A 72,089-nucleotide genomic window follows, 5' to 3' on the forward strand; every position below is an offset into this window, starting at 1 on the left:
TATCCACTGCTCTGTCTGAGTTGCTCCTGCCTTTCTCTGCATCTCCAGTCTCCCTAGAGTGGATATGAAGCAAGGTGGGGTGTCGTGAGCCACATGTATTGCAAGACAGACGTTCCCTGCAGTCTCTGCTGATGTGCCCAGTGCACAAGCATCCAAAGCAGACTCCATTCTTCTTTAGGAACTCCATCTTCTCACTGTGAGCTCTCCTCTCCAATAGAGTACACGACTCCAGTGTGTGTCTACCCTTATTGCAGAAAAGGCAAGTCTTCTCATATCCATCCTCTCGGTTCTCCCAGTGAGAGTCTCTTTCAACTGTAGTTAGTGTGGCAAAACTACTCCCTCTAGCCTGAAGACGAGGCACAGGTCTAGCTCTGCCACTTTCCTTGGAAGGAGCATCTTGTATGTCTCCGAATACAGGGTCTGTAGTAATTCTCACTTGACGCTCAATGAAAGTCACAATATCGGCAAATGTAGCTCGTTTGTGGTGCTTTTCCTGGATGTTACATGCTTCTGTTCGCCACGCGTCTCTTAACTTGTAGGGCAACTTCTTGATCACAGAGAGCATGTTTGCAGATGTATTCAAGTCACATAGGTTATACACGTCTTTCATGGCATTGCAGCATCCGCGTAAGAATAGGCTATACGCTTGTAGGGCTTTCCCATCCTCCGACTTAATTACTGGCCATGAGAAGATTTTATCCATGTAAGCGGATGCTATGACATGCTCATTTCCAAAGTGTTCCTGGAGTAAAGCCTTTGCTGTAGCATATCCAGTGCCATCAGTCATGTGTTGACAACTTCTGACTAGCTGTTTAGGCTGGCCCCTGGTGTATTGCTCCAGGTAGTGCAGGCGATCAACAGCATTGTCAGTCCTCCCTTCTATGGTCTGTTCAAATGACTGCATAAAACCATGGTACTGCAATGAGTCACCGTCAAACAGTTGGATGTCTCTTTTGGGTAGTGAAGCAATGCATTGCTGATGCACCAACATTGAAGTTATATCGTTTTGTTTTTGCATTATAGACATCATGTTGTTCTGTTCACTGCTGGTGTTCCTAGAAACAGATTGTGGAGGCCCTGTAGCCTTTGTGACCATGATCCGTCTCTGTGTGAGCACTGAGTGCTCTATAGCATTTGATACTGTACTCTGGGTCTGTGTGAGTGCTGAGGGCTTCTGGAGATGTTTGGCTCCATCAGGTTGCCTTTGCTTTGGCCTCGTGCCTCCAACGTATGCAGGTTGTCCTCTTCCATCCTTAGGTGGTACAAATGTCTCTGCATTAATGTTGAGGCCCTTTTCAAAGTAGGATTCCATTCCATCCAATTTCCGAGAAGCAACGCTCCGCACCCCTGACCCAGAGGTCCTCAAAACATTCAGCTTTGCCGCTGATGCGGCTATATCTGCTTCAAGCTGAAGTTGTTCCTTTTGTTTTCTTATTCGAGTGGCTTGTTCTTCTAGAGCATGCTTTATTTTAGCTTCCTGTCCTTCAAGAGCATGCTTTTGTTCAAGCAACTTTTGCCGAGCCATTAAAGCAGCCATTTCAGCCTCGGCTATAACACATGCAGATGCCGTAGAGGAAACCTTTGATCTCATTGAAACATGAGTCTTGTTGCTAAGGTTTGATATGCTGTCATATGGTTGAACATCCTCCTGAGCATCATAAACATGATGTGACTGAGGCACAGTCACTTCCACATTTTCCAAATTTTCCACATCCCCATGTTCTCCATTTTCCTCCTCAGCTGCCTCATGCTGCTGGGGCCTTTCAGTAGGCCTGTTATGAGCCTCTAGCTGAGGTTGGCTTGGGGGTCCTCTGGCTACTGAGAACCAGGCATTAACATCTTCAATGCATCCATCTTTATATTTATTGACCTTTGAGAACCAGTTATTTTGCTTTTCTTGTTCATCAAGTGGAATAATAGTCATTAAAGAATCATGCAGTGCATTGGCATTTTCAGACACTTTCATCAAGGCATCAAGTTGTGCTTTAACCAGTGAAACATTTTTCTCCTCTTTCATGAGCTCTTTAATGGATGTTATCAGAGCTTTTGTTTCCTCCACTTTCCTTTTGCGTTCCTTTTGGATTGATTCGATTTTATTTGCCAGTGCCTTTTCTGTGAGATTTATTTTCCTTTTTTCCATGTCCTGTTTTCCAACGTGTGAAGCAACTTTTGTTCCACTCATTTTCAATGTACAACGAAATGATAACAGTCAGTGAGAATCCAATAGCCAGCCACATAAACAGCGATCGGAAAGAGAGCAGTGCACGTCAATTGTTTGTCACACACACACAATACAAGCTTGGCCCGGCGGGCCGCGCACACACAGTGTATTCAACACAATGACAGTTTCCACTCAGCAGCAGAACCATCTCAAACTGTTCCAAACGAACCAACATGGGTCAACAGCAGAACGAAAACGGGTCGGGTTACGTTACCGCTCGTCCTCCGCGATACGCTCCGTTCCGTTCCGTGTGTGTGCGTGTGTGGCTCCGTGCGTGCGTGCGTGCGGGTCATTCCATTGTTTGTTTGCATGCCAAGCGTTGCTCGCTTGCTCCGCGTCCAACGTGTGACTTTTCGGGTCCTTCCGTGGCTCCAATCCGTCTCCTTTGTGTCACTTTTTGCTAACAAATGTATGGCGACTACCAAACATCTTATTTAGTCACCGAGAGGCTAAATCGGGGGGAAAGTTTACCTGCCAGACGCGCTGTTTGTCATTAAAATCACTGTTCCAGGGTACTGCGTTTGTTCATTTTATTAAAGTTTAAAATCATTTCATTTTAGCGACATCATGACAAAGTGAATCATAGTATAGTGTTGCTCTATACCGTGCGGTTAGCAAAGTTTGACTTCCCCCGTTCACCCCCTCTCCATTTCATTCATGAGAACCCGCAGGTGAACAGCTGACTTTACTACCACTGCCTGACTGACGTAGCACCAACACCACGTGACCTCTTTGTGAATGACATGATCAATGAATCAATTAAAAACCATAACAACTCATTATAGCTGCCTATACCTGTCACCAACACTTTGAATGACCGGATATGACGTGGGCCTGTTTGGGAGGGGGCGAGCGAGGTGATCAATGTTTGGATGTGCTGCTCTCTACTGGTGGAACAATCGTAGGTGCTTGACAACACAATCAGAGAATGTATTTGAATGAAAAATTACAAAACAAAAAAATTAAAAAACACGCAAATTGCTGGCACAGGGGTGAGTACATTATGAATAAACTCTGGCAGTCAATGTGTTAAAAATAAATGAAAAAAGTAATGGAAAAATCACGGCCCCCTCACGCATTAGAGTGTCCTACTAATGTGTGAGGGGGCCGTGATTTTGCCATAACTTCTTTCATTTTTTTTTAATATTTATTTTTAATGTTTATTTTATGTGAAAGTGAAGTATCCCTTTAAGTACAATTTTGAGGTAGTTACTGGTTTTAGATGCAAATATTGTACTTTTTACTCCAGTACAATTGTTTGAAAACTTGAGTTACTTTGTAGATTTTGATTATTGTTACGAAACATGCATTAACCACTTCAGCCCTATATACATTTCGGCCGTTTGAAAATAGCAGATCTACAAGCTCACAATGCGTCGCGATTGCGACGCATTGTGAGCTTGTAGATTGGCTATTTTCAGATTTTTTGCCATTTTATACATTTATACGAAAACTTGTGAAATGGGACATTCTGCATAATCAGTAGTACTTTCTACTTTGGTACTTTAAGTGCATTTTGAATTCCGGACTTTTACTTGTAACGGAGTACTTCTACATTGCAGTATTGATACTTTTACTTAAGTAAAACAATTGAGTACTTTTTCCACCACTGGTAATAAGTAAGACAGGAGGGTAAAGGTCAGAGCAGGTGAGAAAGCAGGATGTAATAAATGCTCAAATAAAACAATAAAGAGTCAAACTAAAAGAGCAAAAGTGTCTGCTTGCTCCTTATCTCGGCCCTTTTATAATTTTATGATCACACCATTTATTGCAGCACCTTATTAGTGTTGTACATTTAGCAGTCATCACATGTTAAAAGCATGTTAACCTTGAACCTGAACTATTAACCAGGTTAACTGTTACAGTATATAATTCACGAGTCTATTGTCTTAAAAGTGACCTGAAGCATATATGATACAACAGGGTTATGAAGGAAATATCTAGAGATGTTTTATAGTCTGTGCCCCAATAACCTGGAAAGCCTATACGTTGTAATACCCTTCAGTACGGGTAAGCATCTGTGCCCTTTTCTTTTAAAATAAAAAAATCAGAAAACTTTAGAACTTTAGAAGGCGTTTTTTTTTTATCTGGCTCAGTAGTCCAGGCAAACTAGCTTATTTTGGACCAAATCAAAGTAATTGACTTTTTTTCTTCAGAGACCATTTCTATGAAGTCACCAGAACAACATACTAAAAGTCCTAAGAAATCCTAGTTGCGTAAATATGTTTAATTGCCACCAATCCGAGATGTCCTCCCATTATTGTCAGAAAGCCATGTAAAATTACCAGTCCAATTTCCATTCCTGGGATTTCAATTGACTTCCAAAAACATTTTGAGGTGAGGAATTAAGATAAAATACCCCGAGTGAAGTGCAAGGGAGGCCATGTTTTTTTTTGCATGTGCATCTCTATGTGGCTTTTTGACAGTAATTGGTGCATGGACTTGGATTGATGCCAATTAAACATATTTCCGCAATTTCTTAGGACTTTAAGTATGTTGTTCTGGTGTCTTCATAGAAATGGTCTGTGAAGAAAAAACATTCTGTTACAATTACTTTGATGTGAAATGTAGTTACATAAACTGTGCTCTGAGATGAAAGCAGACAAGCGGCAGACAGACAGACAGACAGACAGACAGACAGACAGACAGACAGACAGACAGACAGACAGACAGACAGACAGACAGACAGACCAAAGTCCAGCAACTCTCTGCTAACAGTTAGAAAGTGGGTCAATGCACCTACACAATGGATCTACAAGCTCACCTACACAATGGATCTACAAGCTCACCTACACAATGGATCTACAAGCTCACCTACATGAATGGATCTACAAGCTCACCTACACAATGGATCTACAAGCTCACCTACACAATGGATCTATAAGCTCACCTACTAGGGGTGTGCCGATATATCGTCCCGCGATATATCGCGATACGTTTTCGTGACGATATGTATCGTTTTGAAAAAGAAAATATCGTTTTCAATTTTTTTTTTTACAATAATAATAATCAGGCATGCAAACAGCCCCGGGGTGAAAAGGGTGACAACATGTTTTTTTTTTTCGGGTCAGGTGTCACACTATTGCCCTATTTGGATTCAAAACGGCTATTGTAGCTGAAAAGCTACAAGTTCGCATATCTGAATAATGCAAAAACAGAATTATTTGTTTGCATTTGCTTTTTTTTTCCCCCATATATTTTTCATAATAAAAAAAGTGCGTATCGTATCGTATCGAAGTTGTGAGCCAAATATCGTATCGTATCGTTTGGTGAAATTAGTGTATCGGCACACCCCTATCACCTACACAATGGATCTACAAGCTCACCTACACAATGGATCTATAAGCTCACCTACACAATGGATCTACAAGCTCACCTACACAATGGATCATTATGCATTAGTGATTCACACATATGTAGGTCTATATGGTCTCTGTTGCGGCGTGCTTTTGAATCACACCGCACTCTATCCGAAGTGCCTTTTAGATGGCCTTTTAAAACACCATTCTGTTTGCTGCTGCTTTTAACAGTTATTATTTCCCCCCTTTCTGATCGCCTTTTAAAACACCTATATTTAATAATATAATATATATTTTTATTCTACTCGTTTATTTAAAGGACCCCAATGGAAACAAGCCATGGTGCCATGTACAATACTATGCTAATAAACGAGTAGAAATCGAAACGAGTAGAAATCGAAACGAGTAGAAATCGAAACGAGTAGAAATCGAAACGAGTAGAAATCGAAACGCGTCGCTTTGCGCCGCGTTTCGAGCTTGTAGATCTGATGCTTTTGTGTGTAGTATGATCAAGCAGGGCGTTCATTTACGAAAAAACACAAAAAGTTAAAATATGTAGTTAAGAGGTTTCTGCCTGACAGCAACGATATCCTTATCAGATGGGGACTATAGGGGAGAATCAGGAGAAAACTGATTTAAACAATGTTGATGACAAGTATCAAGAAAAACCTGTCAAGTCCATCATATAGTCATCATGGCCAACTCAATTAATCCATTAAGACTGGGAACGCATCTGTGTCATTTTAAGATTGATTTGGTTTTTCAAAAATAGCAGATCTACAAGCTCATAGTGCGGCACCGAGTGCCGCGCTATGAGCTTGTAGATCTGCTATTTTTTTTAAAGATTGTGGACAAATTGTGCAAATCTTTGAATATATATATATATATGTATACATATATTTTTAAGCGAACATTTTTTACTTCGATCTGTACCTCTGGGGGTCCCTGGAACAACATATTTTGAGATGGCGGTCCGTGGCCATATATACATTATATATCATTTTGCAGGTCCTTGACATGGAAAAGTTGGAGCACCACTGATATAACAACATACTGATAGGATCTATCAGGAGGGGGGACTACAAGGGGAGGTACATGTAAATTCCCATCTCTTTTGTACATACACTAGAAGAAGAAGCATTAACAACCAGGCCTGCTAACGTGCAGGCCACGTTAGCAGCTAATGCTGTGTGTGTGAGGGCGCGCAGCCGACACAGAGGCGCCCGTGCGGCTAGGCTCGTGCGCTGGGGTTGCTCGTGCGAGGCTCGTGCGCTGGGGTTGCTCGTGCGAGGCTCGTGCGCTGGGGTTGCTCGTGCGCGGGGGTTGCTCGTGCGAGGCTCGTGCGCGGGGGTTGCTCGTGCGCGGGGGTTGCTCGTGCGTGCGCGAGCAGACACACTACCACAGCCACAGGCAGACGCACGACCATATCCAAATTGTCAGCGGCGCATGCGCAGGATGCCAATTGTAGTATAGATATAGTCTTGTTTACATTTCTGACCAATAAAGTATTCAATCAATCAGCCAAATCGTACAATATTGTAAGGAAAAACATGTCAGAATAATAAGTCATTGCTAACAGAAGAACAGATGTTGACAAAAGACTCACCAACGCCTTTGAACTTGGGAGGGTTGGCCTTCTCATCCAGCTGCAGCTGTGTTTTCACGTACTCAGTGGGGAAGGTGATGCAGATCTCTATGCCTCCTGCAAGCCCACCTGGAACACATGATCACACCAATCACCATCACAGACCCAGCAGGACACAATACAAGCATATTGTCTCTGTCGGGGCTAAACCTCATATGAACCAAACTGTTACTTTTCAGGATTGAAATAAAACCAGAAAAAGTGCTCCTCGGAGCACAGGTCTCCCACCACCAGGTCAGGTAGGTTATTGTGGGCCAGCAATGTTCGAAATTCGCCCATCAGGATGTGAAAAGGGTGGCATTTCTTCCTCGACCTAGTGGCAATGTGCGTGAAAAGTTTCACGGCGATTGCACACTGTGTTCATGATTTGAGGCATTTTGTTCAAAATAGAGCACTCCTGCAAACTTTGTAAGCCCATCTTAGCCAATCAGGATGGAATATGAAAAATCTGAATGCCCCTTTTGGTTTAATGACTACAGAGATGTGCGTGATGTTTGGAAACAATCTGTAGGAGTAATATAACATTATCTTTTTTGCAAAGATCGTCCTCCTGGTATAACAGGCCCATGTGGTTTAAAGGGGGTTTTGCTGCTGCTTTCACGTAATGTTGGAGGGCTGTGGGCTGTTCACGAACCCGCCTACCAGTGACATCATCGAGCTAATAGAAACTTCAGGCTTTCTATTCGTAGAAAGTTATCATGCTATAATACAAGCCATTGTTTTTCGCCTAATGATGTCACTGGTAGGAGGGTTTCTGAAGTTTCCACAGCCCTCCTTTGAGACACAGACAGAGTAGGGAAGAAATTGTACCATTTTATAATGAGCATTAGTCAGGACCAAGTATAGGAAGATAGGTTGAAAATGGTTGAAGTCGTCCTTTAAGTGTGTTTTAAACTGTTCCTTGTTTTGCTGGGGACCCGCTGGAACCCACTCGAGGACCCCTGGGGGTCCCCAGACCCCTAGAGGCTATTTTTCCACAGATGTGTGAGTACAGGTGTGCCTTGAGATTGACCTTTTGTGTGTAGACATGTCGTGGGCACAAAAGGTTTGCAAACCCCTGTATTACCACAGCTATGGTATTTGAGGCATGCAGCGTTGTCAACAAGTCAACAACAACCACACATCAGGCCAAGTTGCACACTAAATTATATTTTCTAATGATAATCAAAGTTCAGAAGAGTAAAGTAAAGTAAACTAAATGTTGTTTTTTTCTTTTTTACATTTATAACTAATCAATCAATATCCTTTTTGTTTTGTTTTGAAAACTCCATGTTTCATTTAAAATGTTAAACATGAATGGAGAGACTGTATAAATGATAAGAGAACAGAATGTCCGACGCATCCTTGCAGAACGGTGCGGTTCCACCTTAAGAGCCAGTGGGTTGTCACATCTGGCGTTCAACTGCAAACAGAACGGCAGCAGCTCATTGGCTGAGCTGCAGAGCGAGTGATTCTGCCCCACATGATGACACTCCCCCCTGGGGGTGGGTGTGGGGGGGGGCTACTGTACTGTTACTGTGTAGCTTTCAAAACACTGCCTTAGTAACATAACATACTGTAGTTATATTTCAACTAAGATGTGCTAACTATTAAACCACACAGGGACAAATCACAAAAGCACGGACATATTTTTTTCAACGTTTGGAAAAAACTCAGATTCAAATGCAGAAGTATTTTCATACCAAATTAGGAGCTAAATCTTATTATTTCTGATTGCACCTAAATTAGTGTATATTAGGAAAACATAAATTGTCATTTAAAAATGACAAATATGACACTTTTTTTTTTTTAAACGTGCATGCTTCAGTGTGTCATGCAGTGCAATCCAACACATCGCTGCACACAACAACATGCAGGGTCAGGCCAAGAGTCCAAAATGTCAAAGGTTTAGGATTCTTTCTTAAAAACAACATGGTTTTAATATTTCTCTCACACACACACACACACACACACACACACACACACAAAACAGTGTCTTCACCAAGTCACAGCAAAAACATTTCTGGTGCCAAGAGATCATCAATCAATCATGGTCAGTTTTGACACACACAACCTCGGCATTCCTCTGGTTAGAAGATGCTTTACAGCCAAATGAAGCCAAGAGAAACCCTGACAAACAGAGCACCTGCAATGATGATCCCAAGCCTTCATCTAGTACCTTCCTTCCTAAGCTGGAGAGAAGAGATGCAACTACTTTATTAAGTTCAATTAATATATGACTGATGTGTATGAGAGGACACACTGTGTGTGTATACATTACATTATATTATAAATACTGTATGTCATGGTGTGTACAGAGAAATACTCTGTTACAATTAAGTAAGAGGCCTGTGTTCAAAATGTTACTTGAGTAAAAGTACAAAAGTATTGGCATCAAAATATACTTAAAGTACCAAAAGTAATTTATTTTCGAATAGCCTCGGTATAAAATAGGGCTAAAGTGGTTAATGTGTGTTTTATAATATAATAATTGATATCTGCAAAGTAATGCACGTGTGTCTGAGTGTGAGTGTGAGTGTGAGTGTGAGTGTGTGTGTGTGTGTGTGTGTGTGTGTGTGCTGAGGTCGACAGAGCAATGTGCTTGGTCATCGTGGTTCACAGAACTGAGATATAAAAAAAAAAGGTACTGCAGTCCCCAATCCTCTTTCTGACTGTTAAAGCTGCACTATGTAACTTTCCTCTTCTCCCCCGGATTTTAATCCGGTTTCCTCCTCAAGTGCTGACATTTTTACCATTGAGCTAATAGAGCCGGCCTGCTTGCTCAGGGGATAAATGTAATCTTGACCATCAGGTCAAACCTTGTGTCAGATCCTGTGTCTAGGTGAGACATGACCTTTGACACCATCTAAATGTCTCAATAGAGGAGCAGGGAGACCAAATACAACCACCCCAATTATATAAGTTATATATATTGTGTTAACATTCTCTACCATACAGATTGTATAAGTTATATTGTATTAACATACTCTACCATACAGATTGTATAAATTATATTGCATTAACATTCTCTACCATACAGATTGTATAAGTTATATTGTATTAACATACTCTACCATACAGATTAAATAAGTTATATTGTATTAACATACTCTACCATACAGATTATATAAATTATATTGCATTAACATTCTCTACCATACAGATTGTATAAGTTATATTGTATTAACATACTCTACCATACAGATTAAATAAGTTATATTGTATTAACATACTCTACCATACAGATTATATAAGTTATATTGCATTAACATTCTCTACCATACAGATTGGACAAACATTACATTTTATTAATTAAAAGACAATTACTTAGTGCTGCTTTAGGGGATCTGCATGGGTCATTAGAAAACACCTACAAAATACCTTTACATTTGATCATGTTAACAGATTATAAAGTCAACTCAGGAAAGATAAGTGCATGATTTTGTTGCCCACATCAAACACCTGTCATAGATTGATAAAACTGGTCAATATATCCCAGCAGCACCTGCATGGTTAAAGAATGTATGTAAAGAAATAATTATGAATTATTTTGTATTATTTGTACAATATAATATAACATATATAATTGTTGTGGTTGTATTTAGTCTCCCTGCTCTTCTATTGAGACATTTAGATGGTGTCAAAGGTCATGTCTCACCTAGACACAGGATCTGACACATGCTGTACCTGTATTTTGACCTGAAGGTCAAGATTGAATTTCTCCCCTGAGCAAGCAGGCAGGCTCTATAAGCTCAATGGTAAAAAAAAAAAAAAAGAGAAAATAATAATAAAAGTCAGCACTTGAGCAGGAAACCGGGTTCAAACCCGGGGTAGAAGAGGAAAGTGACATAGTGCTGCTATAAGAAGAGTTCAGCTAAGTTCAGTTGTAATGCATTTAAAGAGACATGCACAGAAAACAGCCCTGGTACATCCTGTACCAACTGACTGTATAGCATAGTAACTGCTGCTGCTGGGCTGAAATAACAAGAGGTTCCATGATCCCGTGGTGTAAAGTAACTAAGTACATTTACTCAGGTACTGTACTTAATTACACTTTTGAGGATTTTTTTTAACTTACTGGAGTATTTCCAATTTCCAGTACTTTTCCTTCTACTCCACTAACATCTCAGAGGCAAATATTGTACCTTTACTCCACTACAATTATTTGAAACTAACTTTAGTTACTACTTTGTAGATTTAGATATTATTACAAAACATACATTAACCACTTCAGCCCTGTATACATTTTGGCCATTTGAAAATAGCCGATCTACAAGCTCACAACGCGTCACATTTTCATGTGTAAACTTGTGAAATGTGACAATCTGCAAAATTAGTACTTTTACTTTCAGTACTTAAGTATATTTTAATGCAAATACTGTTGTACTTTTACTCAAGTAAAAAAAAAGTTTGAATACCAGACTTTTATTTGTAACAGGGTATTTCTACACAGTGGTATTTGGTACTTTTACTTAAGTACAAAATGTGAGCACTTCTTCTTCCACCACTAATAACAAGATAGTTCCATCTTAAAAGTATGGACCCCCCCCCAGCCCCAGAACAAGTCTAACTTCCTGTATAGTAGCTCTATTCTGTATAGAGTATAGTAGTAGTGGTACTAGTTCCTGCTAAGATGACACAAACATGGCATGCACACACACACACACACACACACACACACACACACACACACACACACACACACACACACACAGGCTATAACTGTCTTGTTATTAGACATGTACACTACACTGGGTTTAATGTAGTTATAATAAAAGTTAAAGCTCCACTGAGAATGATCAGCATGAATTCCTGCATCTTCTTTCAAACGACCATGCAGCAGCACCAAATGATAGCATTAAAGAGCTAACACTACGATCAGCCCTGAAACATGACTGTCATACCATGACAGTCATGGCGCTACTTGTTCCTGTTTTTTGAAAGTTTTACATTTAAAACCCGCACATCTACTTAAACGTTCAGATTTCAAATATAAAGTTCTGACCTCATGGCTACGGATGTTACAAGTTAAACCGCCCGGGTATAAATACATGTATCATCCGTATTGTTCAATAAAAAGCTTTTTAATCCAATTGCCGTCCATTTTCTCAAACAAAAATTCATATGCTTTCAACTACGCGACCCTATTGGTTGGGAGGTGTATTGCACCCTGATACATTATAAAACAAATTGAAAATGTCCGGCAATCGGATAAAAATGCTTTTTATTGAACAATACAGAAGATACGGGTACTTAGACCCAGGCGCTTTAACTTGTAACATCCGTGGCTTTGGGGTCAGCACTTTATATTTGAAATATGAACGTTTATGTAGATGTACGGGTTGTAAATGTAAAATCTTCAAAAGACAAGAACAAGTAGCGCCATGACGCTTGTGACAGACGAGCGTCACGTGAACCACGGCTAGATCAGTACACTACTCTGAAATGCACGAAAGTAGCCAAATATATGCTTAAAGATGTGCTATATGTTCAGTACAGGACACTTATAATAGTAGGACAAAGGATCAGACATTTAGATCTCATTCTAGCTTGGAAGAGTTCAAACTGTTGGCAAGACTTCACTCCGCTACTTTGTAACAACAATGTTACTTACATTGTTGTTACAACACAGCGACTTTGTAGCAAACTGTTCTTACCTGCCATGATAGCTTTTCCAGGGTGAGTGAGTTTGGCTTTCCCTGCCGGGGCTGCAGCCGCCAGACAGCGGGGTCTGTGGAAGGGATCGAACCGAGGGCTTCCAGACATGGTGGGGTTTTTGTAAAGCCTAAACCCTAACTAACAGTGTTTGTTTCAGCAGACTCCTGCAGATCAGATCAGATCAGATCAGATCAGATCAGATCCATGCATCCATGCAGCCTGGGTGCTTGGTGCAGAAAGAACAGCCTCACCAGCACACAACAGGGTTGAACATTGGACTAAAGGACTTGGTTCCAACTGTTCACAGACTGATAAAGAAAAGGAAGCCTGTGTACTTTTACACAGTGAAGCCCCCCCCTGATCCCCTGATCTCTCTCTCTCTCTCTCTCTGGTTCAGAGGCTGATAGTATGGACTCAGACTGGACCCAGTGTGCACGCAGCACGCAGCACGCAGCACACTGCTGGACTGACTGGGTTCAGGGCGGGGCACGGCGTTGCCAGATTGTGCGAGAGAAACAAGCAACCCAAGGTCTAGGAAAACAAGCACAACTTAATAGGCCCCATGAGCACTTCTAAACCTTTTTGCATTTTGAAAATAGCCGATCTACAAGCTCAGAGCGTGTCGTATCGCGATGCGTTGTGATCTTGTAGGTCTGCTATTAAAAAAAAAAAAAAAAAACTTGAAAAAAAAGGTGCAAAATGTGGAATATTTTTGAAATATTTTAACAACACAAATTTGGTACGGTGGTCCACTCCCTGACACAACATCTTTTCAGATGGGGATACATGGACAATTAAATACAAATAAACAACTACACTGAGAAACAAGACCAAATAAACAACTACACTTTAGAAACAAGACCAAATAAACAACTACACTTTAGAAACAAGCCCAAATAAACAACTACACTTTAGAAACAAGACCAAATAAACAACTACACTTTAGAAACAAGACCAAATAAACAACTACACTTTAGAAACAAGCCCAAATAAACAACTACACTTTAGAAACAAGACCAAATAAACATCTACACTTTAGAAGTAAGCCCCCAAAAAAGCAACCTGCAAACTACCAATATTTACAAGCCACAAAAAAAAAGAAAATACAAAAAAACGTCGCTTATAATAAGCAGACATGGCAACGCAGAGCAGTGGTGGGTTCAGGGCGGGGCTCTCTGAGATGTGACTGTGGGCGGGGCTAACGCTCAACTTGTTGACTCCTGACTGTTGACAGAAAACACATCACATCCTGAAGTGTGTAAAACCAGTGGTTCTCAAACCTTTTCATGCCAAGGACCCCAACATTGATATGTGCTTCAGGGACCCCCAGAAGAGAAGATTTGTGTAAAAAAAAAAAATCTAAATGTACAATTTTCAACATTTCCAATATTTTTCAAGAATGTTATAAAACAGCAGATCTACAAGCTCGTAGCACGGCAGGAAGTGACACGCTGTGAGCTTGTTGATCTGCTATTTTTGGATAGCCAACATTTAAATGGATAAAATGATTGTGATGCTATATTAACTATACTGGGGAGTGGGGACCCCCTGGAACCCCCCAAGGACCCCTTTTCTCCATTCTCACTTTGAGAAGCAATGCTCCAACCTATTCATACGGTAACATGCCCCCCCCCCCCACACACACACACACACACACACACACACACACACACACACACACACACACACACACACACACACACACACACACACACACACACACACACACACACACACACACACACACACACACACACAGATAGTACAGATTTTATGTCCCAGAATTTAGGTGGGCAGAGGTAGAAAAGCAAGTTGATCATTTGAACACACACACACATTTTTCAATATTGATATATATATATATATATATTCTTTTTAATTAAAATATTCTCACATTTCCCACAAGAACTAAACAACATTAAATTGTTACATCTGCATGAAATCCAATCACCTGTCCCTCATCATGAGGAAGGGGGATAACAAACACAATCAATTATCATAGACCTCACAGCTATTTACTATGTGCTGCAAACCATTTGGAATTACAGTAGCTAGCCTGTCTATATACTGTATCAGTATGCTGCCAGTCATGTCCTGTCACAGATGCTTGACAATGGAAGGGACGTAGAGAGAAGGATCCAATCCATCAGACGTTCTGACTTGTGATCATGGTGATCATGACACGTGGCTCCTGAGTCCTGAGCCACTAATGTTATCACTAAGGTCCCAGCAGATACCTACAGTATCCTGATTGATTGATTGATTAAATATTTTATTAGACAGAAATGTAAAACAGCAGGAGTACTGTGGTCAAAAAATGTGGATATTTAGTCGACTAAGACTACACTAAGACTAAACCATTTCAGAAGACTAAAATAGGACTAAAACTAAAGGATGTGTTATTCATAAGATTAAGACTAAATCAGAACTTGCTCTTGCTCACCTGAAAGGTGAATTTTCAGGGTGATCCTACAACATTATCACCCATATGTTCAAGACATAAGATGTCTGCCTGCACTTTTCCTCCCAGAGCCCACAGAGAGGATTATATTTTCACTGATGAACCTGTTGATACTGAGTTTACAATGAGCTTGATGAATATGTCGGCCAGATGATTTAGAGTTTCATCAGTGTTTAATATAAGCAGTGCGTTTTTGTCCTGTTGACATTGAGTCCTGTTGACATTACAAGATCTCTGTTTTTTCGAGGGAGCCCAGTGGCCAAGATAAGCAGCAATTATAGTGTTGTGGTGGGAAAAGTACTCTTTTTTATTCAAAATGTACTTGAATAAAAGTACAAAATGATTGGTCAAAATGTACTTGAAATACCAAAAGTTGATGCAGAATGTCCGATTATGTCCCATTTCACAAGTTTTCAAGTGTATAAAATGTATTCAAATCGAAAATAGCAGATCTACAAGCTCACAATGCGACGCATTGTCGCATTGTGAGCTTGCAGATCGGCTATTTTCAATTGGCCAAAATGTATATAGGCCTGAAGTGGTTAATGTATGTTTTGTAATAATAATCAAAATCTACAAAGTAACCAGTAACTAAAGCTTTCAAATAAATGTAGTGGAGTAAAAATACAATATGTAGGAGTAAAAGTATTGGTAATTGGAAATACTCAAGTAAAGTACAAATACCTCAAAATTGTACTTAAGTACAGCACTTAAGTAAATGTGCTTAGTTACTTTCCACCACTGCAATAAACTAACAATGCCAGTTCTATAGTGATGCTGATAGTATGTGCAGACAGACAGTGTGCATGCAGCAGAGACATGCATTCAGGGGGCGGGGCATGTGTTTCCGCTTCAAAGCTGTGAAATGTGAGCGTGGCTTTAAAATGATATCATAATTATAGATATATAGTATGATACCCATGCTGATAGTAATGTGTCAGTCAGTGTGCACGCAGCAGAGCAGTGGGTTCAGTGTGGAATACTAATCATTATATTGCACAGCATGAAATAACGCACACAGTGTAAACTCACAGAAGCCTATAAGGTATAGACAAGGAAACAACATCTAGCTAAAGGAAGCAAATAACTTCTGATTTGAATCTGTCACCAAAACCCAAATCACTACTTATTTGAAAGTCCTACCATGGGGTTCAGCTCATTTAGCAGCAGATCTGTCCAAACGTGGTTCCATGAAATGAATGAAATGATTTTAATACCCCAACTAAAGTAAACGTCAATAAATATAAACGTGTAAACAACTGGACTATTAGCCTAAACTGTGTAATATGGATAACCTGCTACTACATAGTGCTATTTCTGTGAGCCACCCTAACGAGCTATGGGACTACAGTCACTATTCCCTTTATCACACCTGGTTGTTAATATTTAAATATGGCATGTTATATTTTGGTTTAGAATAGATATATTGTTGTTGCTACTGCTGCTATTTCCATCAGCTTTAAGTAAGTAAGTGCTGAGCCTATCTCCTGTTTTTCTGTAGCATGAGGCAGCTTGAAGTACACCCCCTGGACATGATGCTAGTATACAGTATGTCACAGGGACTTACCCCCTAATCCAAACCTTGGTGCTGAGGAGGCATTGGGTCCAGGCCCGGGGCCAGGATGAAATGACTGAGGGTGCAGTTGAAAATTGTGAGGGTGCACACCAGAGGCGCAGCATGCACGCACGGTTATTGGGCGGATTGTGGCCGTTTTGGGGGGCGTTTTTTGTTACTTTATTTCGGTTTTAGGGTTAGGGTTAGGGTGTATGTTATTGTCTCCGCCGTAGGTGGAGAGTATGTTTTCGCTTCGTCCCGCCGTATGTGAGCAAACATTGTTAGCCAAGCTAACATTGGTCAAGCTCCACGTGACACGTGTCAATATGTTGACACCAATGCCTTTGATTGGCTAGAGGGACGCATGACGAAATAAAATCCTATAAATAGCTGTGTCACTTCAAAAAGCTCCTACTTTTTGAAGTGAGGTAAGACAGGATCAATCAGTCTTGATTGGAACAGTACCTTCCAGTCCAAATCACCCGTCCGTGCGTGTGTGTGTCCCTCTGAGAACACCTAACATTGGTCAAGCAAAGGCGCAGAAGGCCAAAGCTAAGAAAGCATACTCATCTACAACAGTAACACAGAAGAGGACTATAGAGTTGAATTGATCCCACAACAACAAGGCCGAAGTCTTAATACTGTAACAATTGGCCACCTTGATCAAATACATTATGTAGCACTAGAGAAAACTGACATAGATCAAACACACCAATCAACTGCTGAAACTGTTCAAGACAATGAAGATGAAGAAGACAGACAAGCATTTGAACAAACCAGTCAATTACGACCACTCCCATATGACACATTGCTTCAAGAAGAACATTCTTTAGATGCAAACACTACATATTCAGTCGCCCCTGCAGAACACCAAAAACCACGCACATTCTACCAACATAGTCGGGTCACACAGTGAGGTTCTGTGACCATCCTTTGGCAAGGATGTTTTGACGATTGATTTGACCTCTATGGACCCTTTAGAAAAGATTTAGCCCCCAGGTCCCTCCCAAAAATCCCGGCATTTTTTGCTAGACAGCCAAATTCAAAATGGCGCCCGGCGCCATCTCTAAAAATTAACTTTTGATCTGGATGACCTAGAATCATGTATGAAGGCACTTTTCCATACAAGTCAACCATGAGGATTCCAAATCTGACACAATTTTAATTGTAAGACCTCGTTTTGACTCAAGATTCAAGATGGCCGACATCCAGTACAGTAAAAACTTAGCTTTAGTTCAGGTTTGTAAATTTGGTTAAGTAACAAGAAGAGGTTCTCTAGGTTGTTAGCCCACTGCCAGAGCTGGGGGGGTTGCCCCCTTAGGGCCTGCTGTCCTGCCCTGAACCATTATTCGTCAGGCCCCTCGCCAGAGACCAGTTTGTCATGGTCTCTGGCGCACAAACCCCTCCACCACGGTAAGGTGATGGTTCCCGGAGAGTTGTTTTTTTTCTTTCCTATTGCACATCGGAGGGCGTGCTGCATATGTGGAGAGGTAGTTGAGTCCGTAACTTCCTTTATAATACCTTGCGTATATCATCACAAACAGCGGCAACATCATACCCGAAACCATACAAAACACGTATTAGTCTGAATCAGAGAATTCTGTGTCACTGCTTTCTGAATCATCAGATTCAGATGACTCCACCCTCCTCTGAGCAACATCCTCCTCCTCCTCCTCCTCCTCCTCGTCACTCTCAACTTCCTTGTCCTCCTCAACTGACCCTGGTGCAGGTGTGTGGGGAGAGCAGGCAGTGTGTGGCAGACAGGACAACAGCGACCACCCACCAACTCCCAACCATGTCCGAGTGGCGAGGGGTGGTGCTTCAGTGTGGGGTGGCGCACTAGATATGCCAAGTAGTTGGCACGGAGGCAGTGTTGGCGTAGGCTGTCTGCATCTGGAGGGAGACGGATAAACGATTTTCTCTTCATGGTCTTCCACTTGGAGGCACGGGCTTCAGCCATGGTGCTACTCTTCTTGTCTCCGTAGATAACCTGTCTCGTGAATGAGAATAGCTCTTGTTCTACCTCCTCTTCAAGGTCAAGGCTATCTCCACGCCGGGAGAGTTGCTGCCGTGCCAAAGAGCTCTTTGCCACCTTCTCAAAGACTGATGATTTTCCTTTGCCATAAAATCCTGAGTTGGCATCACAGCCTGTAAAACCGTGTAGCTGCACAATACAGTCTGCCATCTCATCTGTCAGCATGGCACGACAGAGGACTGTCTCTTTGTTTTTCTTGATGCATAGCATGCCAGGGAGCTGCTGTGAGATGACCGATGCTGCGACATAGACATCAGTATCAGCTGCATCAATAACAACTGGGCCACTGTAGTCTGACTGCCGTAGACCATCATAAACAGTGAAGAGGATGGTGTCAGCTTCCGACTGTTCAATGCTGTAGTCTTCCATCGGTTGTTGTGTTGACAAGTTGGTGCTATGTGGGCCAACAGGGTGCATTTCTCCTTTCCGACATGTCGCCTTTCCGACGTTGACGAACCCTATACCTAACCCTAACCCTAACCATAACCGCACGCGGAAGCCACTAGTCGGAGTGGTGAGATGTCGGAATGGAAGGAGCACCCCGGGCCAACAGAGTAGACAATCTCTGCATTCACATTCTGTGCCAGGTCGGTGAGGTGGCTGCATATTCATTTTTGCAACCGTCCCTTGTTGCTGACACTACACAGTAGCGTTTTGAATGCCTTGGCAGAGGGGAAGGGGTCATCCAATTTCATGTACCTGTTTGGTACATGTACCTTACCTTGTATGCGCAGGTCTCGCTCATCATCTTTAGTGGAGTAGGCTGCATCGTATGGATCATTCACACAGATGATACGGTGAGCACCACGATGGCGGGCAAGGATGATGGATGACACCTTTTGGACATAGTCCAACCACTTGTATGGGCTGCCGTCTTGGGTCTGCCGATCTTCCGCTGATGGAGTTGCCATCCTCCAGATCATGCCCATGTCAATGAGAGCAACATTGCAACAATAATAGCAATTGTTTGGAGGGAGAGCTTCTGGATGAGCTTGGTCTTCTGTGTCTTCCTTTATGTGCCATTGGGGTTGAATAAGACCACACATTCCTCAACAACACAGTGTTCCAGCAGCTCGGGGAGCTTGACAAGTTGACTGTCCTCAATCAGGTTGATCACTGCTTTGAGAGCGCTTCTTTCCATTTCAGCAGCTCTTGCCTTGAGTTCCTCTATGCATGCATGCTTGGAAAATGTCAAACGTTTGCTCAAACTCACAGGTGCATGGAGGGATTTATTCTTACTGAACACTCGGTCCCGCAAGAAGATGTTTAACTTCTCCTCTCCTGCAGAATGGGCTGATTTAAAGTCCACAACAAGCTCATCACAGGCAGGCATGGCTGACTGTAGGGTGTGAAGTGTGGGTGAGGCTGGATTAAACGGGAAAGAGTCAAACTCATCCATGCATGCAATTAGGTTATGCACACACTGCTCATCCTCTCGCATGCGCTTCGGGCCACTTTCTGTGTGTTTCCCCTTTGCTTTCTTTCGGGTGGCAAGAGAGTTGTGTGCCGCTCTTATGCGGGTCACATTGTTGACATTTCTGGAGTGGACCAGCAGTTGTTTTTCATTTTGGAGGATTGAGAGCCAGCCTGACTTCATTTTGCTGCCCTTGTTCATAGTACACTCAATCCACATGTCCCAGGCCATGTTGGAATAAGGGTTACCTGTGATGGACTGAGTGAAGTTAGAACGAAGGAAGGCAACCTGTTCAGCAGGGAGAGCTGTCAGCATCGCCCAGAAGTCAGGCAGCCACCTCCCACACTTGTTGTTGTCATATGCTACCATCCACGGCTGCATAGCACGCAGAGAGCTGACATACTCTTCCCAGTTGCAGATATGGACTGCATGCACATTCTGCATTAGTGCATCTGTCATGGACAGGAAGTCCCTCCAGTAGTCTGCCATGTCACTGACCTCTACATGGGAGAAAAGGTTGGTGATGAGATCCTGGAGATCAACATCATCCTCCAGAGCTGAATGAGCAGCAGCACGGGCTTCCTGGGAGAGACTTGTATTCCTCAGAATATCAAGATTCTCTCTTGTCCCCTCTGTTAGGTTGGGTATCAGTCTCTCCTTGGCCAGCTGGCTCATAAGTGCCTCATACATCAGCCTCAAGCAACAAAGTCCCCTCTTATAAGGTGTTGTGGGCTTGTACAGTAGATCTGCTATTTTCACAATATCTATATGTGGAACGGAATCAAACAAATTGGGGGTTGTTCCCCAGTTCAAATATGATTGTTCACAGTACTAGATGGCAGCCATCTTGAATATCGCGGTCAAAACAAAGTTGTATGATTAAAACGGTGTCAGATTTGGAATCCTCATGGTTGACTTGTATGGAAAAGTGCCTTCATACATGATTCTAGGTCATCCAGATCAAAAGTTAATTTTTAGAGATGGCGCCGGGCGCCATTTTGAATTTGGCTGTCTAGCAAAAAATGCCGGGATTTTTGGGAGGGACCTGGGGGCTAAATCTTTTCTAAAGGGTCCATAGAGGTCAAATCAATCGTCAAAACATCCTTGCCAAAGGATGGTCACAGAACCTCACTGTGTGACCCGACTAACAGTACCTTGCAGTACAAATCACCCGTCCGTGCGTGTGTGTGTTCCTCTGAGAACACCTAACATTGGTCAGTTTTACGTGACATCACAATATGTAATATAAATATATAAATAGGAGGCTGAGATCACACAATGTAACTAACTCCCATTATGCAAACTAAAGAAGCAGCAAATGAGCATCTGAAACCTGGTGAAGACGCAAAGGCGCAGAAGGCCAAAGCTAAGAAACAGAGAGAAGGAGACATTGCTTCAAGAAGAACATCTTTTAGATGCAGACACTACATATTCAGTCGCCCCTGCAGAACACCAAAAACTGCTGGCGGAGACTTGTGCTCCGAGGAGCACATTTTCTAGTTTAATTCTTTTTTTTGCCTGATTTTACCGATTTTTTATCAAAACATTCATTATCAAAAAATAAAATTTCCCCAAAATAAACTGAGGGGGCACAATTTGAAACTGAGGGTGCCACCCCCGTGGCACCGGGCCTGATTGGGTCCCATAATGTAGTCTTTGGTATGACCCGGCCGGGGGGATTGAACCCCAACCTCCCGATCTCAGGATGGACACTCAAACCACAAGGCCACCACAGAGCCGGTCACTGTCAGCTTTGGGCTATGTTAAATCCAAGAAGTTCTTTGTGGTTTTCTCCTCCTCCTTTTTTAATTGTGAATCAATAGGTTTTCAAATCAACATCCAGATCTGTCTGTTCTCGTGTTCTCAAGTGAAGAGCGGCCATTCATCCAGTCTCACCTGTCACCCATCACACCTCAGCATTCATCCTTAGCACTTCTGGTGGTTTCTCCATGCAAGAGGATCCCTGTGCCTTTGTCTCTGCCTGCCCCACTTGTGCCCATGAATAAAATCTCCCAAGAAAAAAAAACGTTTCAAGTTTCCAGTCAGCAGACTATAGGTCCCACCACCCCTACAGGAAGACTGCACAATACATGCTTAGTTCTATCCCTGAGGACCTGTCTACAAATGCTTGGCTGGAGGCATCCTGGAAGCAGGAATGGGAGTCGGCTGGACCCACACATATCCACCGCTACATCCGGGACACCCGGGGGAGACGCAGTTGAAGGAGAAGATCTACCACGCCGGCAACGGACCCTGCATGCTGAACCGCTTGTGTACGGGGACTGCCCATAAGTCCGACATCCCATTACTCCGACTACGTGGCTTCCGCGTGCGATTAGGGTTAGGTATAGGGTTAGTAACCGTCGGAACAATGCAACAATGGGCCTGTTATAGCGCCACCAGGAGGCCGATTTGTGCAAAACTCATTTTTTTGACAACACTCCTACACATTGTGTCCAAAAATTCCTCAAATCGGTACACAGTATCTCTATAGTCATTAAACGAAGCAGGTCTTTCAGAATTTTCATATTCCATCCTGATTGGCTAAAATTGGCTTCCAAAGTTTGCAGGAGTACACCATTTTGAACAAAATGCCTCAAATCATGAACACAGAGAACACAGCTGAACTACCACTGATAATTAGACAAGCAGGTGTGTCTTATTAGCTCTCACTAACAGATCAGCGGCCTCTAGAGAGCACAGCGTTCACAGCCTGCAGCGACACCTGCTGGAATATGGGAGGAGTTGTGGGTTTAGGGAACTTAAAATGACAAGTTTATAATAAGGACATCGAACACACACGCACGCACACGAGCGCGCACAGACACACTCCAGGGGTAGACTGGGCATCTGTTATATGCCCGATGGGCCGACCATAAATCCGGTAGGTCCGCAAAAAGCATATAGGCTAAAATGCCTCGAGAATATTTATTTTATATCCGCATCAAAATGGGGACAGTGGTACACAGCCTCCACAGTCCATACTACAGCCAATAAAAAGAGGTTATGCGTTGCACCAAGTCATTTCAGATGGTCTGGTCCAAAATAGAACTGAGCTCTCAGAGACAAAGCAACAATGTGCACACTTTAGTGCATAATTATAAAAGATCAACCAATTCACAAGCTCACAATGTGTCATAACGCGAAGCGTTGTGAACCTATGGATTAGCTATTTTTGGCACACAACTTTTTCTATGACACATTTTTAATAAGGCATTACTTGTTTATGACTTGGCTAGCCTGTACATTTATGTAGTTGGTAAGTTCACTCTAGCATAGGTGAGTGGGTGCTTATTACAGTATATGTCGTCAGAGGACAGTGTTACTTGAGGACAGGAGGGAGGAGACAAGTTCTACCAACTAAACTAGCTTTTTTGTTTTGGCACGGTAGCTGTGAACATGTATCGAAAAAATAAACTGTTGAAGATGCCTGGGAACATATCTGTGATTCCATCAGTGGTGTAAAGTAACTATGTACATCTACTTGATTACTGTACAATTTGAAAAGCACTGCAGTCTGGTTTGTCAAGTTTTCACCTCCTCTTGCATTTTTGTCTGAACCACCACGCCCATGTGGTGCGTTCCGACATATGCCAACTGTTTCCTACTCAGTTGGCGTATCGTTTCGAAGCATACCGTATACTGCATACCGTATCAACATCTTGAAAGAAAAGCATCACCAAGAAGAACATTAAAGTTAGTTCAACAATCCACTGCTCACAAAAACACAAAGATGAGCAACAAGCAAGAGGAATGACAGGTTGGTGAAGTATCTGAAAAGACTCAGGTGGGCAAAACTCTGCTTTATTTGTGAAAAGTATTTTTTTTCAAAAGAATGCATTAACTTTTCCAAAGATAATTCCACCAAACTGTGATGTTATGTAAAATAAAGGAAGATATGGTTTGGCGATGTGATGTGTTGAAAACTTTCTTTGAAAAATGTATTCATGAAAAGTTTTGTTAATAGAATTTGATTTAAGCCCTTGTGTATTTATGAGATAAATGTTGTTGCTGTCAGGTGGAAACCTTGTAACGACCGGTATGTCCAAATCGTTACTTTTCAGGAAATGGAAAAAACCTGTGTTCCAATGCGTCCAATGTCATTATTTAGTCTCTAGCTCTGGTTAATACTTACGTATACAGTACTTATATATGTACGTATACTTATGTTAATATTTATAAAACCCACATCTAGGCTTAATGACTTTAAGCCTGGCACCCCAATTTTGTCCATGTCAATACAGGTGAAACATGTAAAGAAAAAGGTAATAGAAAAAAACATAAAGAAAATAAAAGAATATTAAATGGGTTTCTACCCAACAGCAATGATATGCTATGGGTAGATTAAATGATATGTGAAGTGATGAGGCAGGATAATATGATGTAAGACATTTTGCAAGTTGTTGAAATAAATCCTATTTAATATGCTAATGTTGACAATGCTAATATGTTTAGACTGGATGATGGAAACCGGCACCATTTCCAGCCAAACCAGAACCAGAGCAGGTGAAGAGGTCGCCATCCACGTGCGTCCCGATGCCGGCTACAGCAGGACGGAGTACCACAAGTCCACGTCGGTCGATACGGTGGAGCTCCAACACCTGGTGCCATTGGCAACGACACCCACATTTGGACACGGATGGGACCGGGAGAGCCCTGAACCACCTCCACCAGTGATGGACAAAGTACCTTTTTTTTTTACTTAAGTAAAAGTATCAATGCAGCAATGTAGAAATACTCTGTTACAAGTAAAAGTCCAAGTGCAATACTTGTCTCTGAGATGTAGTGGAGTAGAAGTAAAATTACTGAAAATTGGAAATACTCCTGTGAAGTAAAAAATACCTCAACATTGTACTTTAGTACAGCACTTGAGTACATGTACTTAGTTACTTTACACCACTGATTCTTATTAGTGAGTTGCCTCAAAGGCAACCACAGTAATAGCTCTTGCACATATTATTGGTTTAAACTACTTTGAGTATCCAAATTTGAATCGCATGTTGAGGGCCCTCTGTAAGAGTGCAACGGCAAAGGTTTACTGTATATCGTAAAAATACATTTTTTCTCTGTGAACCTTTTTATGTATTTATTTTTCCCTGTGAACTCGCTTATGTCCCATAAACACTGGAATTAGTTTTTTCCAAATTGTAATCTCTGATTTACCCCATGAATAAGATGCAGTGTGCTGTAATAAACAATAACGTAAAATGTTTTCAGAATTGGATCCGCAAAAACTTCAAGAAAAGAGAGTGCACCACCTTTGTGGAAGATCCTTCCAGGTAAACAATACCTCCCTTACTGCAAAATATTAAAGCCTCACTATGTAAAACATTTTTAATTAATAAAATGTAATGTTGTCCAATCTGTATGGTAGAGTATGTTAATACAATATAACTTATACAATCTGTATGGTAGAGTATGTTAATACAATATAACTTATACAATCTGTATGGTAGAGTATGTTAATACAATATAACTTATATAATTAGGATGGTTGTATTTAGTCTCCCTGCTCTTCTATTGAGACATTTAGATCGTATCAAAGGTCAAGTTTCACCTAGACACAGGATCTGACACAGATTTTGACCTTATGGTCAAGATTCAATTTATCCCCTGAGCAAGCAGGCTGGGCTCTATTAGCTCAATGGTAAAAATGTCAGCACTTAAGCAGGAAACCAGGTTAAAATTCGGGGTAGAAGAGGAAAGTTACAAACGCAAAAGACTCACTGAAAATGGCAAAAAAAAAATTAAAGAAAAGAAAACATTAAGATATAGTCAGGGGATATTAGCAGAAAGATTTCCAATCTTGGAATAAATTCCTTACCAAAACAAATCTTCACCAATGTGTTTGTAAAGGTGTCTAGTAACACATCTCACAAAGACTGAAATTCAGTTTCCCTAGGAGAATTTTTGACAGCTGCTGAAAGTTGGGGTACCCACCATTTCCCTGCATTTCCATGCAGGGCAAAACAAATCTAATTTTAATTCTGTTTTAAGTAGCATGTGAGGGGTCAAACTAGGGTGTTTTTATGATTCTGAATCCATTGCAAGCATTTGTTTTGCACCAAAACCACTCCTTGGGCTAAAAACGGCCATAGCCATCCTTGTCCAGGTATACTTATTGTGTAAAAAGCCCATTGAGATTGGGCTGTTTTTAGCCCAAGGAGTGGTTTTGGTGCAAAACAAATGCTTGCAATGGATTCAGAATCATAAAAACACCCTAGTTTGACCCCTCACATGCTACTTAAAACAGAATTAAAATTAGATTTGTTTTGCCCTGCATGGAAATGCAGGGAAATGGTGGGTACCCCAACTTTCAGCAGCTGTCAAAAATTCTCCTAGGGAAACTGAATTTCAGTCTTTGTGAGATGTGTTACTAGACACCTTTACAAACACATTGGTGAAGATTTGTTTTGGTAAGGAATTTATTCCAAGATTGGAAATCTTTCTGCTAATATCCCCTGACTAATAAGGAAGTTGGAGATTTGGAGCTGATACAACAGTTTTAGAATATGTATTTAGATTTTGACAAATCATGTTTAGGCTGTCTAGTTGATGTCATGTTGTGTCACTCAGTAATGGCAGGCGATGCCAGTGTGGGGATGACCATAATAAGATGGATGACCCTAACCTGGATGGGGATGTCAGTCACTGGGACAGTGCCCGGCACTCCTCTGAACGTCCAACCGATGCCTTTGGAAAGCTGCAGTTTGCCGGATGCAGCAAGGAACCCAGCCACGTGGGTGCCTGACTCACTGTCATTGTGATAAATGTTCTCTGTCATTCATGGTACTTCTATCTTGTATGGTTGAGCTCTTATAAGGTTGTTGGTAATGCTTTAACAACGGCCCCTGAGGGTGAGGCAAGCTTGAAATGACTTCCACATCCACATTATGTACTGTAACATCACATCGTATGTGTAAAACAAAAGCTGCTTTTCGTTAGACCAGAGAGAACACATTACACCAGTACACACAGTGGTGTAAAGTAACTAAGTACATTTACTCAAGTACTGTACTTACGTAAGTATAATGCGGCGCGATGCAACGCATGCATACATCCACTCATGCACACACGTGACACGGAGGAGAGGACACGCCCCCAGCGCCCCACAGTGGGAATCAAACCCAGAACCTTCTAAAATTACTACCGACTGTGCCACCGAGCCCCCTTTTTTAAATTTATTTTATTATTATTATTTTCTTTTTATGATTTTATGTTTATTTTACACAAATGCTTTTCTTTTTGTTATGTATGTACTGTATGTATTTATTTATTTGTCTTTACTCCACCTCATGTCACATCATCAATAGGACCATAATGGCAATCAGCTTTCGGGACATTTGTGTGTCATCCTTTTGACCGGTGTGTGCAATTAGATGTTTTGCTTTCACTAAGCAAATCAATCCATCAAGCAATCAATCTAGAAACCAAATCCTGACCTTCTTCACAAGAAATGATTTATACTGTCTGTATTTACGTTGATCATGTCACCATCTTATTTGTCTCTTTGTCTACTTAGTTCCTACGTCTGTCAGGTGACACCTCCCCCGATATGACATACAGGCTGTTGACAGAGTGTTGGAGCCTGAAAACACCCAACTTGGTGGTGTCTGTTGTGGGTGGAAAAGGAACCGCAAAGGTCAAGCCCTGGGTTCGCGAGGTCCTCAGGAAGGGACTGGTCAAATCCTCACAAAGCACAGGTAGGTGTGTGTTAGCGGCAATTACAGTTGTTCCCATACCGATAGTATCGGAAAAGCTGCCAATTACTGCCCAAAATACTGGTATTGGATATTGATTGGTGAGTAATGCCAGTCTATGCCATTCCCATAGCACATCATTTATCACACAATGATATGTCATTTACAGTAATCAATTATCTTGTATTTTGAATGCTTCAGTTGATGTTGCACCACTGTTTTATATATTTTTTATATTTATTCCTAGGTCAGTGGTTCTCGAACCTTTTATTTTCAAGGACCCTCATAACTCTGAGAGTGTCTGGACCCGTTCCATGTGTACACTCTCAGAGTTACAGACCTGTAAGGGTCCATTTGGAACCGCCTCAAGTAACCCAGAGGGTCCCTGGACCCCACTAAGAGAACCACTGTCCTAGATTATTTTTTCGGCTCTGTACTTTCTACAACCAAAACACACAAACTGCTCACATACTGACTTTTTCATAATTGCGTACACACACAACATGTCATGCACACACACACAACACACATGTATACCCAGGAGCCTGGATTGTCACAGAAGGTTTGCGTGAAGGCATCGGGAGATGTGTGGGAGAGGCGGTGAAGGACCACGCCATCGCAGCCTCTTCCGTCTCGCCCAACAAGGTCATTGCGTTGGGCATCGTACCCTGGGGCCTCGTGCACAACCGCCAACAGCTGGTCGAACCTGAGGTATATATACACGCACAAAATTGAATAGGCTTTTAGACATCTGGCACTGGGTCTCTGAATGGTTGCGTTAACATATCGTCACCTTCTTAAACTAATGGCCTAAGTCATGTTTTGAGGAAAATTCCTATCTCCTAATTGAAAAGGATCATACTGTTCCCTCTCCTTTTAGTATAATGGCCTATCTCCCTAATGTGACTTGGGCCAAAATAGGCAATTATTTTGGCCTAACTCACATGGTTTTGTGACTTTGTGACCAAAAAATTGCCTAAGTCTGGAATAAATCAGTAAATCATTTGGCCTAAGTCAGGTTTATTCCTATTTAAATCTCTTATGTTACATAACTGACGTAGTGTTCTTTTTATATTAATAGTTTTGTTTTGGATCAGTCTTACGTTTTTTTTCTGAAAAAAATACTTTGGCCATTAGTTTCAGAAGGTGACGATATGTACATTATGTACATATTGTAACGCGGGAACAACTGCCAGCCTATCCCCAGTATCTGTGTTGATGTCAGCCTATTGTATGTGTGCTGCTGAGTATAATGTGTCCGTATTGGCTCTCAGGCACCAGAGGTTCTGTTGTACAGTATATTGGTTCAGCCCACCTGTTTGAGTCAGTTGTGTTCCGGGTTTAAAAGTGTATGGACGTTGAGTGTTTATCCTCCGCCTCTACAAGAGAACCAAGGACTTACAACCCAAAGACTGACAAGATTATAAGAATAACTGTGAGTTCTGTAACACATACCTGTACTGCTGTTATCGTGCTGCTGTCCTGTAAAACTGCTGTTCCGACAAGTAAAACAAAGTACTGGATAATCCTTCTTGTGGCTTTATTACACACTCGCCTCCACCATCAAAAGTACACAAAGTGTCCACACCACAGAAAAGTAACATAGCCACAATATATCTGGGCTCCAAAATGAGTCAATTTAGCCTTGACATGTGACACCCCCACCTCCACCTTAACCCACCTTAACCGAGTTAACAGACACTACCGTTATACGACTCCTGTTCTCTTCTTCATCTCACAGGGCAGCTTCCCTGCTGAGTACTCTGTCCAGAACACAGCGGGCTCCTGTTGCCTGGATACCAACCACCAGGCCTTCCTGCTGGTGGACGATGGGAGCGTGGGTCGCAGAGGAGCAGCGACCAGCTTCAGGGCCAAGCTAGAGGAGTGCATCTCCAAACAACACTCTGAAAAAGGTCTCTGGGGTAAGACATGGTGGACATAAATGTTTCATTATTTTATTATTATTAATTTTTTTACTGGAATTGAAATAATCATGGCTATTGCTTTGCCATGACCGGTAAAAAGGTTACTAAAAGTGACCTAATGGACTAATGGAGAAACTAACTCATAACTTGAGATTGCAAGAGACTATTCTTTGAAAAATGGGAGAAATGGACTGAATATAGAACCCAACAAGAAGACACCACTAGCAATGATGGACATTGATGAATGGATTGGAATATGATGCTTGATGATATGACATATGAACCCCTGGACTGTGACTGTTAACTGTGAATGAAAATCTGCAAATAAAAATCAAGTTAAAAAAAAATATATAATAATATAATATACTGGTACATACGAGAGATGTAGCTACTGTATAAATGAACTATAATGGTGATTTAAAAATATATATTTTTTTCCCTTACAGATAGCAGCAGCAGTATTAACATCCCTGTCCTGTGCATGCTCATATCAGGAGACGCAACCATGCTAGAGGTACAGTGGTGGAAAGTAACTAAGTACATGTACTCAAGTACTTACTTAAGTACCATTTTGATGTATTTTTACTTTAATGGAGTATTTCCAATTGTCAATACTTTTACTTCTACTACACTACATCTCAGGGTGAGGAGAATATTGTACTTTTACTCCACTACAATTATTTGAGAACTTTAGTTACTAGTTACTTTGTAAAACATACATTAACCACTTCAACCATGGCTATTTGAAAATAGCCGATCTACAAGCTCACACCGTGTCGCTTTGCGACGCATTGTGAGCTTGAAGATCTGCAATTTTCAAAGGATTTTTACACATTTGGAAACATGTGAGGATATTGTGCATAATGAGTACTTTTACTTTTAGTACTTGCCACAAGACACACAACCAGCAGTGATTATAACACGTTCTTCATCTGCTGTGTTGCATCATGTCTCACCAGACCACACCAATAAACACATTCAGCTGAGAACATGACTGAATCAGACGAGCACTCACTTTAGTATCAAATTCCACCTTTGAACATTTCGTGAATGAGGCCCATCGAATTCAATATGTCTGTCTGTCTGCTGTTCTCTCTCTCTCTCTCTCTCTCTCTCTCTCTCTCTCTCTCTCTCTCTCTCTCTCTCTCTCTCTCTCTCTCTCTCTCTCTCTCTCTCTCTCTCTCTCTCTCTCTCTCTCTCTCTCAGCGGGTGGATCAGTCTCTGAAGAACTCCACACCCTGGCTAGTGCTGGCAGGTTCAAGGGGCGTGGCCGACCTCTTGAGTGACATCTTGGAATGCAATGAGGGAGACATGGAGGCGGGTCTTCATCGGACGAACAGAGTGAGAGAATGGATCAAGAAAAATTGCCCTTCTGCAGCGGAGGAATTTAATGAACGGGTAAGGAAGGACAGTAGCTTTCAACAAACCTGTATAAGCCAAAGAGCTAATTCAGTCTAATTGGTCTGTTGTCTGTTCAATAATCAGCACTTTGATGTTTAACCCACTAACACATTACCCCAAAAAATGTCCAAAAATGTGTAGAATCCCCAGTTAGTATATAGTAATTTAACGTTTTTAACCAAAACTTTAAAAAATACCAAAAAATATCACCCCCCCACCCCCCATCCTGTGACCTTTGACCCTTCAGATTCGCAGCATCCTGGAGAACAGGAACCTGATCACGGTCTACCATTGGAAGCAGGAAGGGCCGGCTGACTTTGATAGGGTCCTGCTCAAGGCCCTGGTGGGAGGTACGTCTCTCTTACCTGGATCTGGCCTGTGTTGCAAAGACACCTGGATTTCCTCAGTTTTCCTCAAGGATCATTAAATATCTCTGTCTGTCTGTCTGTCTGTCTGTCTGTCTGTCTGTCTGTCTGTCTGTCTGTCTGTCTGTCTGTCTTTGGCAGACAGACAGACAGACCGCGAGCATGCAGTGGTGGAAAAAGTACTTTCTACATGAACTACATGAGTTTATACAAAAAAAGAAAAATGTTTTAAACTAAATAAAGTGTGTGTGTGTGTGTGTGTGTGTGTGTGTGTGTGTGTGTGTGTGTGTGTGTGTGTGTGTGTGTGTGTGTGTGTGTGTGTGTGTGTGTGTGTGTGTGTGTGTGTGTGTGTGTGTGTGTGTGCCTGTTTCAGAGGGTAAGCATCGTGAGGCCAGCCTCCCCACAGAGCAGTTGAAGCTAGCAGTCATCTTAAACAGAGTGGACTTTGCCAAGAGCGAGTTCTTCTGTGGCGACATCGCCTGGACGGTGAGAAACAGCACGTCACAAGCACTGTTGCCAGATCTAGCGAGAGAAATAAGCAACCAAAAGTCTTAACCCAACTGCAACCAATTATTCTCTTTGCTAAATAGAATTATCAATAACCTGTCCCTCTTCACCTCTACTCCTTCCAAAAGGACCAAGACCTGGAGGAATCCATGACGTACGCGCTGGTCAACGACAAGCCCCAGTTTGTGCGTCTCTTCGCTCAGCACGGCTTCAACATCCTGGACTACCTGACCTATGGAAAGCTGGAGGGCCTCTACAGCAGAGTGGCCAACACTAAAGCCATGCAGGTCTACAACAACATGCTGCACTGCCACCCAGTGGAGCAACGGGAGATCAGCCTGTCTGAGGTGGGCTTCTCATGCAGAGAATTTAAATTAAAAGGTTTATTTTCAGTCATCACAATATACAATTAAACAATACATTTAACAACACAAAAAAACGTAATATTTCTATGCGGATTTATTTCATTACTGGTATTGGTCTTTATTTTAATGTGTCTTTTCAGTGTTTGTTATACTTACTCTCACTCTTATGTGTATCTCTTTGATATTTCCTGTGTATCTCCAGGTGTCACACGTCTTGAAGAAATTAATGGGCAATGAGTGCGAGCCGTTCTACCCCCCCAAAGTGCTACTAGAAAAAGAGGTACTCTTCAGATACCATATTTCATTCCCTCTTTTGGGCAGCCTTTACCACGCTGCCAATGTTTCTGAGTCTATAGCACAATTTGTCTCATTAGAAGAGCAGGGAGATAAAATACAACCACCCCAATTGTATACGTTATATTGTATTAACCCATTGAGACCTGAAGCCGATTCTACATGTCTCCTAAATCTCAACAGTATTCTGAAAAACCTATGTTTCTATATCAGTGGTGCTCAATCTTTTTCATGTCAAGGACCCCCAAAATGATATGTATTTGGCCGCGGACCCCCATCAAAATATTTTGTTCCAGGGACCCCCAGAAGCAAAGAATAGAGTTAAAAATTTTGAACAATCGTGAACACATTTTCACGATTTTTCAAAAATAGCAGATCTACAAGTTCATAGCGCGGCACTCGGTGCCGCGCTATGAGCTTGTATATCTGCTATTTTTGAATAGCCAAAGTGTACAATTATGCTTTTTAGCTCAAATAAAAAAATGACAGTTCCAGGTATTAATGGGTTAACATACTCTACCATGGCATAGACCAATTATTTGTTTACCAACATTGAGACTGAATGCACAGGTGATTGTTTCATGTAATCAATTCCCAACATAGGGTGCATTTGGAAATACAGCACTGAGCGCACTGAGCCAATACAAACTAATAAGCGAGTGCGCTCCAGTGCGCAATTTCAACGCACCCTCTGTGCCGGGCCTGCGCGCGCATACTGGTTTTTATCAGTGTGACGTTGTCTGTTAAGGGGTCTATACAGATTGTATAAGTTATATTGTATTAACATACTCTACCATACAGATTGTATAAGTTATATTGTATTAACATACTCTACCATACAGATTGTATAAGTTATATTGTATTAACATACTCTACCATACATATTGTATAAGTTATATTGTACTCTACCATACAGATTGTATAAGTTATATTGTATTAACATACTCTACCATACAGATTGGACAAAATTACATTTTATTCATTAAAAAAAACAGTCTAACACGTGAATGACATGCTGCTTATCACTGTTGTTTTCTTCAAGGCCTGATCAGCGATACAAAAGTAACTTTGATCTGTGAAGGCATGTTTTTATTCTATAGGACTAGGTGATTAACTCAGCTCTTGATATAAGAGCACTAACACTATTGTGTTAAAATTATTATTATTGTAGGCCTGTGATCAAGGCATGTATTTTAAGCATGTGATCAAGATGTATCAGTCAGATTCCATTCCGATTGGCTCGGCAAACTTTGCGGGCCCTAGGTAGCCAACCCGGCCTGGCGGGGAGCACACTTTCCTAGTTTTTAAACGGTCTTTACAGTATTCTGGGGCTGTATGGTCTTTTGGGTAAGACAGTTACAAAATGCACATTTTCCATCTACCCTAAATTATATATTCAAAACGATCCTGGATTTGGCTGTTAATGCCCATCGCTCATTTCCTCTTCTTTGCTCATGTTCTCTCCTTTCTTAAACCTACAGGGATACAGGAATGATCGCTGTGGCTTCCCCTGGGCTTCGCTCTTCATCTGGGCCGTCCTGCAGAACCGCAGTGACATGGCCGTCTTCTTCTGGGAGATGGTAAGACACCTGATGCTCAGAGAAGGCTGAAAGATTTGTGTATCCCACGAGCCCCCACCCCTGGACATTATGAGCTCATGAATGCAGTGGTGTAAAGTAACTAAGTACATTTACTCAAGGACTGTACTTAAGTACAGTTTTGAGGTATTTTTTTCTGTACTTTTACTTCTACTCCACTACAGCTCAGAGGCACATATTGTACTTTTACTCCACTACAATTATTTGAAAACTTTAGTTACTTTGTAGATTTTTATTATTATTACAAAACATACATTAACCACTTCAGCCCTATATATACTGCTCAAAGAAATGTAGGGAACACTTTCATCCCTTAATTATTTTGAGTTTTCATGAACTGTGTACATAGCCTACTGCTAACAAAAACTGCTCAAAAGAATGAAGGGATCAAAGTGTTCCCTTAATTATTTATATACTATATATAGGCCTATACGTGGGTACAGATATATATATATATATATATATATATATATATATTCTTTCAATGGCCACTCCAGGGCTCCGTACCCAAGACATAACCGTTTACTTTTTCTCTCCTGGTGAATGACTTCATGGCAAAGTATAAATGTAGCCTAATGTTGAATGACGTGTAAAGTCTGTAACCAGCCCTCTGTCCCTCTATAGGCCGGAGAGCCAGTGCTCAGTGCTCTGAGTGCCTGTAAGATGCTTAGAGCGCTGTCGAAGGAGGCAATAAAGACAAAGACCAAACATTCTATGAAAGAGCTGGCATGGAGGTTTGAGAAAATGGCACATGGTGAGACCTGAATAAATCCTACTATATCAGCATCCTTAAGATGTTGGTTCTTTTTCTGCTATATGTACATGTGGGAAACACACATGCACCCACGCACGCACGCACGCACGCACGCACGCACGCACGCACGCACGCACGCATGCACGCACGCACCCACGCATCAGCATCCTTAAGATGTTGGTTCTTTAGGACCTTGGTGAGGAATGCCTCGTGCATCCAGTTTGGAAACAGTCTATTTAGGTTGCGTTGAACAGAACACAAACAAACTTAAGGAACGGCACACCAACCTCCGCACCATGAGAGACCGAGCATTCTATGCAGCTGCCCCCCGGCTGTGGAACTCACTCCCAGACCATCTCAGAGCTCAACACTTTTAAGAGGGCACTAAAAACCTACCATTTTAACAAAGCATTTGGTTAGCTTTTTAAGCCGGTTTAATAACCCTGCCTCTCCTTTTTAAACCTGTTTTTAACCATTTTTTTAACCTGTTTTAGACTTTTTGATCATCTTGCAAATGGTTTTCTTTATCTTGTTTATTATGTACTGTAGCACTTTGAGGTTTGTTTCAAATGTAAAGTGCAATACAAATACAAATTATTATTATTATTATTATTATTATTGAACTATCCCTTTAAGCTGTCTCTGTAATAATGATTATCCTATGTGTTGTCTTCCTCCCATAAGATGTGTTCGGTTCATGTTACCAGAACGATAAGAGCGAGAAACGCTCCTTCACGCTGCTCAAAAGAAAGTCTTCAATATGGGGTAAAACAACCTGCCTCCGGATGGGCATGGCCGCCAAAGCACACCTCTTCTTCAGCCATGATGGAGTACAGGTTGGTCCATATGTCCGCCCGTCTGGCTGGCTGAGCTGTCTGTCATCCTCCTCAACAGTCAGTACAACATTTTTTGTTGTGCCCTATACGCAGAAAGGATAATTTAAACACACATATATTATAGCTTAATATTGGCAACAAGATTGTTAGGACTCCAGATTTCGGTGCCGTGGAATGAGAGGCCGTCCCACCTGCTCCACATTCTGCCCTTGTCTCTGCATGGCCCGAAGGACACCCTCATACGAATAGCCCATGGCCACAATGGTGTCCACACACTGGCGCTCGCTGGGGGTCAGGCTCCTGAAATGGCCAGGTTTATTTCCTGGTAACTGGGGACCCCCAACCCCGACAAGCACTTGAAATTGTAGGAGCTGAAGCATTACTTTTAGTTTGACTCTGTTCCACAGATAAATATTGTGAAAATAGCAGAGTAGTTTTTAGTTTTAGGTCTTAAAAATCCTTCACTGTCATCTGGGGTTTTCTTTACCTGGGCGGCTGGGCCTACATTAGTCCAGTTCCATTAGTCTTTGCCTCGATTTCGACTGCTCGACTGATCTCCTCCAGGTCTGTTTTGGCCTCCCCGCTTTTCTCGTCCCGTTCCACAGGGGAACGTGACAGGGACCAAAGTACACATAGGGAATTGTCTAAAAGTCCTACATTTTAATTGCCCCCCTAACAGATTTCTGTATTGTCGGTACAGACATGATTTATTTGATTTTATCTTTTGCTCTGCATTGCAACACATGTTCTGCCCATAATCTAACTTAGTTAATCCTATAGGTTATGAGAACCTCAAATGGGTTTTGGCATATACTTGTATGTAAATTAAGCAAGGGATAATGTATGAGGAGGTGGTCATTATTGAAATTTAAAGCCCGACAGGGGGCATAATCACCCTGAAGGGCTTTAAATTTCAATAATGACCACCTCCTCATACATTATCCCGCTTATTACACGGCTACTTAATAAATAAATAAATAAATTGACCCAAAAGTAACAACAATACAAAGTATTTTCTTGCTTACGGCAATGAAAGTATTCCATAAGTATCACTTGTCTTATGGAATAACCGAAAAGTAATCACTTTTCGGTTATTGCATCGTCTATTTCTCACTTTAAATGTTTTCAAAAACATTCTTGAGAGCAACGTTTGGTTGTAAATGACATGGTGTGTTTGTTTACATGGCTGTCATGTTGGATAAAGCATAAAACCAAGCAGCGCAGGTTGACATGAGCAGGTGTTCTGAGTCTCTGATTACACAGCGGTCCGTTATAGAGTTCATCGGTCATTATCCAGAAATAATGACCAATACATTATTTCTTTTGAAAAAAAAAAAATAATAATAAAAATATATATAAAAAGAAAATATATATATATATATATATATATATATATATATATATATACACACACAGTATATACACTAATGTCTAAATACAGACCGTTCTTCATCTCAGGCTCTGCTGTCTCGGATTTGGTGGGGCGGCATGAAGAGGAGAACAGAAATGTGGAAACTCCTTCTGGCCTTTTTCTGCCCGATCCTCCTCTACACCAACCTCATCGAGTTCAGGTCAGCGCCCTTGTCCATGTCAATCTGTATGTTATAGTTATTTATTACCAAAATTATATGTGAAATGCAACTAATTCTAATTTAGCCAATTGCGCCACCACATAATGAGCAAAGACTTACGCTACATAAAGACCACATGCCAAAAATTCTGCATTTGTGATGCATATATGTGTTGATCTTTCATTTTGTCATACAACTCCACCTTGCAGGAAACCAAAGGACAAGCTGGAAAAAGCCAAAAAAGACCAACAAGAGTGGTGGAAAAAGTACTCAAATGTTTTACTTAAAGGACAACTTCACCCATTTTCAACCTATCTTCATATTTGGTCCTCACTAATGCTCATGATAATATGAAACCATTTTTTCCTACTCGGTCTGTGTCTCAGAGGAGGGCTGTGGACAGTTCAGAAACCCATCTACCAGTGACATCATCGATGGGGAATCCAAGCTAATAGAAACTGCAGGCTTTCTATTCCTGGAAAGTTGCAATGCAATAATAAAAGCCATTGTTCTCGCTTTAATTAAAATCTAAATGAAAAATGTGAAATCTTGTGGAAAACAAAATCCTGCCTAATGATGATGTCACTGGTAGACGGGTTTCTGAACTGTCCACAGCCCTCCTATGAGACACAGACCGAGTAGATTTTTTTTTTACATTTTATCATGAGTATTAGTGAGGACCTATTATATGAAGATAGGTTGAAAATGGGTGAAGTCGTCCTTTAAGTAAAAGTACCAATACTGCAATGTCGAAATACTCTGTTACAAGTAAAAGTCAGGAATTCAAAATTTACCTGAGTAAAAGTACAAAAGTATTGGTATGAAAATGTACTTAAAGTACCAAAAGTAGAAAGTACTCATTGTGCAGATTTTTTCAAATGTATACAAATCATTTGAAAATAGCCGATCTAAAAGCTCACAATTGCGTCGTGTGAGCTTGTAGATCGGCTATTTTCAAATGGCCGAAATGTATACAGGGCTGAAGTGTGTAATGTGTGTTTTGTAATAATAATAAAAATCTACAAAGTAACTAGTAACTAAAGCTGTCAAATAATTGTAGTAAAATACAATACAAACAATATTTGCCTCTGAGATGTAGTGGAGTAGAAGTTAAAAGCACTGAAAATTGGAAATACTCCATAAAGTAACAATACCTAAAAAATTACTTGAGTAAATGTACTTAGTTACTTTACACCACTGTCTGCCTCAGAATATCATAGACCTATCGATTCATACAAAATATATGACATTGTATCTTACTAGTGATGCTGAAACAAAGGAAACAGACAGTCTCACACAATCTGCTGCTACTAAAGGTAAGGCCTGTTTTACAGTCACCTGCTCGTGTGTTTTTAGACCTGATCGGTTCAATGTTTTTACCAGAGTTGAGTGAGAACAGTTTAGATCAGTGGTTTTCAACCCATTTTATATCAAGGTCCATTATTTATTGGTCATTTGAGCCGCGGACCCACCGTTGAGAGATTTAGACTCAGACCCAACACTTAGAATATTTTGTTTTCATTGGATAAGGTTTTGTCCACAATTCCATCCATGCTGTATTGATGTTGGTACCATGGGAGAGATGACAGGCAAACGTCAAAAATAACAATTCTTCTACATTCTCTTCTTGTAAATTAAGTAATGCAGATGTTTAACAATAATTAAACTCTTGAGAGCGTAAAATGAAACCAAATCGACCCGTTTCATTTAACGCTCTCAAGAGTTAAAGATCTATAAGGGTCCATTTGGGTTACCAAATCATTTAGCTGGGGACCACCTGGAAGGACCACTGGTGGTCCACAACCACTGGTTGAGAACCACTGGTTCAGCTAACATACTGCAGATGGCATAACAGTGTTTTATTGCAGTGATTACATATAGCTGGGGGCCCAAATCTCTCTCTCTATACAGGCGTATCCCTATCGATATGGCGTCAGTTCTGGAGAGCGCCTGTCACTTCCTTTTTGGGCAAAGTGCTGATGAACTTCCTCTTCCTCCTCCTGTTTGCCTACGTGCTGATTGTGGACTTTAAGCCGCCTCCCCCCGTGGGCCCGGCCATCACCGAATACGTGTTGTACTTCTGGGCGTTCACCATTACATGTGAGGAGATCGAAGAGGTCAGTGAAGGGAGTTCATCTTGCTCTGACATTACACTGTCTGCATGTGTCTGCACTTTCAGCTCATCCAATAAACACCTACACAAAGTGGCAACAGTGAAATAAGGTTTGAATCGTGAGTCATTAACAAAGAGCTAAAGAGAATACAAGGAACTAAACCTCCCGCGGTTATTTGTAAAATATTTATTTTGAATGAGTGAGTGATTGTGCGTGAGTGCGTGCGTGCGTGCGTGCGTGCGTGTGTGTGCGTGTGTGTGCGTGTGTGTGCGCGCGTGTGCATTGGCTAAATTATGTTCCAACTTTCCCAAGCCTGTGCATCTACTATTGTTTGTGTTCAAGACTTTCTTGTTTAATGTGAACGCAAATAAAGATGTTAAATTGTGTGTGTGTGTGTGTGTGTGTGTGTGTGTGTGTGTGTGTGTGTGTGTGTGTGTGTGTGTGTGTGTGTGTGTGTGTGTGTGTGTGTGTGTGTACTGTAATTAGGTGATTAATGAACCAGCTTGATTGATGCTGCTTATATGAACTTTCAGGCGTTCTTCATGGGCGACAGGCCCTACCGCCAGAGGATCAGGATGTACATGCAGAACGGCTGGAACAAGTGTGACCTCATCGCCATCACTCTGTTCATTATCGGTCTGTTCTGCAGGTTGGTACACAAACATCTTAATCACTACAATACTGGAAGTGAATAGAGAGTCATGAGCAGGGTTTATGGCCATGCCGGGTTGTGGTGTTTTGTCAAAATTCTATTTTTGCCATGGACATAGAAATATTACCAGAAACAGAGGAAATAGCCCTAAATGTATTATACTACTAGTGCTGTGGTCCTCAAAGTGGGTTGAGGGACCTTTGGGGTTCCTTGAGGGTGATCCAAATGGACCATTATAGGTCTGTAACTCTGAGACTTATGGGGGTCTTTGAAAATAAATAGTTTGAGAACCGCTGTACTGGTGGACTCATGGTGTCATAGTAAATCAGTGTCATACATATTCCGAAGAAAGCCTGGAGACTGAACATTCAGTAACTGGGTCTTATGATCAAAATAAGAACATTATAATGTTATGTAAAAACAAAATAAAAAATTACTCAAATGTTTTACTTAAGTAAAAGTATCAATAATGTAGAAGTGCTCTGTTACAATAAAAGTCCGGAATTCAAAATGTACTTGCAAAAGTATTGGTATCAAAATGTACTTAAAGTACCAAAAGTAAAAGTACTAAAATGTTTGAAAATAGCAGATCTACAAGCTCACAACGCGTCGCGATTCGACACGTTGTGAGCTTGTAGATCGGCTATTTTCAAATAGCAGGGCTAAAGTGGTTAATGTATGTTTTATAATGAAATATATTTATATCTGCAAAATAACTATTAACTAAAGTTTTCAAATAATTGTAGTGGAGTAAAAGTACAATATTTGCCTCTGTGATGTAGTGGAGTAGAAGTAGAAGTATTGAAAATTGGAAATACTCCAGTAAAGTAGAGTGACCATGATGACCCCGTGACAACATTCTTCAAACGGTAAGAGTAATGAGATGAAATGTCAAATGTGTTCTGTTCTTCTTCCCATGGTATACTAGGATGTTTGAGTGGTCCTATGAGTCTGGACGGTGTGTCCTGTGCATCGACTACATGGTGTTCATGATGCGTCTCATTCACATCTTTGCCATTCACAGACAGCTGGGACCAAAAATCATCATTGTTGGAAAGATGGTAAGACATTGCAACCCTTTAAAACCGGGAACGCACCTTCGTCATTTTTAGACTTATTTGGGCTATTCAAAAATAGCAGATCTACAAGCTCATAGCGCAGCACCGAGTGCCGAAAATGTGTGCAAATCTTTGAATATGTATATATTTTTTAAAGCGAACATTTGTAACTCAAATCTTTGCTTCTGGGGGATTCTACAAATGACAAAAACAGTAAAAAAAAAAAAAGTATGCTATAATATCAGTGGTTCTTATTTCATGTCAAAGACCCTCAAAATGATATGTATTCGTCCGCAGACCCCCCATCACAAAATATTGTGTTCCAGGGACCCCTAGAAGCAAAGATTTGAGTTAAAAATGCATATATTACATACATATTCAAAGATTTGCACACATTTTCACGATTTTAGCAGATCTACAAGCTCATAGCGCGGCACTCGGTGCCGCGCTATGAGCTTGTAGATCTGCTATTTTTGAATAGCCAAAGAAATCTAAAATGACATGACTGGTTAAATGAATGCTATGTTGTCATGCTGTGAGGGTACAGCTTTGGACACTGATATTATATGATGAACCTAAAATGTCTTTTGTTTCTCATTGAAACATTTGTTTGTTGAAATGTTTGTTTCTCACTGTTCAGATGAAAGATCTCTTCGTCTTCCTCTTCATCCTGGGGGTGTGGCTAATGGCATATGGAGTGGCCAATCAGGCCTTGCTCTACTCCTACGATCCCAGCCCGGATCACATCTTACGCCAAGTGTTCCACAGACCCTACCTGAACATCTTCGGAATATTCCCTGAGGATGTAGATGGTGTGTGTGTGTGTGTGTGTGTGTGTGTGTGTGTGTGTGTGTGTGTGTGTGTGTGTGTGTGTGTGTGTGTGCGTGTGCGTGCGTGTGTGCAATTATTATATCTATTTTAGTTTCACATCAGCATAATGTGATATTATATTCTTATTATTTACAAATTAATTAATTCTAATTTTTTAATCAAAGTGGGGGAACATTTGGACATGGCCTGCACTGACAACGTGACAAAGATAAAAGGCGGAGCTGAGCCATGCAGGAGCCTGTACAACGACTGGCTGGTGGTCGTTCTGCTGTGTATTTACCTTCTGGTCACCAACATCCTGCTCATCAACCTTGTCATCGCCATGTTCAGGTAGAGAACCATCTGTCTGTGGCTCCATCATGGTAGGCTCTGGGGTATAGGCCTACTCTCTATCTCTCTTATTGGTTTCCCTGGCTCTGCTGTCATCTCATCTCATCATCTCTGATCTGGCCTTAATCCCCTTCCCATGATGTTATTTCATCTTAGTTTTTCTGTGGTGTGATAATATATATATATATATATATATAATACATCCTCCATGCAGCTACACCTTCTCTAAGGTGCAGGAGAAGAGTGACATCTACTGGAAGTTCCAGCGCTACACCCTCCTCTTGGAGTACCACTCGCGCCCTTCTATGGCGCCTCCGTTCATCATTCTCTCCCACCTTTATCGTATTATCAGGAGGAATATCTGCGATGAGGAGCCCGTCAAGAACACCTTTGGTCAGTAATTGATTTATTTGTGTCAAATCAAATAAAGAATAAAGACTTATCTTTAGGGAAAGTTTGCTGTGTATTTGACCACTGGGTTGAGTCTTGAAAAAAAGTGCTCCTCGGAGCACAGGTCTCCACCAGGTCAGGTAGGTTAATGTGGGCCAGCAATGTTCGGAATTCGGTAATCAGGATGGAATATGAAAAATCGGACAGATCCATCTTGATCACTTGACTGATGCTGCTTATATTAACATTTATTATTATTATAATTATGTACGTTAAATTATTATTTATTAACATAAATTGTGTACCAATTTGCGTGATGTTTGGACCATAGTAATATATATATATATATATTTATTTATTTTTATCAGCCTCCTGGTGGCACTATAACAGGACAAGGAATGCACAGAAATGTCTGTGCAAAGTTTCACTGCAATAGGATGCAGCGTTTATGATTTGAGGCATTTTGTTCAGAACGATGCACTCTTGCAAACTTTATATGGCAATCTTAGCCAATCAGGATGGAATATGAAAGATCTGACAGATCCGTCTTGATCACATGACTATAGAGATACTGTGTACCGATTTGCGTGATGTTTGGACAAAATCTATGTATCGAGATTAGCTGCTCGCATTCGGACAGACACACGGACGGACGGACAGGGTGAAAAACATAGTCTCGGCCATGCCTTCGGCCTGGCGGAGACAATAACACGAGAATCATTTATAACTGACCGTTTAATTTTGTGCATGAATGCACAAGTCACAATGAACAGTATTATTCTTGAAAACATATTTTGTGTGCAAAATGGCCTTCGGAACTATGTGCTTTTAGCACCAACCAAACATTACACTGGTTACAATGGTAACCAATGTATATATTTGTTGCATTTTCCCCAATAAATAGAGGACACGTTGACTGATAAAGAGGCTGCCGATCTCACGACATGGGAGACCATTCAGAAGGAGAACTTCCTGACAGCCCAGAGCAAGATTCAGAGAGGCAGCGACTCTGAGAAGATTAAGCGGATGGCTGTCAAGTGAGTGGTTTTGAGACTTCATGTCAATCACTGAAATTCACCTCCATGAACCTGCACCAGGGAATTGGTTGCGTAGTACATTGTACCAGTGGTGAAAAGTAACTAAGTACATTTACTTAAGTAACGTACTTAAGTACACTTTTGAGGAATTTTTACTTTACTGGAGTATTTCCCATTTTCAATACTTTTACTTCTATTCCATCACATCTCAGAGGCAAATATTGTACGTTTACTCCACTACAATTATATGACAACTTTAGTTACTTTGTAGATGTAGCTTATTATCACAAAACATACATTAACCACTTCAGTCCTATATATATTTCGGCCATTTGAAAATAGACGATCTACAAGCTCACAATGTGTCGCTGTGCGACGCACTGTGAGCTTGTAGATCTGCTATTTTCAATTTTTTTAAATATATTTTGAACTTGTGAAATGGGACATTCTGCACAATGAGTATTTACTTCTGGTACTTTAAGTATATTTTGATGCCAATGCTTTTGTACTATTACTCAAGTAAATTTCTATTACCGGACTTTTACTTGTAACAGAGTATTTCTACATTGTGGTATTGATACTTTCACTTAAGTCAAGAAATGTGAGTACTTTTTCCAACACTGATCGTACTGAACCGTGTGTGTGTGTGTGTGTGTGTGTGTGTGTGTGTGTGTGTGTGTGTGTGTGTGTGTGTGTGTGTGTGTGTGTGTGTGTGTGTGTGTGTGTGTGTGTGCGCGCGCGTGTGCGTGCGTGTTTTGGCAGAGTGGACAGTATGCAGAAACAGCTGGCTCAAACCAAGACAGAGGTAACTTTAAAGTAACTTTGTCTATTCAGAGCACTTCCCTCTCCTGAGGTCTGTTCCTATGGCATACATTGATGTTTTGCCTTTGATGACAACTCGGCACAATTCACTCCAGATATTTGCCATAATAACCCTTTCAAAAGGTTTTTTTACAATGTAAAGGTTGAAATTCATGCCTGTGCTGTTTTTACTGTTTGGACCCACTAGATGGCGAAGGCTCTCAACTGGATCATGGATACTTTGGAGAAAAGCCCGGTCAAAAATGACCAGCCACGGCCCAGCCTTAGAAGTATCTCTACTGACTATTGATTGAGGTATTTATTGAAAAAAAGAAAAGAAGTAAAATAAATTAAACATGATAAGGGCATGCAGCAATCAGTGTTGATTTTGACAGCAATTCTTTTTTCAGTTTTAGTCAGTCTCTTTTGAATACAAGTTTTAGTCGTATTTTAGTCATCAGAAATGTTTTACTTTTAGTCTAGTTTTAGTTGACTGAATATCATAAGATTTTGAATAAAATAAAAAAATTGCGTTACCATTTTGCATTGAAATGGCAGATTTTCACTTAGCTGCATGCCGAAAATAGCAGATCTACAAGCTCACAACGTTGTGAGCTTGTAGATCTGCTATTTTCGGTCTGTGACACCTGCGCGCACCCATGATGACTCGTCTTAGTTCTACTGGATCTCTTCTCCACAAAGTCCCTCCATAACATTTTAGTCTAGTTTTTATTTGCTGACAAAATTGTCAATATATTTTGTCATAGTTTTAGTCATCATAGCTTAGTTTTTATTTACTTTTCTTTTAGTTTTCGTCAGTGAAAAAAGGTTGTCGACAGACATTTTTCGTCATAGTTTTAGTCGACGAAATCAACACTGCGTGCAATGCATGTAGTAAAATATAAGTTGGATAGAACAGACCGGTAGGATATCACTGGAATGGGATTTGCTGAAACCCTACTGAAAACCCAACAGGAGAATGTGTGATGACAAATAACTGTCAATTTGGTTATATTATATTCATATTTCTATAACCTTTGATGACTGAACATAACATAGATATAGGCTGATTATTATACAAGGGTCTAATTGTATTCCCTTTCTGTGTACAATGTATTGTGTGTTACTGCATTCAAGGGGAAAATGTCCTTGTTCAATGGACAGGTTAGACACACCTCTCTACTTTAGAGAGGAAAAATAAACAATAAACCGCATTTAAGTATGTCTGCAGGCCATGTTTTGATATGCTTTTGTGATGTATTTATGACTGATTGGTAATGCTATACAGACTGTATTGTATTCTTACCAGTGCCCATGTACCCGTAGAGGGAGCTCCACTGATCTCATTCCCCTCAGATTCGGCACAAACATGGGGATGAATTAAATGCAGTTGGTACAACGTAAGTTCAGGAGGGAAGACCACATCAGATAACAATCTCCTCCCCCATGTAATCGCCTACAATCTGGCTGATATCATATCAACTCCTCCCAAGCTCACCTGCTTGTGATCCCTTTGATAACAACTCCTCCCTTATCCCCTCCCACCAAGCTAATCAACGGTTGTGTTTATACATGAGCCATGACCACCGTCACCTGTCTGTTCTTTGTGCGCTCCACTAACCATTCCTCATCCTTTCCTTCAGGTTCCTGATGGGGGTCTTCAGGCGTAAACCAGCGCCACTCAGCTCTACGGGCCCCAAAGCCAAATACTCAGGGTTCATTCCCCCCGGAACCACCTGCTCCTGGACCAACACTCCTGGATCGCACCACCCCTCGCCCCCTTGCCCCGTCACCTCATCTTCATCACATCACCCTTCGTCACATCACCTTTTGTCTCCCATTTCCCCTCCACCCCATCCTCACTAAATCACCCTAGATCCCCTCGCTCCTTTTCTCCTGCTCCTTCTTCACCTCACCCCTCATCACATCTTCCCGACCCTCCATCCCCTCATCCCACTCGCCTTCCATCCCTCTAACTTCACATCCCCTCGTTAATATGGCACATCACTTCATCCTCCCCTTCCCTTCGTCCCCTCACTCCTTCCTGCCCTCAGCCCAACTACCATTCGCCCCCCTCCTTCTCCTCCATTGCTCCCTGCTTACCTAACTCTACTTCTCAACCTTCAACCCCTCCTCCCCTCATTCCTCCATTGCTCAATCAATCCATGCTGTTTTCAGATTCAATAAATACAACCCAACTCGATTATGTTTGATGGTGTGGTCTTTACTAGTGAATTCTACTATTATGCCATCAAAAAGTGTGACTCCCTACCCTCCTTCAAAACCTCCATAAAATGTGTAATTACGTTTTTTGTGTAACACTGGGTGTATAGAAAAACAAAACAATTGCAAGAAGATATAATATATACAGTGTACTGCAAATATGAACAACTTGCAATAAAAGTATATCATTATTATTCTATTTTTTTTAAATGAGAGAACCTGCCTACATTTTTCAACTGGACCTAGACAAGTCTTCTAGCCAAAATAAATGACCCCCCCCACACTGTTTTTCTGTAAATATACTTTTACTGCTCCTAGTACTGATGATTCCTTGTATTGTATGTCTTGATGAATTGAATACACAGGACCACAATGGAAACAAACCCTAAGGGCTTTTTGTGTTATCCTTTTGGCATTATTGTCATTACTGTACCTCTGTACTTTTTGCAAACTGTTAATACATATACGGTATTCAATCATGCCAGTCCACAATGGTTAGGATGGTAGTGTTACAGACTGGGGGGGGGGGGTCCAGTGACAAAGACCACATCTTTTTTTAGTGTATCAGCATCATAATGTCCAACTCTGTGTCGTGCAGCCACACCCTTGTCTCTGGTCCCACCAGGAAGAGGCCCTCCTATGAAGGTGGTCACCTTATTCCTGGCCACGCCCAGGAGTAGGTAGGAAGGTATGGGAGTAGGGGGGGTGGGGAGCCCCATATCAAGGGGTTTCCTGTTTACCAGTGTTGCCATGTCTGCTTATAATAAGTGACTTTGGGCTTGATTCTTCAGTGTAGTTGCTTATTTTGGCTTGCTTCCTAATGTCTTTTAAACCAGTGGTTCCCTCATTTCTTTCATGTCAAGGACCCCCAGATTAATATGTATTTGTCCACAGACACCCATCTGAAAATATTTTGTGCCAGGGACCCTATACAAGATTTCTGTTGTTAAAATGTTTCAAATCTATTTAAAAAATCGTACCTTTTTCCCCCAAAACTTTTTGAAAATAGCAGATCTACAAGCTCACAACATGTCGCGATGTGACGCGTTGTTAGCTTGTAGATCTCCAATTTTCAAATAGCGCTACACACACACAATAGTGTGTGTGTGTGTGTGTGTGTGTGTGTGTGTGTGTGTGTGTGTGTGTGTGTGTGTGTGTGTGTGTGTGTGTGCGTGCGTGCGTGCGTGCGTGCGTGTGTGTGTGTGCATGTGTGTGAGAACAGAACAGGTGCTAGGTTAATGAGCCACTAGCATACAGTTTCTCTCCAAGAGGACGTTTATTTATTCTACTGAACAGTTAGTACTCACACACAACATATTAAATATCAAACATACAAGTATATTAAATGTATTAACACTGACAGCTGAAACTCACACTACTGTGAGTCACGGAAATAATGTTGAAGTAATAACCTTTCACTTTGATGGACAAACCCACCCGAAATAACCCTAAAATGTTCGCAGACACGTGCATGTGTCCCCCCACGTCATATTCCATTCCGGCGCCCCTGATTGGCACATGTGTGCTTGTTAAAAGATTGTAAAAATGTTATTAAGAACCAGTACCTCCACAGCCCACTGGATGGTGCTGTAAGACCATCCAGTAGAGAATGGCTAAGTGGTAAATGAATCACACCACTCTGCTCCATTATGGACAAGAAGATGCATCTTTATTTACATCCATGCTGCAGCCTGCATGCTGTGTTCATGTGTCAATCAATCATCTTCATTTACATCCATGCTGCATGTTGTGTTGATACAGTCGTTTAGATCAGGGGTGTCAAACTCATTTTGGTGTCCGGGCAAGATTGGTCAAATGGTGACTTGAGGTGGGCAGACTGGGCACGCAGACACGGAGACACGCATGCACGCTCATGCACATTCAGTTATACATCATTGTTTTTCAGTCTGTTGTCTCAGTCACTGCTATAACTACAGCATATCACTTTAAAAAATGTTATGAAGATTATATACAAATTAATTATGAATTAATTTGTACATAATAGTGTCCCACTGGAAGGAGACCCCGGGGCAGACCAAGGACCAGATGGGGGGATTACATCTCCACACTGGCCTGGGAACGCCTCGGGATCTGTTGCCCCCGCGACCCGGCTCCGGATAAGCGTTTGAAGAATCGATGCATGGATTATAAAAAAAATTATAAATATTTTCAGTAAATAGCTACAGTACACGACATTATTTTTTTGAGGCCTACTATCAGCAATGCAACTCAGACAATGAACTCAGTTCAGTCGTTTTTATTGAACAATAACGACAATTCAGAAAATGTCAATGAATCAAAATAATGACACTCAATGCTTTTTTTTTCGGTTTTAGAATAGAAAAGAAATAACCCTAACAGTAAAAGCTCAGGTCAAAACAACATCATTTTCTTTTTTCTTTTTTTTTTACAAAAAAATTATGTACCTGACATCTCTTTGCTTTAACTGACCTGTCAACATCAGGGACCAGGTTCTGAGCAGTAGTAACTTTCATAATGTAATAATTACTATAAAATCTCCATGTCTCTTCAGCTCTTTATAAACAAAAAATGCATATTTATTTTTTCTATTCTTTTGTCTTTGTTTTAGCCAAAATTTATTACTTGCACTACATTTTAAGTGACCTTTTTACTTTTGGAAAATAATATTGAAGAAACTGTTAACTGGTTAATGTGTGTACTGTCACTTTAAAAGCGCAATTTATACTTCATCGTACAACAGTGTCACGCACCAAACATGGCCGATCTCCAAGCTCACACCGCGTCTGTTCGCACCACGTTGTGAGCTTGTAGATCAGCCATTTTCGGCAACGATAGACTGAGAAGACAGCGCACATTGAATATGTCACACTAGGCGACACTAGTCATTCATTCGAGTTTTTAAGAGTTTCCTAAACAGATTATTATCAATTGGATTATTAAAATTGTCAACGGAGACAGAGGACGAGTGAAACTTTTGAGCGTTTCACTCGTAACGGCCGTTATTCCACCGCACATGTAAACACAACGACGCAACCACCCGTACAAATGGAACCAAATGGACCCATAGCAGGTCCCCTTAAAGAAGCGATGTTACGATGTATAGTGAGCCAATGAAATTCCTCGTCCTTGTTTCCCTGGGCAGCGCTGGTTAGCAGGGATCTATACACTTTTAGACTGACATGTTTGTGCCAGCGTGGGTGATTAGATTTATTTCTTGATCTCCTCTTGTCTTGATTGTTTAGACATGACTTGGCCATTGTTCTCACAAAACAAGTTTGGCCACTATTAGACCTTCACAGTCAAAGGCAAGGGGGGTTGGGGGGGATAACTGCCTGCCCGGCTCCGCCGTTTCTTTTGTCTTTTTTTTCTCGTTTTTTTTCCATTAGAGCTAGTATGAAAAGGTGTTTTTTCAAATCACTTCGCGGGCCGCAATGGACCTTTCCGCGGGCCGCAAAATGCCCGCGGGCCGCGAGTTTGACAAGCCTGGTTTAGATGGTTGATTCCTAGTTTCATACTGAATAAACTAATGTTTGAATTATAACATTCCTTATGTAACGTGTGTGGATTTGGGCTGGAAAGTTCACTGGCTCTACATACAACTCCTACACCAGTATGCCTGCTAAAGCTTATGAGGACCAGGTGTCACAGCCCCTGTAGCCTGGCCTACCAGGGCCTGTGTTGTGTCTTGTCTTCTCTTGTCCCTGTGTCTGTCACAGGGCCTGTGTTGTGTCTTGTGTCTGTCACAGGGCATGTAGGTTGGGGAATTGGGGTCCAATCAAGTGCATTGGGAGCACCTTGCCAGAATAACATCAGGTGTGTACCATTCATGTGTTTGAGGCATGCAAGGGCTGTTGTCTCTCCAGGGAATTGTGCATGTAAACTGGATATGGAATATGAGTATAATTATATGTACATGGAAAAGAGCTTTATACATTTCTGCATGTGATGCATGAATTCTGTGTAACATTCTACGTGTTTATGTGCTGATATTCAGTGTACAGCTGCAGTTGAGGGAGTGTGGCACTTACAGAGTCACATGGTAATGTGGTTTGTTTTATCTTTACTTTTGATATCACACTGTTATTTGGATATTTGTGTACTTTACTTACTGCCCTTTATGCCGGCTGGCATGTAGGGCAGCAACAAAGGATCTCCACTCCTGTCTGTTCTGGGCCAGCGTCTTTATAGAACCCCAGATGTGATGCAGGTTCTTCAGCTCTCCCTCCACTGTCCTGCGCCAGGTGTTCTTGGGTCGGCCTCTCTTGCGTTTACCGTCTGGTGTCCAGTGAAGCGCAGTTTGGGTGATGTTTTCCTGCTCCCTACGGATTACATGTCCTATCCATTTCCACCGCCTTCTTATAAGGATGGTAGCCATGTAGTCCTGTTTACACAGGCTAAGAAGGTGTTGGTTGGAGATGGTTTTGGGCCAGAATATTCGTTGTATTTTCCGTAAGCTTTTGGTGTGGAAGGTTGACAGTTTGTAGAGATCACTTTCTGTCGTTCTCCAACATTCAGAACCATAAAGCAGGGTAGACAGGACGCAGCTCTGGTATAGTCTCAGCTTGGTGTTGGTGCTGTACTGGGCCGACTTCCAGACGTTGTTAAGCCTCTGTAAGGTGTTTCTGGCCTTGCTGAGTCTGTTTGTGATGTCTCTGTCTGCACCTCCATCATGACTGACAACGCTGCCTAGGTATGTGAAATGGTCTGTTGTAGGTAGGTTTATTCCATCTATTTGTATTGGTGAGGGGTTTGGGATGTTCAGCGTCATCAGCTCTGTCTTCTTCTGGTTGATCTTCAGACCTACTTGTTTTGCAAAGGTGTATTATAAGTTAACTGTGTTTGGTATTTGTTCGTAGGGTCATGTGGAGTGAGCGGCCTAGGTTTGACCGCTGTTCCTTTTTTCTTTATAGTGTTTCCTTTGTAGTTTGAGTACATGGCACAAATCAGCTGGCCGGCTACCGCAATCGAGCATGGTTTTGCTCCTAGAGGTAGACTTATGGTGATAAGTAGAGTGTGGAGCTTCTTAGCTGGTTTGACCAAATTTCTATGTTTGTTTGACAAACCATCTTCCCCATCGTAGCTAAAACACATACAGTAACCCAGCTCTGCTTGCACTCTCTTTGTATTGGGCTGCCATAGAGGTGAGGGGCTTTGTACACTATTTGGCCTGCCGTGTGCAAACAGGGCATTGGGCCTCTTCGTGTGTAGTGCTCTATAGCATTGGTTCTCAAAGTGGGGTCCGGGGACCCCCAGGGGTCCGTGGGGGCGTTCAAGGGGGTCCCCAGCAAAATGTGTTAATATAGCGTCACAATAATTTTAACCACTTTAACCTTTTATAATTTGGCTATTCAAAAATAGCAGATATACAAGCACAGAGTGCCGCGCTATGAGCTTGTAGATCTGCTATTTTTGAAAAATAGTGAAAATGTGCCCAAACCTTTGAATATATATATATATATATATATATATTTAAAGCGAACTTTTGTAACTCAAATCTTTGCTTCTGGGGGTCCCTAGAACAAAATATTTGAGATGGGGGTCCGCGGCCAAATACATATCATTTTGGGGGTCCTTGACATGAAAAAGTTTGAGAGACACTGCTCTATAGAGTTGCAGTGTTGGTTGCAGTGTTGGTTGCAGTGTTGGCCTATTGAGGTCAAGTGTAAGGTGGTGTGTCATCGTGTGCAGGGCCGGACTGGGACCAAAATTCAGCCCTGGCATTTTGGTCCGAACCGGCCCACCACCCCCGGGCCGTTTTGTCAACGGGGGGGGGGGTTCACTGCTTCAGCCCAGCCCTGCACATGAACTCTGCAGCCGCACTGAGGCCCCTGCTGGAAAGCATCCCAGCCCAAACATTAACGTAACTAATAATTGGGCCGCGCGACCCGAAAAGGACCGTAATAATCATTTTCTCACCCCAGCGGGCCGGGTGGGCCCTTTTTTTTTTGTTTTTTGGGCCCAGCGGCCCACCCGGTACGCCAAATGGCCAGTCCGCCGCTGATCGTGTGATTTCACCCATTTGATTCCCCTCTCTAAGCCTGCTGTGACAATTGCACATTAATATTATTAGTATTCCACTCGACCTGTGCATGTTATTATATTTGTAAAATATACTGTATGTAACATGTTTGAAGCCATGAGAAAATATGAACTTGTCCTATTCACGTGAGCTGTAATGGGTCTGATTGGGGGGATAATTGAATCATTAGTGCCACCCGAGGTTATTAATACATTTCATTTGGAGTAAAAGGATTAAAGGAACTGTTGCGTCGCGGGAGCGCGGTCCGAAGAGAGCGGTCGCGGGACTATTTATTTATTTATTTTAGCTGCGCGCGTGCATGACGGACTCTTAAACACCGTGCCAGTTTGTTTATTGTTTGTATCTTGCATTGTGACCCGCGGGGTCACAAAGGACAGTGGGGTTTGTTTGGGTGGGAGGGGCAGTTAAAGTGATTATTGTTTGTTTTTGATTTATTTGTTTGTTTGCTTGTTTATTTTATTTATCAGGGAGAGCGACAGGGACAGAAGTAAACTTTGGAAGTGATATTATTTGATTTAAATACCGTTTTACTTGTCAATTATACAAAGGCTTCTATATAAAAAAATCTTATGAGTTAAAGCACCCACCGATCTCGTTGTTTTTCCTTTTTAGTAGTAATTATCCTTTCAGATAAAAAGGCAGACTGTTACATGTGGTGGCCCGTACGGGGACCGTGGGTTTAAAAGTAGACACTGAAAGACAGTATTTGAGAATTGTTTTAGAAACAAAAAAGAGGTAAAATTGTATAATACACTGTAAAAAAAAACTTCTGAAGAAAACAATGGCACAAAGGGGGGAAAACCCAGAACAGCTAGCACAGATAGTAGAGGAGGCTGTTCAGGGCGAGGAGGAAGTTAATATTCCAGATCGCCAATCATTTGAACGTCACCGTAATCCTGTAGGAGAAATCACGTCACTCATTAGCTCTTTGTACATCTCTGATGAGGAAGACGAGGATGAGGAGGACGAAGAGGAGGAAATTGAGGGCCCGGGTCCAATACAGCAGGACTTGGCCATGATTAAGGACAAGATTCGGACCTTGGAAGGTCATGTGGAGCATGTGCTGGGTGAGTTCGAGAAAGCGAGCGAGAGTACTATTAACCGGGAGGAGGTTCTGAGGGAGTACATGGATCGTAGGATGGGCGAGATGGAGGTGCTTGTGAGGAACACAGTCAAACAATTAGAGCAAGGGGTGGTTGAGTGTTTACAGAGGAGGGATGAGAAATAGAATAATGAGGTCTCGAAAATAAAAAGAGCAAGTACCGCTCACCTCAGAAGGGCCCATGTTTCACCTCGCCCAGAATTTAGTTTCTATGGAACACATACACCTCGCCATCACCCCACAAGTACTCCTTACCGACAGTCCACCAGTACACCACAGGTACCGCCCACTGCTGCCTCGCAGGGTCCATCCGTCCCAGTACCAGCCAGTCAGCCCGTCAGTGCACTTCAGGTAGCTCCCACTATGGCCTCTCATGACCTGCCCACCCTCGTTTCTTCCAGTCAATCCGTCACGCCAGCTGGGGGGCAGCACCCCGTTGCAGCTACTGACCAGTCCATTAGTGCACCACCTGTTCAGCCCGCCAGTGCCTACCGATACTCTAAACCCGCCATCAGGATGGAATTCCCTAAGTATGACGGATCTAAGGAGATTTCGGATATCATGTACTTTGTGGAGCGATGTGAGAACTTCTTCTCTGTGAGGCCCATGTCAGATGTGGAGCTCATGGGAACGCTTTCGAGTGTCCTTGAGGGGTCCGCCAGGAGTTGGTGGACATCCGAGAGGCAGAAGTGTAAGTCTTGGGCAGAGTTTAAGGAAGCGTTTCTTGTCGCGTTCTTGCCTACCGATTATCAATCGGAAGTGGAAGAGAAGCTGCGTGACATGCTGCAACTTCCCGCCCAAAGTCTACGAGACTTTGCCTATGACTACCGTGCGCTCTGTCTGAAGTGGAAGCCGGAAATCACTGAAAGTGAATTGGTGAGGAAGATTCTCAACAACTGTAATCCGAGGATTGCTGGGTGTCTGCGCGGACACGTTCAGACGGTGGATCAACTGGTGAAGGTTGGATCCCAAGTGGAAAAGGATTGTTCTTCCTCCAGCGCCTACTGGAAGAAGGTAAATCAACAAGGCGGAGACAAGGGAGGCAAACAGGGCGGAGACAAGGGAGTCAAACAAGGCGGTGACAGAGGAGTCAAAACGTCGACAGGGAAAGGAGCTCAGATGGCACGCATGGATGTCAAACTGGGGCAACCTGACAAAGAGGAGTGGATGAACCTATTATTCGTGCCCATTGCCACCAGAGGCGTGGAGTTTGAAGCGGTGATGGACACAGGCTGTTCATACACCCTGATGAGGAGAAGCAACTGGCAGCGGTTATCCCGAGTAGGGGAACATCTGAGGAAGTGTGATGACCGGAAGTTCATCCTGGCGGATGGAAAGGAGCACCTAATTAGGACCCCAACGGAAACAAGTCCGCAAGGACTTTTTTGGCCGGACCTTTTAGACAAAAGCATTATAAATGTAACTGTGTTGTTTTACATTCTTTTGCCTAATAAAAATTTCAATCAAAATTTCAATCAATCAAACCAAGCGGTGGGGAAGGTGGGTTTGATCTACGACTGGCATGGTCATATGTGGTCTGTGGAAACATTCGTCCTAGACGACCACAATCTCACCTTCCCTTTGATGCTGGGCCTCGACTTCTGCCTGAAAACCAAAACTGTCCTCAACTTTGGCGAAAAGACTTACGGAGTGTGGGGTCCTGAGGGCTACACACACTATCCCTTTGCCTCACAGGCCTCACCCGCCCTGTCCTCGGCAAAACTCTATCTCGCTGTGCCGGTGTCGCCATTGATGGGCAGTGTTGGTGTCCCGCCATTACACCGTGTCCGAAATGTTCCACCCGAGGTGGAATGTCTCTTCCAGAGATGGCCGTCTGTGTGCTCGGGACAACTAGGTAAGACCAATGTTGCCACCCATAAGGTGCACACCACGGATGAAATGCCGGTGCGATGTAGAGCCTACCGAGTCTCACCGTACAAACGCCAAATCATCGTGGATGAGGTACAGGGGATGCTCACCAAGGGGAACCCTCTGACTCTTCCTGGGCCGCACCGGTGGTGTTGGTCAAGAAGCCGGACGGGAGTAACCGGTTCTGTGTGAACTATAAAGGACTCAACTCCAAAACTAATCTGGATGCCTACCCCATGGCTCTGATACACGACATCTTGGAATCAATGCATGGAGCATGCCATTTTAGCACCCTGGATCTGAAGGCAGGATACTGGCAGGTTGCTATGGATAAGGAGAGCAAACACAAGACCGCAGTCATAACACCCATCGGACTGTATCAATTCAGAACCATGCCCTTTGGACTGAAAAATGCTGGGGCTACTTTCCAGAGATTGATGGAGAGAGTGCTCGGTGATCTCAAGGCAAGGTGCTGTTTCGTCTACATCGACGACATTATCGTCTTCTCTCCAAGTCCCGAGCAGCATATGAGAGATCTTGATGCTGTGTTCGCCAAGCTTCATGTCGCCAACCTCACCCTGAATCTTGAGAAATGTCACTTCTACCGAGAGCAGCTGAAGTTTCTGGGACATATCGTTTCGGCCCAGGGGGTCGAGACGGACCCAGACAAAACCGTTGCCGTTATGAACTATCCAGCTCCCCATGACTTGAAGTCACTGCAGAGATTTCTCGGAATGGCGGGCTGGTATTTCAAATTCATGCCTCACTTCGCAGACCTGGCCGCGCCGTTAAATCACTTGAAGCGGAAGGGGGTGAAGTGGAATTGGGCGGAGGAATGCCAGACAAACTTTGAAAAGTTGAAGCAGACTCTAGTGGAGGCGCCTGTGTTGGTCCAGCCCGATATGTCACTACCGTTCCAGGTGCATACTGATGCCAGTAGTGTCGGGTTGGGAGCCGTACTAACCCAGCAGGTGGGCGGCTTAGAGAAGGTGATTGCTTATGCCTCTCGGGGACTCAGAGGAGCCGAATGCAACTACTCTACATCCGAGAGAGAGTGTCTTGCGGTCGTGTGGGCGGTGGAAAAGTGGAGACACTTCCTTGAAGGAGTGGAGTTCGACGTGTACACCGACCATGCTGCCCTCACTTGGGCATTCAAGAACCCTAAGTCCTCGTCTAGACTCACTCGCTGGACAATACGCCTTCAAGAGTTCCAATTCAACATATACTACAGGAAGGGTCACCTGAACATCGTCCCCGACGCCTTATCTCGGGCGGTGACTCCAACTGAACAGCAGGCAGTGTGTGCAGTAGTGGTAGTGTCTGGCAACTCGGAACTACCCACAACGCTAGATGATCTAGCCAAAGCACAAAGCGCGGATCCTAAGGTCAGAGATCTTCTGGAGAATCTCGACCTGTCGGACCAGCGGACCGATCGGATAGGCTTCGAGGAGATTCAGGGAATATTGTATCGGAGGCAACCAACCAGGGACATCGGACTGAAGTATCAGGTGGTGGTGCCCGAGAGCCTTGTCCAATGTTTCCTGGAGTACTTCCATGACCGCCCCATGAGTGGGCATCTAGGAAGACTAAAGACCCTACTTCGAGTTCTCGAGGTGGCCTGGTGGCCGACGGTCCGCCGAGAGGTGTGGGACTATGTTAAGAAGTGTCAAGTTTGCCAGCAGCACAAGCCAGAGAATCAAAAACCATCCGGTATGTTGCAGTCCACCCAGATAAGCCAGCCAGGAGAGGCCCTCGGGATCGACCTGATGGGGCCGTTCCCGAGGAGCAAGAAGGGAAACACCATGTTGTTGGTCACCATCGACTACTACACCAAATGGGTGGAAATGTTTCCGCTGAGAGATGGTAAAGCCCCGAGGCTTAGTGCGATCCTTAAAGATGAAATATTCACTCGATGGGGGGTCCCTAAGTACCTGATCTCGGATCGCGGACCACAACTAACCGGAAATGTCTTTGACGATCTCTGCAAGACCTGGGGGGTGGTACACAAGTTCACCACCAGCTACCACCCCCAGGCCAACCTCACGGAGAGGGCAAACCGAACCATCAAGACTATGATCGCATCATTCGTGGGAGACCAGCACAACAAGTGGGATCAATGGTTGCCCGAGTTCCGATACGCCATCAACACTGCAATGCATGAGACCACTGGCCATACACCTGCTGAAATGTCCATGGGCCTTGGAGCGTATGTTAGCATCTCCACCAATGCCATCACAACCCTCATACAGTCTCCTAGAAAGACAGCAGGCCATTGTCAAAGAGGTCAAACGAAGGGTGGGTGTGTCTCAAGCCAGACAAGCCAAGTATTATAATGCCCGGCGGAAACATGTACAGTTCCAGCCGAGCGATTTGGTCTGGGTGAGGACACATCCGCTCTCCAAAGCATCTGATGCATACTCGTCGAAGCTTGCGCCAAAATGGTCAGGTCCAGCTATAGTGACGAGTCAGACAGGCCCCATAAATTACAGAGTGAAATGGAAAGATAGTGACAAAGTGGATACGCTTAATGTGGTCAACCTCAAACCCTACTTTGGTAGGACTTGAAAATTAGCTTCCAGCTTGGGGGGGGGGGACTGTGACAATTGCACATTATTATTATTAGTATTCCACTCGACCTGTGCATGTTATTATATTTGTAAAATATACTGTATGTAACATGTTTGAAGCCATGAGAAAATATGAACTTGTCCTATTCACGTGAGCTGTAATGGGTCTGATTGGGGGGATAATTGAATCATTAGTGCCACCCGAGGTTATTAATACAGGGTGTGGTACACAACAGAGGGGTTGAACCAAACCGTTTGTGCCAGGTTGAACGGAGGAGGAAAGCAGAGACTTTGAAGCGCCAGTTTATACCGTTTTGATAGTTTAAACGTGACATTAAGCTGCAGCCAAGGTTAACGGACTTTCGAACCCAGCGGAGAGGAACCTGCCGTTTCTGTCGGGCCGTGGGGTCCGAGCGCCGTGGTAGAGACGCCGGTCGGGATTGGAGCCGACAGCCGAAACCGGTGAGATCAACCCGAGCGTTCTGCTCGTTTTGGAATACAGATTAGAGGGGTACCCCGACATCTAGTTATTATTTGGGCCGCATCGGGCGGAGAAGACTTTTCTTTTCATTTGGAGTAAAAGGATTAAAGGAACTGTTGCGTCGCGGGAGCGCGGTCCGAAGAGAGCGGTCGCGGGACTATTTATTTATTTATTTTAGCTGCGCGTGCATGACGGACTCTTAAACACCGTGCCAGTTTGTTTATTGTTTGTATCTTGCATTGTGACCCGCGGGGTCACAAAGGACAGTGGGGTTTGTTTGGGTGGGAGGGGCAGTTAAAGTGATTATTGTTTGTTTTTGATTTATTTGTTTGTTTGCTTGTTTATTTTATTTATCAGGGAGAGCGACAGGGACAGAAGTAAACTTTGGAAGTGATATTATTTGATTTAAATACCGTTTTACTTGTCAATTATACAAAGGCTTCTATATAAAAAATCTTATGAGTTAAAGCACCCACCGATCTCGTTGTTTTTCCTTTTTAGTAGTAATTATCCTTTCAGATAAAAAGGCAGACTGTTACACTGCAGCCAACAGGAGTGGAGCACAAGCAAGCTGGTTCTTGTGGGAAGCATTTGGGGAAATGTTATGTGTTGTATGTCATTGCTCACTTCAGATTTTAAATGAATTTGGAATAAAACTATGTTTTATTGAAATTCCTTATTTGTACTAAATGTTAATAAAGATTGTATATTTTTCTATTATACTTGAGTCCTGCCTGTTGATCATTATAGCTGGGTAACAAACCTTTTATGTATCCGGAAATGGAAAGAAAATACTACAACTACACTACGACAACTGTAGTTATTATAGTGCAATATCAATAGTCATAGGAGTTTAGCCTAGTGTAAGTAATCTACATTTTTATCCCTCGATTTTTCCCTCGCTTTTTTCACCCGGTGCCAATTTTCTAAGTGATCCTGGGCACTACACATCCAAGTAATCTATGCTGTGAACAAAATTATGTAAATTATGCCTCTTGTTTTTCTGACATAGTTTGCATGACAATATGAATATGTGGCACAAACTGTAAGCATAAATCTGGCATAAAAAAGAAGAAAGGGGTGTTTTATTGTAAGTGGTACACCAAATACATGCACCAGACAATGGCATATTCAATTCAATTCAATTCAATTCAATTAAATTTTTCAAGTCAAAGGGCTTTATTGGCATGAGAAAACATACGTTTACATTGCCAAAGCATATACTCTGTTAGGGCGCGCTCCCACCAAGAGTTGGCTGGCCGCTGTTAAACGCAGGTTGTGCACGGCCACAGTTTTTTGCAGCCAGCGGATTCTAAAAAACGGGAGTGTCGCGCCTGTCACTCACTTTCAGGAGCCTCCCCGTAGCCCTCACCGCCTGTGCCTGCTGCCTTGAGCACCATGTTGCTTCCTGAGTCTTGAGACGGTCCGCCTTCGACTCACCCGATTGGACAGAGGGAGAAAATCAGCGCCTGCCTCCAGCAGTTTTATGCTTAGTCGCGGAGAGCAGATAAACGCAAGGTCTGCGCGACTAGCGGAAAAATCTGCTCTTGCGTGAATCAACGCATTTGCATTGACAATGCATTGGCAGATTCTGCAAACAGCGGCCAGCCAACTCTTGGTGGGAGCGCACCCTTAAAGTGTTTTATTGGGTAGATTGAATCCAAAAACACCAAATATTGTGGGTGGTTTTAAACTCTTCAATAATTAACACAATTTCGGCAAAAGAAATATGTTCCACTAAATCCATAAAGGTAAACGTTATATTGACTGGTCTATATTGTGGGAAAGGTCCAAATTTACCCGATGTAAGTATATAGGCAATGATAAAATTACCCGAAAATAATGTTCTAAGACGTCAAGCAGGCTAGAACACACACCAAGGGGTTAAATATATATATATAATACCGAATAGGTTGTCTGCTTTTACCCAGATGCATTATCTTAGTTTTACATTGTGTGTGTGTGTGTGTGTGTGTGTGTGTGTGTGTGTGTGTGTGTGTGTGTGTGTGTGTGTGTGTGTGTGTGTGTGTGTGTGTGTGTGTGTGTGTGTGTGTGTGTGTGTGTGTGTGTGTGTGTGTGTGTGTGTGTGTCCATAGTAATTCAGAGTTTCATTCTGAAAATATCAAGACACCCCCCTCTCTATTGGTACACGTGATTTTGTGTTAACCCAGCCCACACCAGCTCAGTCAGAGTTTCATTCTGAAAATATAAAGACACCCCCCACCCCCCCCCCCCCCCCTCTGTTGGCACACGTGATTTTGTGTTAATCCAACCCACACCAGCTCAGTGGCCTTGTGGTTAGAGTGTCCGCCCTGAGACTGGGAGGTTGGGGTTCGATCCCCGGCCGGGTCATACCAAAGACTCTAATAATGGGACCCAAAGCCTCCCTGCTTGGCACTCGCCATCAAGGGGTTGGATTGGGGTAAGTCCCTGTGACAGAACAACAGAACAGTCAAGTCCAGGATGTGCTTGTACATGAAGCTGCCTCACGCTACAGAAAAAGTAGATATGCTCCTGCCTCTATGGGCCTCAGCGCTTGGCAAGGCTTACTTACTTACAAGTCCACACCTGTTGTGGTATGATAACACACCCACACACACACACACACACCCAGTTGCATATCTTCTTTGCCTGAGCACAACAACACCAGGTAAGAAATTAATGTCCTTGGAATGAAAATATGGAATACATTCAGAACTGCGAGTCATTTATATGCAACCTGGGTTGTGTATCGTTGTAATTGTGAGTGAATTTGTTGAAGTTGAGTGATGTGTAAATACTCATTGATACATATGGATCAGCAGCTCAGGTTTAATCAAATTGCTCAAATAACTTTAATCAAATTGTTTTATTGGAGCACATTCTAGTGCTGTTCATTATATATTTAAAGTAATTATCCACATCATCTCGATCCAAGTATGTATATGTGTGATACATGACTATTGTAATTATTCATTTATGTTAATGAGTGAGTGAATGTCACATTGCTTTGTGTTGCATTTTAGCTGACTGTGGTTGAGGGCTGCTAATGATGCTAATGATGGTTTGTTGTTGGAAGTCACTCAGTCTTATTATTTGACATGGAGACAAAATACATTAGTGGGTTACTGTGACACACACACACACACACACACACACACACACACACACACACACACACACACACACACACACACACACACACACACACACGCACACTTACAAATGCTCTAATAACAGGCTAAACAAAAACAGTGAAACCAACTTTATTCGTTATGGGTTATGGCTATAATCTATGTTGATTATCAGGTTTTTTGACAAGAGAAGAGAAATATTCGGCTACAACTTCTTACCGCACGTATATAGTGGCCCTGATTTATCAATGGAGTGTAAAAACCGGCTGAGTTTTTTGCTTTACATTTGAAAGGTTTATATTTGAAATGATTTCAAAATGTACTGGCCAGGTGTACAGATGTATCAAGTGAAGGATAGGCTTTAGTTCCCAGTCGAGAAGTCCAGTACGTCTTAAACAGTGGTGGAAAAAGTACTCAAATGTTTTACTTAAGTAAAAGTATCAATACTGCAATGTAGAACTACTCAGTTACAAGTGAAAGTCCGGAATTCAAAATTTACTTGAGTAAAAGTACAAAAGTATTGGCATCAATACTTTTGTATTTAAAGTACCAAAAGTAAAGGTACTAAAATGTTTGAATATAGCAGATCTACAAGCTTGTAGATCGGCTATTTTCAAAAGGCCTAGGTATAAAATAGGGCTAAAGTGGTTAATGTATGTGTGATAATGGTTTATATCTGCAAAGTAACTAGGAACTAAAGTTTTCAAATAATTGTAGTGGAGTAAAAGTGCAATATTTACCTCTGAGATGTAGTGGAGTAGATGTAAAAGTACTGAAAATAATTGTAGTGGAGTAAAAGTGCAATATTTACCTCTGAGATGTAGTGGAGTAGATGTAAAAGTACTGAAAATTGGAAATACTCCAGTAAAGTGAAAGTACCTCAAAATTGTACGTACGTACAGTACTTGAGTAAATGTACTTAGTTACTTTCCACCATTGGTCTTACATGTGTGGATAAAAGTGGGTTGTGCACTATCATTGAATAAACGGACATACTGTATGTTAATAGAATAATAATATTTCCTCACATCCTTACAGATCATGGGTGTATTATAAGGAACAGACAACAGACAGCAAGGCCCCGTATGTTCTCTATAGCATCGGTTCCCAAACGTTTTAGCTCAATACCCAAAGAAGAAAGTAGTTGTTTGCCCGGGACCCAAATGAGTGAAAATAGCAGATCTACAAGCTCACAACATTTCGTGAAGTGACACGTTGTGAGCTTGTAGATCTGCTATTTTCTTTTAAATACAAAAAAATACTTCTTAAACATTTTTTAAATGTATGGATTTTTTTTTCCATTTTATTCATGAAATACTAAATGTTGGAATTGATTTTAATTGATGAAAAGTTGTGATTTTTTTGTTTAGACAGAGACAGTAGAGGGTGTAGACGTTCATTGCAACAGCGGTGCTCGGAGGCGAAAGAAAGAGCATGGTCGAGTGACCATCAGTTTGTATTGAGAGAGAGAGAGCATGAGGACCCGTATGAGAGTAGACGGTACACCAGTGTTGGCATGTGCAGTTATTGTAAGCGACTGCGAGCCAGCAGGAGCGGAGGCAAATTCATCGTCCGGAAGCAAATTCATAGACCGGATCGCTTGTTTCTGGCGGGTGCACCCCTCCATTCCTAAACCCCCCCAGTCCTACACCCCCCCATTCCGAAAAACCCCCCCCCCCACTCCTACACCCCCCCACTCCGAATTTTTTTTTCGGAATGGGGGGGTGTAGGAGTGGGGGGGTTTTGAAAACTTGGAATAAACCCTGCCATTCCGAAAAATAGATATAAATCCTATCTTTTTTTTTTTTTTTTTGTGGGGGGGGTGCATATGGGGCACCCCCCCCCCCCCCCTTTTTTTTTTTTTATATTAAAAAGTGATTTGTGGACTGAAAAAAAAAAGGTAAAAAAATAGTTTTTTTAAAGTTTTTTATTTTTTTATTAAAAAATAATTTGTGGACTGAAGTTGGTTTGCTTCCACAATCCATAATGACGCAAAAAATAAATAAAAATAAAATAAAGTTAAAAAAAATAATGTTTTAACGTTTTTTTTTTTTTTTTTCAAAAATAATTTGTGGACTGAAGTTGGTTTGCTTCCACAATCCATAATGATGCATTTTCGAACTAAATTAATTAGGCTATCTGCACTTCCACCATGGACAGACAGCTAAAACAACGCACTCACATGATTCACTTGAGCTGAGCCCTGATTCAATCAGATCTACATCCTCTTCTTGCATGAAATTCTTGGACGTCGGCCAGCCAGAAGCGGATCCCGGACTGGGATGCAAGTCAAAAAATATTAAAAAAAAAAACAAATAATAATAATAGCCTATATATTTTTTCTTATTAAAAAAAAATGTTTTTCACCGTTTCAATTGAAACGGGTGAAACATAGGAAAGGCCGCCACTCTATCTATCAGTCATGAATTAATTTTCTCCCCCATACCGACCCGCCGACGTAGTCGATCCTTCATGGCACCAACGTCAATTTCCGATCCATCGACCATATCTGCAGTCTTCTGGCGCGGCTGTTCTAAATCTATCTAGATATCTATCTATCTTTCTATCAAACTATCTATCTCCAGCAATGTACCGCTCAGCAACATAATAGCAAATAGCAGATCTACAAGCTCACAACAACTGTTATTGTGAGCTTGTAGATCTGCTATTTTCAAATAATGTATGCGTTTGTATAAAATATGTCTGAATTGGTTAGTGATTCATATATATCTGCGATGTGTAGGATTATTATAATTATTATTATCATATTACAATTAAAGTAAGCGCATCGGGAGTGTGATTGAGTGCGCTTCCACGGCCTCTGTCTGTCTGTCTGTCTGTCTGTCTGTCTGTCTGTCTGTCTGTCTGTCTATGTATGTATCTATGTATGTATCTATGTATGTATCTTGTAGATCGATCTGTCTACAAGCTCGGTTATTGTGAGCTTGTAGATCTACTATTTTCAAATAGCGTATGCATAAAATAGGTCTGAAGTGGTTAGTGTATGGTTCATAATATAATAATTTATATCAGAGTAACAGACACACAGACAGACAGACAGACAGACTGGTTCAGTCCATTAATGTTGTATTCAGAATAATAAAACTAATATTATTATTATTACCCTTATTATTACCCTTATTATTATTATTATTACCCATATTATTATTATTACTACAACTACTATTACGCTATTGTTATTATTATTATTATGCTATTATTATTATTATTATTATTACTACTACTATTATGCTATTATGATTATGATTATGATTATGATTATGATTATGATGATTATTATGATTATGATTATTATTATTAGTATTATTATTACATTAATGTTGATGTTCTGTCACAGCTCACTTTTGCGCACACGTTGATTGACGGGTCAGTAATCACGTAGGCCTACTCAGAGAAGCTCACATGCTCAGGTTTCTCAGATGTTTTCTCGCTAATTAACCCACTTGTCACATCTCACATGAATAGTATACGCATCAGTGGTGGAAAAATTACTCAAATGTTTTACTAAAGTAAAAGTACCAATACTGCAATGTAGAAATAGGCCTACTCTGTAACATGTAAAAGTCAAGAATTCAAATTTGAGTAAAAGTATCCTACAAAGCCCAAGTATTGGTATCAAAATTCTTAAAATACCAAAAGTAAAAGTACTCGTTATGCAGAAGGTCCCATTTCACAAGTTTTCAAATGTATAAAAATCCTTTGAATAGCAGATCTACAAGCTCACACAATACAATTATTTATTTGATTTATTAGAGAGAGAGAGAGTGAGTGAGTGAGTGAGTGAGTGAGTGAGTGAGTGAGTGAGTGAGTGAGTGAGTGAGTGAGTGAGTGAGTGAGTGAGTGAGTGAGTGAGTGAGTGAGTGAGTGAGTGATGAAGCTGTTGCATTTGACCAATGAAATGAATGAACCTCTGGATACCTCCGTTTGACGATCGCGCAAGAATGAACAGCTAAACTGTTGATAGATAGATTGTAGGCTGTGTGGAAATAACTGCAGTGTGTATTTATGTAGTAACGGTAACAGCCAGAATAGACACCAAAACATTCTGGGCACTAGGGCTAATGGGCACCTTGGACGAGTGGGCATTAGGGACATGTGGACACTTGGAAGAGTGGGCACTTAGGGTGGATAAGAGTGGGCGGTAGGGAAATCTGGGAACCATGAAGACTGGGCACCGGGAAAAATGGTGTTAATAATCAATGTTAATAAAGAATACAATCTCACAGGCAATGCACATAGTGGCCACTCTCCCTGGTGCCAAGATGTCCCTAGTGCCCACATATGCTGAATCCAATTAATACATCAGCAGAGATGAGAATTACGTATCTTCCTGTCCGACAGACAGACAGACAGACAGACAGACAGACAGACCGACCCAGGCCTTGCATGGAAGCGCACTCAATCACACTAACCGATGCGCTTACTTTAGTTGTAATATAATAATTATAATAATCCTACACTTCGCAGATATAAATTATTATATTATGAATCACTAACCAATTCAGACATATTTTATACATACGCTATTTGAAAATAGCAGATCTACAAGCTCACAATAACAGTTGTTGTGAGCTTGTAGATCTGCTATTTGTTGAACAACATGTTGCTGAGCGGTACATTGCTGGAGATAGATAGATAGATAGATAGATATTTAGATAGATTTATAGACAGACAGACAGACAGACAGACAGACACGCCTTTTTTTTCTGTTTAATCTTTTTCATTTTTCTTTTCTGAAACAGCTCCATTAGCGGCGCTAAGGTGGGGTCCATAGCTAAAACCCCCAAAAATGTCAGCCTACAGTGGGCTGTATATATGTACAGTACACGTTGTGGAAGTGCAGATAGCCTAATTAATTTAGTTCGAAAATGCATCATTATGGATTCGGGGGGGTGCCCCATATGCACCCCCCGCAAAAAAAATAAGTTAGATAGATAGGATTTATATCTATGCATCATTATGGATTGTGGAAGCAAACCAACTTCAGTCCACAAATTATTTTTTAATAAAAAAAAATTAAAAAAAAGAGGAAAATGTATAGTGAGCAATGAAAAGTAGACGAGACAATGCGTAAATGAAGCGCACGTTGTGGCTAGTGTTGTTGTTGTGTTGATACCGAAACAATGAAGTGGCATCAGGGACACCCCCGGAAGGGCTGACTTTTCTGTTATGTAATATTAGATGGAAAAAAGGATATATTTACTCGCGACCCATAAAAATGAGTCCCAACCCAAAGATGGGTTCCAACCCAGTGTTTGGGAAACAGTGCATCATGGATAAACAATAAGGAATTTAACATTCATCCTGATTGGCTAAGATTGACATCTAAAGTTTGCAGGAGTGGCCTGTCTTGAACAAAATGCCGCAAATCATAAATGCAGCGTCCGATTGCAGTGAAACTTTGCACACACATTCGCACTACGTTGAGGAAGAAATGCCACCCTTTTAACATTGCCCTATTATTGCGCCACCATTAGGCCGATTTTTGCAACACTTTTCTTTACTCCTACAAATTGTGTCCAAACATCATGCAAATGATACGGTGCACATTATCTCTGTAATCAAGTGATCAAGATGGTTCCGTCCGATTTTTCATATTCCATGCTGATTGGCGAATTCCGAACATTGCTGGCCCACAATTACCTACCTGACCTGTGCTCCGATGAGCACTTTTTCTACTTAGATTTCTACTTCTTTGTATTTGATGTATTATTTTGTGTGTCCTTCTTGCTGTTCATTCAACTGTATTTGAATGATAGAATGATAGAATGCAAAATTGTCTTATACATTTTTCTATAATTATTTCCATCTAGATCTGAATCTTTCATGGTGACAGATGGCACAGCGCGCCAGAGAGACATTTGGTGATGAACGCCTGGAGAACTGGGAATACCTGTGCTCAGGGGGCTTTGGACTGGTCTATAAGGCCACACACAAGGACTTGGGCATCAAAGTGGTCATTAAGCTGCTTGATCGTGATGATGGGTATGATGACAATGAACAAACATATAAATAAAAGTAGGCTTTTTAGAGCGCATATCTCCATGGGTTACCTACCCATGGCTGTGTCAGTTGTAGGGTGCAACTATCAGTACAACAGGAAGCTGCGGGGGGAAATAGGTTGTACAACAGACGGTGCAACTGTTCACATTTGTAGCGCCCCCTATGGGCAGAAGTTAAAGTGGTTTGAAGGTGCACTCTACTCTATAGAGGCCCCTCAACATGGGATTCCAATTTGGGGATGATTAGATGTTGCGTTCATGACATATGGCGTTTTTTGTAAGAAATATAAGGCATTGTCACATGACTGACATGTTGACAACAAACAGTGACATTTATTTAATTTGTGGCGCCTCCTATGGGTGTAGTTGAAATAGCTGTGTTGTTTAGATGCCATGGGTGAATCAAATTTGGGGCAGATTGGACGTTGTGTTCATGATTCATGGCATTTTGTGCAAAGTGGGCCCATCCAAAGAAAAAAAAAAAAAACACCTGTAGCCAATTGGAATGGAATCAGAAAAATCTGGCTGATACATCTTGATCTCCTGACTACAGAGAGAATGTGGATTTTTGTGAGGTTTAGACAAAATCTAGAAGATCTGTAGAAGCAAAAAGATGTTCTGGCCTGGCGGAGATAATCATTATGAATTAGATTGATTTACATGAATCACTTAATTCATAATGTTCAGTTTTATTTAACTGATTGTACCTGCTGTCTCTTTCCTCCTAACCTGGCCCCTGCCATACTGCAGCACCTTGTATGCTGCCCTGTGTCGAGAGGCTGAATACATGGAAGCTGCCGACCACCAGTATGTACCCAGGGTCTATGGGATGTACCGGGGCCGTCCCCCTGGCCTGGGCTCTAAAAAGAGACATGGTATAATAATGGAGCTGATGGATCGAGGCTCCCTGCAGACCCTCCTGCAGACCCTGTCTAAGGCTCCATCCTGGCCCCTGGCGTTCCGTCTGGCCCACCAGGTGGCCCAGGCCATGGACTTCCTCCACAGTAAGAAAGACATAGTACACATGGACCTGAAACCAGCCAATATACTACTGGATGCCAACTTAAATGCCAAGGTACAGTATATATCCATGCATTTCACCTACAGTATGTGGAGGGGGGAGGGGGAGGGAATCAAACGTTAGAAAAGCATGTCAAATAGAACATAAAAAGATCAAGATATACATACACATCGTTGCTCTCAGGCACAAACCTTCTTCTCCTCATTTCAACTTTTTTATTTTCTTTAATAAATCAGTGCTATTGAACACCCTTTACGTCTGTGTGTGGGTTTCAAGTATTGAACCAATGAAAAGTATTAAAAGGGGTTTCTGACTAAACCTCCTAACTCCATTGGATCCTCAAACCTTCGGTCAAACCTCCTAACTCCACCCCCTCTCCCCTGCGTGGCACACAGAGCAGCTGCAGAGCGGAAGATAAACAAACTTATTATTTTTTTTCCATCTGTCCATCATTCGAATCAATGACGGACAAAACAATCTCCACATCACTGGTCAAAAACCTCCTAACTCCACTTGAGCTGTATTGGGTAAAGTGATGATAATATAAAGACACATTCAAGTATCTGACAATGTTTAAAGTCACCATACCAACTTTGATGTGTTGTTCTAAAAACATGTTTTTTGTTTTTTTCATTTCCTCAAAAGTTTATATTTTGGTTTTGGACATACAGTAGTTGGTTTCTGCCCAACAGCAGAGATATACTGTACACCAGAGCATACGAGTGGAGTGGAGGGGAGATAATTCCCGCTCAGTGCGCTGTAGGTTAGTTTTCCCGCTCACTAATCGCTCATGCAGATCCCCCCCACGCTCCACACCGATCCTCTCCGTCGCTCAGCTCGATTTGCACGTCCACCGCTCCCAAGTCCGTCCGCTCAGCAGCAAAAAATAAATACATTTAACAAAAGAAAAGCTGTATTTCCTGAGAGTGGCTAATTAAACACAGACCCTCGTGTCCAGTGTGGTGTTTTCTGGAGCATTTAAAATAGCCAAGATTGTGTTATGTATTAAATATATCAATTATTAGCCTAGGTAGCCAACATATTACCATAATATAATAATGCTTAGGCCTAGTTAGTGTAGTTAATTAAGAGTGCCTAGCTGTCTTCTGTAACATTTAAAATAAGAATGAGGTATTTAACTATTATTTTGTACATTATTATATTAAGGTAATATATTTAATCACACAAACATAATTTAAATGTCACTGAATAACTTTCAAATTCCAAAGAAGAGTAATGAAAACAGACCAAGTTCAAATTCACCAACCAAGGTATATTTTTTATTTACCACCAACAGGTAGAAAATGTCACTGTGGTCTGTGGCCAAGGAATTCTGACATTCTGACAAATGTATGTCGGAGGAGGCCATAGGCCTATTAGGCAACTGAGTACAAGTAGACTACACAACACACTGGCCCTCATTTATCAACGTAGCGTATAAACCGGCGTATATTTTTCCATATATTCGGCCGTACACCAACGTCGAAGTCACATTTATCAACGAATCCTACACAGCCGATCCGAGCGTACATTTGATCCCAGCCTTGATAAATCTCACGTCTGAAAACGAGCATCATTTAAATAACAAGCCCTTAAATATTCTCGAAACACCCCGATTTTACGACATGAAGAACCAGAATACGACCAAAGAAAGAGTTTCGCTGGCTCGCCTCGCCTCGCTGCCTGTCAAGTCACACACACACACACACACACACACACGCACGCACGCACGCACGCACACACACATGCACGCGCCTCTCTCTCTCTCTCTCTCTCTCTCTCTCTCTCTCACACACACATGCGCCCAACTGTGTCTTTCATAATCCGTTATGGTACAATCTTTGTCAGTCACGTAGGCTTGTAGCCTACATGAATGACATATTATGATACCAATCACATCGCCAGGAATGGAATGCGTTTGTATATTTATTTACCCCATACCGAGCAGTGCGCGTTCGAGTTACACTAAAGCAATCATGTAGGCTATATTCCCCATGAGACTCGGGCGGTCTGCAGACTGCAGTGATCCACGTTATAAGAGATTGGAGCGTCAGGTTTATATCCTTAACCCAGCCAGGTTGTAGCCTATATAACTCTCTATGACATAACTCCATACCATAGGACAAGCTACTGTAAGTTTGTAAACCTCACTCTCCATGAAAAGGGAGTCCCGACCGCGGAACTCCCGACGCAAAAGAGCTGTATATTTTGAAAATAGCAGATCTACAAGCTCACAACGCCTCGCGATGCGACGCTGGCTTGTGAGCTTGTAGATTTGCTATTTTCAATACAGCCAGATCTACAATCTTATCTGAATGACTGTTAAAGCAGTTTTTTTAAATTACTTTATAAAATGTTATATTTTCACAGGGATTATTTATTAGTGTAGACTTTTAGGAGTGGATTATGTGTCTAGATGCCTGTCAGACAGTCAGACAATGCTGCTCCGCAGCTCTAGAATGGAATAAACGGGCGCAGCCAAAGTCAACAACTGCTCCCGACCAGACGTGAGATTTCAGCCTACGGTAGGATGAAGCCCACGTCAGGATATATTGATAAATGCCGAAAGGTGCGGTGATCTCGCCGTACGCCCATTATTTGGGCTGCACCGCGTTGATAAATGAGGGCCACTAATCTTGTTAAACAAACTTACAAAAGCACTGTTTAGATTCTCCTGCAGAACTTCACAAGCATAAGGATAATGCAGGCTATATGAATTAACTAACTAAATCGACATGACTACAAAATGTCTCACAGTAAAACACACTTAAAGAAAATACACATTCAATGTGTTTGCTTAGGCCTCCATCTATACTATTTAGTGCTGTTGGCCTTTCCCGAAAATAACAAAAACAAAAAGAAGGCTACTTTA

General features: G+C 41.9%; 3 protein-coding genes across 8 annotated transcripts in view; 2 read left to right on the forward strand and 1 right to left on the reverse strand.

The window, feature by feature from the left end:
- The window catches only part of slc25a1b (slc25a1 solute carrier family 25 member 1b), a 27,517-nt gene extending 14,304 nt beyond the window's left edge, over nt 1-13,213 (reverse strand). The window contains exons 1-2 of the mRNA XM_080418987.1: nt 12,802-13,213; nt 7,127-7,234 (exon numbers count right to left, since the gene is read on the reverse strand). Of these exons, the coding sequence (XP_080275113.1) occupies nt 7,127-7,234; nt 12,802-12,910 (217 nt within the window). The 5' untranslated portion in view covers nt 12,911-13,213. The remainder of the gene's footprint in view (nt 1-7,126; nt 7,235-12,801) is intronic.
- A 10,682-nt stretch (nt 13,214-23,895) lies between these two features.
- LOC308078066 (transient receptor potential cation channel subfamily M member 5-like) lies at nt 23,896-46,950 on the forward strand. 2 transcript variants are annotated; one of them, XM_080419126.1, is made up of 29 exons: nt 23,896-24,027; nt 24,723-24,952; nt 25,485-25,546; nt 26,844-27,006; nt 27,790-27,970; nt 28,509-28,678; nt 29,709-29,889; nt 30,339-30,406; nt 31,099-31,290; nt 31,541-31,643; nt 32,032-32,144; nt 32,294-32,512; nt 32,733-32,810; nt 34,306-34,404; nt 35,047-35,176; nt 35,861-36,012; nt 37,471-37,583; nt 37,793-37,849; nt 38,847-38,899; nt 39,495-39,700; nt 40,231-40,346; nt 41,278-41,410; nt 42,048-42,219; nt 42,403-42,568; nt 42,783-42,961; nt 43,863-43,995; nt 44,758-44,800; nt 45,005-45,111; nt 46,440-46,950. In XM_080419126.1, exons 1-28 carry the CDS (start codon nt 24,021-24,023, stop codon nt 45,104-45,106), a joined length of 3,621 nt encoding a protein of 1,206 aa, XP_080275252.1. In that variant the 5' UTR covers nt 23,896-24,020; the 3' UTR covers nt 45,107-45,111; nt 46,440-46,950. The 2 variants fall into 2 exon arrangements, with proteins under 2 accessions (XP_080275252.1, XP_080275253.1); XM_080419127.1 differs by having other exon boundaries at nt 23,960-24,054.
- Nucleotides 46,951-61,644: 14,694 nt separating this feature from the next.
- LOC308077756 (uncharacterized protein) overlaps nt 61,645-72,089 on the forward strand; it is a 49,561-nt gene continuing 39,116 nt past the window's right edge. For all 5 annotated transcript variants that reach the window (XR_013932441.1, XR_013932442.1, XM_080418659.1 and 2 more), the window contains exons 1-3: nt 61,645-61,710; nt 68,008-68,179; nt 68,947-69,271. Coding sequence is in view for 3 of the 5 variants with exons in the window: in XM_080418659.1 (XP_080274785.1) it covers nt 68,031-68,179; nt 68,947-69,271 (474 nt within the window). In the remaining 2 variants the exon portion in view is untranslated. The remainder of the gene's footprint in view (nt 61,711-68,007; nt 68,180-68,946; nt 69,272-72,089) is intronic.

This window comes from Gymnoscopelus braueri, assembly GCF_963280865.1.
Source record: "Gymnoscopelus braueri genome assembly, chromosome: 22".
Lineage (NCBI taxonomy): Eukaryota > Metazoa > Chordata > Actinopteri > Myctophiformes > Myctophidae > Gymnoscopelus > Gymnoscopelus braueri.

Bases quoted from the DNA above. Each gene is read 5' to 3' on its own strand.
- LOC308078066 (XM_080419126.1), top strand. The intron at 24,953-25,484 runs GTACCTTTTTTT...AAATGTTTTCAG, and splicing joins CTCCACCAGTGATGGACAAA to AATTGGATCCGCAAAAACTT. The intron at 38,900-39,494 runs GTAAGGCCTGTT...CTCTCTATACAG, and splicing joins ACAATCTGCTGCTACTAAAG to GCGTATCCCTATCGATATGG.